This window comes from Jaculus jaculus, chromosome 13, assembly GCF_020740685.1.
Source record: "Jaculus jaculus isolate mJacJac1 chromosome 13, mJacJac1.mat.Y.cur, whole genome shotgun sequence".
Taxonomy (NCBI): domain Eukaryota; kingdom Metazoa; phylum Chordata; class Mammalia; order Rodentia; family Dipodidae; genus Jaculus; species Jaculus jaculus.
This window is the reverse complement of record NC_059114.1, coordinates 5,610,959-5,673,146: the sequence shown is the minus strand read 5'-3', so window position 1 is coordinate 5,673,146 and position 62,188 is coordinate 5,610,959. Positions and strand designations below refer to the sequence as shown.

The following is a 62,188-nucleotide window of genomic DNA, read 5'->3' as shown; positions in this document are numbered from 1 at the left end:
TTTTAAAAAATGAGGGCTGGAGAGATGGTTTAGTGGTTAAACGCTTGCCTGTGAAGCCTAAGGACCATGGTTCGAGGCTTGATTCCCCAGGACCCAAGTTAGCCAGATGCACAAGGGGGCGCACATGTCTGGAGTTTGTTTGCAGTGGCTGGAGGCCCTGGCATGCCCATTCTCTCTATTTCTGTCTATCTGCCTCTTTCTCTGTCGCTGTCAAATAAATAAATAAAATTTTTTTAAAAAGGAAAAAAAAGTAAAGCAGAAAGTTTCCAAACTAGGAGGAGCCCCAGGCAGGTACCACGCTGGGTGTGTTGGACCAGAGGGTCTTCTGCCCTTAGCATGGAAATTAGGCACCAAGTCAGGGTGAATAAATAAACAACCTAAATTATTTATTTATTTAAATGTTTTCATTTATTTGCAAGCAGAAAGAGAGGGAGGGAGGAAAGGAAAGAGAGAGAGAGAACATGCAAGAACTTTTTGCCACTGCAAATGAAACCTGAACAACCCAAGCCCCTTTGTGTCTGGCTTTATGTGGGTTTTGGAGAATCGAGCGCAGGCTTTGTAAGCAAGCACCTCTTACCATTGAGCAGTCTCCCGGGCCCCGAGAACAGTCACGTTGCAAAGCCTCTGCTGAATCATGTGAACGGCACGTGGGACAGGGCACTTCAGCATGTGACCGGTCCATGGTTCACTCGTGTCAACTTGGGGTTTGGTCTAACGGAGGCACGGTGAAGTGGTCGACGTCTGCCTGGCATGGTACCAGGCGGGTGGTCCCTGGCAGCTTGAGAAGCAGGTGCAGCAGGCGTTTTACAGAGAAGGAAAAGGCGCCAGGGCTTCAAGTCCCCACCAGTCCTGGGAAGACTTGGCCTTAAACGGGTACCGGAGGCAGCGCGTCACCAGTGGCACTGCCAGCCCAAGCAGGCAACAGGTGCCGGCAGCGGCAGTCCCCTGGGCTGGTAAGGCCCTCCGCAGTGACTTTGGCATAAGTGAATGCACTGCTTTAAGGAAACAACAACAGGGGGGAAAAAAAGCTGTTCATAACAAAAAGTTCCTTTGGGACCATTCAGTCTCAGCTCTCAGAACATTAGGAGTGACTCAAATGTCCCCTGAGAAAAAACTCTCCCAAGATGACTTCATTTCAAGTTGCCATGGCTCCAGATTTCCCCATTTCCACTCAGAGAGAGAGAGAGAGAGAGAGAGAGAGTGTGTGTGTTTACAGATCTACATTGGAATTTATTTATTTGTTTGGTTTTTCAAGGTAGGGTCTCACTCTAGTCCAGGCTGACCTGGAATTCACTATGTAGTCTCAGGGTGGCCTCCAACTCACAGAGATCCTCCTACCTCTGGAGTACTAGGATTAAAGGCATGCACCACCATGCCTGGCTTATACATTTGAATTTAAAATGTAACTATTTCTCTATTGGCGCATGTGTGTCAGGGCCTCTTGCTGCTGTAAACAAACACCAGATCCTTATGCCACTTCGGGGGAAAAAATTATTTATTTGAGAGAAAGAGAGGGAGAGAGAAAGAAGCAGATATATAGAGAGAATGGGTGCACCAGGGCCTCTAGCCGCTGCAAACCAGTTCCAGACACATGCACTAACTTGGGCATCTGGCTCCACGTGGGCACTGGGGAATCAAACCTGGGTCCTTTGGCTTTTCAGGCAAGCTCCTTAACCGCCAAGCCATCTCTGCAGCCCTTGTGCCTTTTTTGCATCTGGCTCACATGGGCGGCCTGGGAATGCAGGGCTGAACAATTATGAAGTGACCACAGAGAGAAGTGTTAACACCAAGGCAACCAGGCAAGTGTTGCAAGTGTTTCCGGTGCCAGATTATAGACTCTTCTTGTCTCTAAACTGTGAGCACGTGTGACTCTCAAGAATTAAAAATATAGGGCTGGAGAGATGGCTTAGCGATTAAGCGCTTGCCTGTGAAGCCTAAGGACCCTGGTTCAAGGCTCGGTTCCCCAGGTCCCACGTTAGCCAGATGCACAAGGGGGCGCACGCGTCTGGAGTTCGTTTGCAGAGGCTGGAAGCCCTGGCACGCCCATTCTCTCTCTCTCCCTCTATCTGTCTTTCTCTTTGTGTCTGTCGCTCTCAAACAAATAAAAAATTTTAAAAAAAAAGAATTAAAAATATAGCTGGGCGTGGTGGCGCACACCTTTAATCCCAGCACTCAGGTGGCAGAAGTAGGAGTCTTGCCGTGAGTTCGAGACCACCCTGAGACTACAGAGTGAATTCCAGGTCAGCCTGAGCTAGAGTGACACCCTACCTCAAAAAACAAAAACCAACAACAAAAAAAATTAAAAATATAGCAATCAACATGAAGAAAAGAAACATTGTGCCAGGAATTTATACAACAGAGGACTCAATTTGGGGCAAGAAGCCTCTCCAGGTAGCTCTCTGCTGAGATCAGCAGGTGAAGCAGGGATATAGGAGAGTTTGAGATCAGTAGGAGGTAAGTAACAAAAGCCAAGTTATGGGGGGGGGGAATGAAGCTCAGTGAAAGAGGGCCTGCTCACCTTGCACAAGACCCTGGATTTGATTCCCCAGCACTGGAAAAAAAAAAAAAATGGCTGGGTGGGGCTGGAGAGATGGTTCAGTGGTTAAAGACACTTCTTTGCCAATCCTGATGGCCTGGGCTTGATTCCCACATAAAGCCAGATGTACAAAGTGGCACATGCATCTGGAGTTTGTTTATAGTGGCTGGAGGCCCTGGTGTGCCCATTCTCTCCTCCGCCCCCCACTTGTAAGTGGATAAATAAAATATTTTTAAAAAATAAAAAATACCCAATATGGGCTGGAGAGATGGCTTAGCAGTTAAGGCACATGCCTACGAAGCCTAAGGACCCAGGTTTGATTCTCCAGGTCCCACATAAGCCAAATGTACAAGGTGGCGCATGTGTTTGGAGTTTGTTTGCAGTGGCTGGAGGCCCTGGCATCCCCATTCTTACTCTCTTTCTATCTCTCTCTCTCTCTCCCTCTCTCTGTCTCAAATAAATAAAATGTTTAAAAAATTGAAAAGAAAATACCCAAGGTGGGAGGATTACTGTGAGTTCTAGGCCAGTCTGAGACTGCACAGTGAATTCCAGCTCTAAAAAAAAAAAAAAAAAATTTTGCCCCTGGAGTTTGACTCCAGCTCTGGGCATGCCAGGAGGTATTTGTTCCCTGATCAATGGTCACTATGGTGGAAATAATCCTCTAGCAGTTATTAATAAACCACAAATGGATAAACATTTGTAACTTCAGGCTAACCACCCGTAGCTTCACAAAGCCTAGGGTCACAGTTCGTGGCCCTGGGCCAGGAAGGACTTACCATCTAAGGGCAAGTGGATTATGAAATACCAAGAACATATAAAAATAAATTACCTGACAAGCCGTTACCTAATAATAATATTTCTCTCCTACTTTTGAAGCACTTTCTTAGAGACATTTCTTTCAAAAATCACAGCCCTGTCAGCCCAAGCCCCCTGACTCCGCCCCCTGTCAGGAGCTCCGGGTGCAGGTGACAGCTCTGCAAGCAGCTAAGACGGGGTACATAGCTGCGGTGCCCACACCTTGCCACCCCTCCCTCTGGCTGCCTGGCAGTCTTCCGCCCCGTGTGGAAGGGCTTCTCGTGGGAAGCTCAGCTCCGGGGAAGGGCCGTCCTTAGTGGACACCCTCACACAGCCTCCCGGGCGTTGTCACCTGGGCAGGTGTGAGGAGAAAGGTTGTGCCTGTTGGTTTCCCAAGGCTTGTGGTCCTGGGAGCCAGGCTGTCCTTTAGGAATGCCCCACTGAGAGGGAGTCAGGTGGCTTTGTTAGGCCGTTAAAGCGACTGGGCCCTTGAAAGTAAAAAGGCAGAAAGGTCTGCACTTGCTAGCCATCAAAGAATGATCTGACTTTTTTTAAAATTAATGGGTAGATTCTTTTTTTGTAAGTAGATTTGATTTATTTATTTTAGAGAAGGGATAGAAAGAGAGAGAGAGAATGGGTGATGGGTGCGCCAGGGCCTCCAGCCACTGCAAACGAACTCCAAATGCATGCGCCCCCTTGTGCATCTGGTTCATGTGGGTCTTGGAGAATCGAACCAGGGATCCTTTGGCTTTGCAGGCAAACGCCTTAACCGCTAAGCCATCACTCCAGCCCTGATCTGACTTCTTATCTCTTGCCTAGTTCTCTAGACCTATTTTTCCATACCTGAGCCCCTCCCTGGGCGGAGGCTCTTTTTCTAGCACCCTGACATTTTGGTGGGTCAAGCTTAGATCCCAGAACTTGGCGTCATGGCTGGCCGCTTCCTAAGCCAGCCTTAGCCCTGACCAGTCAATGGTCTCTCTGGCTCACCTGAGCCAGAAGGTAACCGCCCCCCCAACCCTCACTATAAGGTTATAAATACGACTTACCAGGGAAGGATAAGCACTCTCTCTCTGAGCAACCTGAGCACTCATGAACCTCCAGTTCCGGTGAGCTTCTCGGCTCACCCTGGCTGGACCAAGCCAAGGGGAGATGCCCGAGCCCCTACTTCCCACGTGGGCTCTGTACCCCTCCTGCTCCCCCCATGCCTGGAGATCTTTGTACTTTCTTCTCTGTTCTCTATGGTTTTTCCAGACCCACCACATGGGTTCTCCAGCCACATGGGTGTATTCATTTTCCTTCCCTGGGTTGGGCTGTCTACTCTCGTAAGTAAATAGTAATTTAATAATTATCCTCCTCAGTCTTATTTCATTCAATTCTTTTGTTTGTTTGTTTGTTTTGTTCTTTTGAGGTAGGGCCTCACTCTAGCCCCGGCTGACCTGGGACTCACTATGTAGTCTCAAGGTGGCCTCGAACTCGGTGATCCTCCTACCTCTGCCTCCCGAGTGCTGGGATTAAAGACATGCACCACCACGCCCAGCTTTTATTCAATTCTTTGATTAAAAATAGACATGAACCTAGGGTTTGGGGTTCAAGGACTTTCCCACTGAACCCCTAGCACCCCATTTCACCGTGTCTCAGTCTAAAAGAAGATGTTAGGTACAGTTAGACGGGCTTCCTGTTGAATGTCTCTCTCTCTCTACGTGAACCCCGTAGCTGTCCCCCTGTCTCTTCACCACCATTACTCCATAGTCGCCCCTTCTTCCCTTGCCCTTCCTCTGTGTCCAAAGTCGCGCCCGCCTCTGCCTGCCGTAAGGCTTGCGCACTTGCTCAAGCCCTGCTCCCCGAAGTCACTCCTTCTCCTAGGCCTGAGGGGAGGCAGGCCACGCTGCTCCGTCTTCCAGGCAGGGCAGCTAATTTTGGGGGTGTGCTGTGTGATACTGTCCCCCGAGAACCACAATTGCCATCTTCTCCTTATTTATTTATTTATTTGCAAGCAGAGAGAGACAGAGAGAGAGAGAGAGTGGGTGCTGACTTGGAACTCACTCTTCAGCCCCAAGTTGGCCTTGAACTCCGGGGAGTCCTCCTACCTTAGCCTCTCTTGAGCGCTGGGATTAAAGGCATTGTGCCCTCATGCCCAGCTACACACATTCTCTTAATACAAAAACGACTAAGCTGCTCAATTCATGATAGCCAAAAACTGGAATCAACCCAGGTGCCCATCAGGATAACCAAGATGTGATATATCTGCACGATGGAATTCTACTCCGCAGTAAGAAAAAAATGATACATTGAAATTTGTAGAAACATGGTCGAACTTGGAACAGATCATTCTAAGTGAACTCACACAATCACAGAAGGACAATTGTCACATGATCTCACTCATCTGCAGTTCCTAACCTGGATCAGCCCAAATTGCTGACATACCTGGACAGCATCTCAAGGCTTGGACAATGGGGGGGGGTAGGGCTTGGGGGAAAGGAAAGGGTGGTGTGGGGGGGGCACAAAATCTGAACCCAAATTGATCTAGTACCATAGAATCCTATATCTTGGAAATCAGACTAAAAGGTAGAACCCTCAAACGGACCTTAGAGGGAGCATCTGAATCGAAGGGCCCTGGAGAGAATGAGAGGAAACCTAACCTCAAATTTCTCTTGTTTCTCTTTCTTCTCTGGCTTTTTCTTTTTCTCTTTGCCCTTGGTGCTGGCCTGTAATTCCCTGTACCAGGATGTGGTCTACATCCACAATGAGCTGTTGATCAGAGAGACCTACTAGATCTCCCAAAACAAACAAGATAGACTTCTGTCAGAGCACTTGACTACCCACCAGAGGTTAATGGTAAGACCCTACTGCTGAAGACACCAAATGCTGTCAGCACGGACCATGCAGAGACCTGATTGGAATCTGGAGGAGAGCCAGTCCTCAGATAGTTAGTCCATCCAGTGCTGAAGGCACTACATGAGCTACCGGGGGAAACTGGCCCACATCTGTCCAAGCAACTCAAAGTCTAAGCGACTCAGAAGCAAATAACCTGATGTGATGCTCACACAAGTGCAATAGTGGCACACAGCCATGGTGGGTAGCCAACTGCTCTTGGATTGGCTAACAAGTCTGCTCAGTGGAAAGGAAACCATATCTGGAACTGGAAAAGAAGTCAGAACCATATCCAGATAACAATTCTGCTTTCCATTGTCAAGCTCCCACTAACCTTAGAATATAAGAAGGTCTATACCCTTTTAATTCTCTCTAAATTAATAATGGTTATCCTACTTAACTGGCACTGACTTCACTCTCTGTTGGAGGCTGTGCTTCTCGTTTTCAGCTGGGAACTGGACCTGGGAGATAAACGACCCAGCGCACTCCACCCCGGCCCCAGCTGAAACCACAGAGGAACTGGGGAAATGAGCAAGAATGCTGCTCTCTCAGCTAAGCTGATGTCAGCACAAGGGTGATGGAGAAAGACACTGAGGACATCAACACCTACCAAACCAGACATCTAGATGCTCCTAAGTGCCCATCACTGAAGTAGACTTGAAATGCTCCCAGCACGGCTCAGGGAATTTTGTGGAAGAGGGGGCAGAAAGATTGTTAGAGCCACAAGTTGGGACATTTTGCACAGAGACATTGCTTCTCCCCATAACTGACTGCTGCCCCCACAATGCATGACCCGCAATCCCCATGGGGTTGACCTGCATCCCCAGTCCATCCCCAGTGAGGAAGGCCTCTTCAGAAAAGAGGCAGGGAGGAGGGAAAGGATGGTACCAACATGTGATGTTTACATACAAAATATGTCCGGCACTTGGAAGGCAGAGGTGGGAGGATTGCCAGGAGGCCACCCTGAGATTACATAGTGAATTGCAGGTCAGCCTGGGCTAGAGTGAGACCCTACCTCGAAAAAACAGAAAAAAAACAACAACTATTTGATAACTGATGGCTAACTCCACAATGCATGACCCACATTCCCCAACGAAGAGGGCCCCTGTGGAGGGGGAGGACAGGGAGGAGGGTAACGATGCTACCAACATGACTGTATACACACTGTGTACATAACTAATAATAATAATATTAATTAATTAATTAAAAAAACTATTCGAGGGCTGGAGATGGCTCAGCAGTTAAGGTGCTTGCTGGCAAAGGCTAAGGACCTGGGTTCAATCCCCCAGGACCCACGGAAAGCCAGGTGCACAAGGTGGCACATGCATCTGGAGTTCATTTGCAGTGGCCGGAGGCCCTGGTGTGCCCATTCTTTCTATCTGGTGCTCTCTCTTTCTCTCTGTCTTTCTCAAATAAATAAATAAAATATTTCTTAAAATACTGAAATAGAATAAATATTTGCATGGCAGCTAGGGTGGCCTCCTAGCTACCCAATGATGCAGACAGACTGGATGGAGGGAGGACCGTGCCAGGCATGACGGGACCTGGAGAAGGGGCTAAGTGAAAGATGTTTCATGAACAGGAATGACAGTATTAGATTTCACTTAAGAACAAAGAAAAGGTCTTCAGTTTTCCAAGACGAGGAACTCAAAGAAGGGTATCGTCATAGGAAGATAAAGTCATCTAATGCACAGCGGGTTCAAGGTGAGCTGCTCTCTCTGTTCCAGAAGAATAGAATAGACCATGACATGGAAAGTTCAGAAGTGAGGCTTTTCAATTGTCAGCCACGAGGGTTGAGTTGTATATAAAGAAAGAACTTGAAAATACTTTAATTACACCCTGTACAAATTGGATGATCTCTATGTATTTTCCGCAGTTTTATTTTCTCGTCACTCTCTGCTACTCTCTCTTATGAATTCTGACCTGAGATGATTATAAAGTAACAAGGTGAAGTTCAGGCATGCAACAGTTCATCATCTTTTTGCAAGTCATTCCCCAAATGCTTCTCGGCTATTCTGAAATTTCCCTGGAGTTGCTTTTAGACTTGACCTGCAGTCAAACAAGAAATCTGATCACAGTTGCTCTTTGATTTATAACAGGGTTACATGAGGATAAACTTGCTGCAAACTGAAAAGACCTTTAAGTCATTTTGCTAAAACATCGTAGCTTAACAACACAGTAATACTTCAGTTACACTTTATTTGAAAATATCTCCAACCTGGATACCCATTAACCTAACTCTGTTAACTTTTGTTTTTAAAACCACAAATGCTTAAAAAAGTGAGTGTGTGCACACCATATATGTGTGTGTGTGTGTGTGTGTGTGTACATATATATACATATAATTTTTTAATTGTAATTTTTTGTTTATTTTAATTTTAATTATTTGAGAGTGATGGACAGAGAGAGAAAGAGGCAGATAGAGAGAGAATGGGCGCGCCAGGGCCTCCAGCCACTGCAAACAAACACATACGCCCCCTTGTGCATCTGGCTAACGTGGGTCCTGGGGAGTGGAGCCTCGAACCCGGGTCCTTAGGCTTCACAGACAAGCGCTTAACCACTAAGCCATCTCTCCAACCCTAATTGTATTTTTTTTTATTAAAAACTTCCACGATTATAAAAAATACCTCATGGTAATACCCTCCCTCCCTCCACTTTCCCCTTTGAAACTCCATTCTCTATCATATATACAATTTTTTTTTTTCGAGGTAGGGTCTCACTCTAGCTCAGGTTGACCCGGAATTCACTATGTAGTATCAGGGTGGCCTTGAACTCACGGTGATCCTCCTTCCTACACAGTTTTGTACGGGTACTGAGGGGCATCAAGTGCCTTTGTCTACTGAGCCATCTCTCCGGCCCCTCTCTGATTTTTGTTGTTGTTGTTATTGTTGTTGTTTTGAGATAGGATCTCAGTAGTCACAGACTGGCCTTGAACTCCCACTCCTCCCTAGTGCTGGGATTAAAGGCGTGTGTCACCACACCCAGATGTTTTTTTTTTTCTTTTAATATAGGCACACTTAGAGCTATAAACTTTTCGTGTGGGTTTTAGTACATTATGTTTTCATTATCATTCAAATCTAGGCATTTTCTGTTGTTGATTTTTTGCTTTTTTAGGGGCGCTCTCACTCTACCCCACTCACTACGTAGTCTCAGGCTGGCCTTGAACTCACAGCGATGCGATCCTTCTACCTCTGCCTTCTGAGTGCTGGGATTAAAGGCATGTGCCACCATGCCTGATCAATTCTAGAAATTTTAAAATTAAATATTTTTTAAAAATTTATGTATTTATTTGAGGATGACAGACAGAGAAAGAGGCAGATAGAGAAGAGAATGGGCACACCAGGACCTCCAGCCACTGCAAAAGAACTTCAGAAGCATGCTCCCCTTTGTGCATCTGGCTTACATGGGTACTGGGGAATCCAGCCTCGAGGTCCAGTCTTTTTTTTTTTTTTCTTTTTGGTTTTTCAAGGTAGGGTCTCACTCTAGCCCAGGAATTCACTATGGAGTCTCAGGGTGGCCTCGAACTCACAGCGATCCTCCTACCTCTGCCTCCCCAGAGCTGGAATTAAAGGCGTGCGCCACCACGCCCGGCTCAGCCTTTTTTTTGAGAGACAATGAACGAGTCAAGGCCTTTCAGACCCTGTGAAGGAACTCCAGATGCCTGCGCCTCCTTGTGCACCTGTGTGACATTGCACGCTTGCATCACTTTCCCACCTGGCTATGTGGGACCTGGAGATTTGAACAAGCAATCTTGGGCTTTGCAGGCCAGTGCCTTCACTAACCTCTAACTCATCTCTCCAACCCCAATTCTAGGAATTAAAAAAAAAATTTTCGGCAGAGCCGAGAATGGGAGCCGAGCGCAGCGTCTGAACCGTACACCGATCTCCTCTCCGCGCTCTCTCTCCACCTCGCTCTCGCCGCCTGCCCACCTTCCTTCCCGCCTGCCCGCGGCCGCCCAGAACGCCTTCCACCATGGCCACCTCAGCAAGTTCCAACTTGAACAAAGGCATCAAGCAGATGTACATGGCCCTGCCTCAAGGCGAGAAAGTCCAAGCCATGTATGTCTGGATCGATGGTACCGGAGAAGGGCTGCGCTGCAAGACCCGCACCCTGGACTGTGAGCCCAAGTGTGTAGAAGAGTTGCCGGAATGGAATTTTGATGGCTCTAGCACTTTCCAGTCTGAAGGCTCCAACAGTGACATGTACCTCCTCCCAGTTGCCATGTTCCGTGACCCTTTCCGCAAGGATCCCAACAAGCTGGTGTTCTGTGAAGTTTTCAAGTATAATCGGAAGCCTGCCGAAACCAATTTAAGGCACACCTGTAAGCGGATCATGGACATGGTCAGCAACCAGCACCCCTGGTTTGGAATGGAGCAGGAATACACTCTCATGGGGACGGATGGGCACCCCTTTGGTTGGCCTTCCAATGGCTTCCCTGGGCCCCAAGGCCCGTATTACTGTGGTGTGGGAGCTGACAAAGCCTATGGCAGAGACATCGTGGAGGCTCACTACCGGGCCTGCTTATATGCTGGAGTCAAGATCACGGGAACAAATGCCGAGGTCATGCCTGCCCAGTGGGAATTCCAAATTGGACCCTGTGAAGGAATCCGCATGGGAGATCACCTGTGGGTGGCCCGCTTTATCTTACATCGTGTATGTGAAGACTTTGGCGTGATAGCAACCTTTGACCCTAAGCCCATTCCTGGGAACTGGAACGGCGCAGGCTGCCATACCAACTTCAGCACGAAGGCCATGCGGGAGGAGAATGGCCTGAAGTACATTGAGGAGGCCATTGAGAAACTCAGCAAGCGGCACCAGTACCACATCCGTGCCTACGATCCCAAGGGAGGCCTGGACAATGCCCGGCGCCTGACTGGCTTCCACGAGACCTCCAACATCAACGACTTTTCCGCCGGTGTTGCCAACCGCAGTGCCAGCATCCGCATTCCCCGGTCTGTTGGCCAGGAGAAGAGGGGTTATTTCGAAGACCGGCGCCCTTCTGCCAACTGCGACCCCTTTGCAGTGACAGAGGCCATCATCCGTACGTGTCTTCTCAACGAGACTGGCGACGAGCCCTTCCAGTACAAAAACTAAGGGGACGATGCTTCCAGCGACTGAGCCCTTCCCAGCTCTTCATCCCACTGCAACTCTCCCTCTCCCTGGTGTCTTAATTATCCTCATTACTCAAAAGTGGGATTTCAAGGTCTTTTTATTCCTCATGCCCAGTGAACCTTGCTTTTCCTTGGTCAGGATAGAGGGGTCAAGTTCTTAATCTCCATGTACCCGGCCCCCATTTTCTTCCTTTCTAATGTGTGGGTGGGCGCAGGGAAAGGTGGTGACTGCTTCTCTCTGGAGGTGTCCTTGTTTGGTAGATGTCACCTCTGCACAAAGCAGCGTGTGAAGGAGGGGAGAACTTCCTCTAAAGGACAGCTGGAAGGGCAGGCTGACTACTTATGATGGCATGTCTCCTTCAATTCTTAAGATTAAACCAACTCTCACTAGTGGAGGTTAGGAGAAGAGCAAGAACTGGGGGTTAGTTTACCTCTTGTGTTTCTCTTGCTTGGAGCCACCCACACCCTTCACAAACAGCAGCTCAGCAACAACAGATGCCTGTCCTACCTTAAGAGAAGAAAAGTTCTTTACTGCTTGGTCCTCCATTTATAACACAAAGCAAAAGTAGTATTTTTATATTTAAATGTAAAAACAAAAAAATTATATAAGGGTTGTGGATATGTGTGTTTTTCTAAAGAAAACAAACATCCTGGTCACTGGGTGCCAAATGTGAGGTAAATTATTTGGTTCAAGGGTCCCCTTTGTAAGTAAAGGAAGTAGCAGTGGGGAACATAGTACTAGAAAAATTGGTTATTTGGGACTGTTCCTCATTTTACCAGGATTTCCCTGCCCATTTTTTGCAGGCGATAGGTACACATTACTTGCAGTCTCTGAGCCCCGTGTCTAACTCTAGAAGACACACACGCACTTGTCCACACGTGGGTTTAGAAGTATGAGTTGGCTGGTCAACTTTGTTACTGACAAGGGGGTGTTGGGGTTATTTTTTGGTGGGATTTTAGCATGTCACTAAAGCAGGCCTTTTGATATATTAAATTTTTTAAAGCAAAACAAGTTTTAGATTTTAATCAGATTTGTAGGGTTTCTAAGTCTAGTTTTACAGAATTGCCTGTTTGCTTCAACTGTCTTTCCATTTGCTTCTTGGTGGAGCTGGGGACAGACCTGGAGTTAAAACACTTGTAATTTTGTATCCTAGTGTCTTGTTCTCCCAGCAAAATGTTCTTGTTTGTTAAAATTCCTAGGGAGTAGTCTTTCCTATCATAATAAACACGCGCCGCCCTGTCCTCTGTGTCCTTTGCTGTTCTCTGTGGCTTGTGTGCTGTGGGTTTTCTCTTCCCGAGATGACTTCTAATTGCCATGTGCAGTATGTTCAGAGTTAGATAACTCGTCATTGTAAACAAACTGGAACTGCCCAGAGCAGGGCTTATAAATCACCCTAACATTTAAAAAAAAAAAAAAAAAAAAAAAAAAAAATTTTCGAGGTCGGGTCTCACACTAGCCCAGGCTGACCTGGAATTCACTATGTAGTCTCAGGGTGGCCTTGAACTCATGGTGATCCTGCTACCTCTTCCTCCCCAGTGCTGAGATTAAAGGTGTGTGCCTCCACACCTGGCTAAAATTTCCTTCTTGATTTCTTCAATGACACATTCAGCATTCAATAGTGTGTTTTGGTAGTTTTTCTTGATGTTGATTTTTAGTTTTATTCCATTGTGTTCAGATGGAATTTTAGAAGCTGGAACCAACACATGCTGTAGCCATATAACATACGTTGTTAATAATAATTTTGTTGTTGTTGTTATTTTGTTGTTTTTCAAGGTAGGGTCTCACTCTGGCCCAGGCTGACCTGGAATTCACTATGTAGTCTCAGGGTGGCCTCGAACCTATGGTGATGCTCCTACCTCTGCATCCCGAGTGCTAGGATTAAAGGCGTGCGCCACCACACCCAGCAATAATAATTTTTTTAAGTTATTTCTATCTTTTTACACTTGTTGACACTTGCTGTGTGTTCTCATGTATGATCTATTTTAGAGAAAGCTCTGTGGACTGCCAAGAAGAAAGTGTATTCTGTAGCGTTTGGATAGAATGCCCTGTAAATGTCCGTTAGAACCATTTGATCTATGTTGTCATTTAACTGACAAGCTGTGGGTACTCAGCGACAGTGTGCTCAGTTATCAGCTCTGGGTACTTAGTCTGCATAGTTAGTATGATCTGAGTACTTAGTGTGCATGCTTATTATGCTCTGAGTACTTTTTGTAGTTCTACTTCTTTATTGTGTGTTTTTATAAGACTTAACACCTGATTATCCTCTAGTCTTGTTACTAGTATAAATTATATAAGCCAGGTGTGGTGGCGCACACCTTTAGTCCCAGCACTCGGGAGGCAGAGGTAGGAGGATCGCTGGGAGTTCGAGGCCACCCTGAGACTACATAGTGAATTCCAGGTCAGCCTGGGCTAGAGTGAGACCCTACCTCAAAACAAACAAACAAATAAAATAAATAAATAAATAATATAAATTACTTTTTAGTTTTGCTGTGGTTGATTTTAACCGTTTCATTACTTCTTTGCATGTTTTTGTGGGTGTGGCTGCACCAGCACCTCTTACCACTGGAAACAGACACCAGACATGTGCACCCCTTTTCATGTCCAGCTTATGTGGCGCAAATATCCCAGGCTGGCAGACTTTGTAAGCAGGCCCCTTCAACTACTGAGCTAGCTCTCCAGCCCCCATTTGGGATTTCTTTTTGGGTGGGGGGGTTTCCAAGGTAGGGTCTCGCTCCAGCCCAGGCTGACCGGGAATTCACTATGTAGTCTCAGACTGCCCTCAAACTCATGGTGATCCTCCTACCTCTGCCTCCCGAGTGCTTCCCATTTGGAATTTAAAAATATATTTATGTATTATTAATTTGTAAACACGGAGAGAAAGACAGAAAGAGAGAGTGGGTGCACCATGGCCTCTTGCCACTGCAAATGAACTTCAGATGCATGTGCCAGTTTGTGCCTCTGGCTTTCTGTAGGTACTGGGGAATCAAACCCAGACCATGAGGCATTGCAAGCAAGTACCTTAATCACTGAGCCATCTCTCCAGCCCGAATTTTGTGTTGGTGGTGGTGTTTTCTAGGTAGGGTCTCACTTTAGCCCAGGATGACCTAGAACTCACTCTGTAGTCACAGGCTAGCCTTGAACTCACGTTGATCCTCCAACCTCTGCCTCCTGAGTACTGGGATTAAAAGCGTGCACTACCATGCCTGGTTCCAGCTGGGATTTAAAATTTTCTTCTTATTATTATTTTAATTTTATTTATTTATTTGAGAGAGTGAGAGAATGGGTGCACCAGGGCCTCCAGCCACTGGAAACAGCTTATGTGGTTCTCGGGGAATCAAACTGAGCTCCTTTGGTTTTGCAGGCAAAAGCCTTAACCGCTAAGCCATCCCTCCAGCCATTATTATTATTATTATTAGAGAGGAGAATGAGAGAGCAAGAGAAAGAATGAGAATTGGCGCTCCAGAGCCACCAGCCACTGCAATCAAACTCTAGACATGTGTGCCGTCTTGTGCACATTATGACCTTGCACTCATGCCTCCTTGGGCATGTGGCTTGCATGGGATCTGAAGAGTTGAACATGGGTCTTTAGGCTTTGTAGGCAAGTGCCTTGACTGCTAAGCCATCTCTTCAGCCTGGGATTTTTTTTTTTTTTTCGAGGTAGGGTATCGCTCTAGCCCAGGCTGACCTGGAATTCACTGTGTAGTCTCAGGGTGGCCTCGAACTCATGGCAATCCTCCTACTTCTGTCTCCCAAGTGTTGGGATTAAAGGCGTGTGCCACCACGCCTGGCTTTGGATTTTTTTTAAAAATTGATCATATTATAGTCAACATACTTGATGAAGTCTTATTAGTACAAAAATACTTCGGAGAATATTTTTCTGCCCAAGAGTGGATTCACCCTGTATCTTTTCTTTTTAATGTCTTAGTGCGCTCTTGGCTCCTTTAGTGCTATATTGAATAGTATAGACTTAGTCTTATCAAATGTCTATTGACTATGTTTGATATGGATTGTTTTTGTGGGGGGTGGGTTTGAGGCAGGATCTCTCTTGAGCCCAGGCTAACTTGGAATTTGCTATGTAGTCCTAGGCTGGCCTTGAACTCACAGAGATCCTCCTACCTCTCTGCCTTCAGAGGGCTGGTATTAAAGGTATGCACCACCACAACCAGCGGAGAGAGAGAATGAGTGTACCAGGGCCTCTAGCTGCTGCAAAACGAACTCCAGAGGCATGTGCCACTTAGTGTATGTGGCTTCATGTGGGCACTAGGGAGTTGAAGCTGGGCCCATCAGGCTTTGCAAGCAAGTACCTTTAACTGCTGAACCATTTCCCAAGGCCCAAATGCATTTATTTTTATTTTTACATTTTGGCCCATATCTGTAATTCCAACATTTGGGGAGTCTGAGGTAGAGTATTACAAGTTTGAGGCCAACCTGGGCAAGACCCTGTCTCAAAAAAAAAAAATCAATATCTACATCTATTGAGGTACTCCTGTAGTGTTAATTTATTAATATGGATGGTACTTATTACCCATTCAGTCATTATCATTTCATTCCAGAGATAAATCTTTTTTATTTATTTATTTATGTGAGAGTGACAGAGAGAGAAAGAGGCAGAGAGAAAAAGAGAGAGAAAGAGAGAGAGAGAGAGAGAGAGAGAGAATGGGCACACCAGGCTTCCAGCCACTGCAAACGAACTCCAGACGCGTGAGCCCCCTTGAGCATCTGGCTAACGTGGGGCCTGGGGAATCAAGCCTCGAACCGGGGTCCTTAGGCTTCACAGGCAAGCGCTTAACCTCCAAGCCATCTCTCCAGCCCAAGAGATAAATCTTTTTTAATATATATTTTAAAAATTTTTATTTGAGAGTGACAGATAGAGAAGGAGAGAGAATAGGCATGCCAGGGCCTTTAGCCAGTGCAAACAAACTCCAGATGCATGCACCGCCTTGTGCATCTGGCTTACGTGGGTCCTGGGGAATCAAGCTTCAAATTGGAGTCCTTAGGCTTCACAGGCAAGCACTTAACTGCTAAGCCATTTTTTCCAGACCTTTTAAAATATTTTATTTATTTATTTGAGAGACAGAGAGAATGAGCATGTCAGGGCTTCTAGCCACTGCAAATGAACTCCAGACGTACATGCCACCTTGTGCGGCTTATGTGGGTACTGGGGAATTGAATCTGGGTCCTTTGGCTTTGCCAGCAAGTGCCTTAACTGCTGAGCCATCTCTCTCCAGCCCCAGAGATAAATCTTAATGGTTTATCTTATGGTTTATGTTGTTTCTTCTGCACTGCTATAAGTGGCTTATTTACAGTATTTTATATTTATATTCATGGATAAAACTGGCTTCTACTTTCCTTCCTCCTTTCCTTATAGTATGAAAAGATGCAAAGGTAAGAATTGTTTTATATTATTATTTATTTATTTGCAAGGAGAGAGGGAAAGAATGGGCATGTCAGGGCAAGTTGTCACTGCAAATTCCAGATGCATGAACCACTTTGTAAATCTGGCTTTATGTGGGTGCTGGGTACTTGAACACAAGCCACCAGGCTTTGCAACTGATGATCCATTGCTTCAGCCCCAAAGGTAAGATTTGTTTTTTTCTGGTTTTTCAAGGTAGGGTCTCAATCTAGCCCAGGCTGGCCTGGAATTCACTATGGAGTCTCAGGGTGGCCTCGAACTCACAGCAATCCTCCTACCTTTACCTCCCAACTGCTGGGATTAAAGGTGTGTGCCACCATGCCTGGTCCTAAGGTAAGATTTTTATAGGAATTGGAATCATTAGAAGAGTATTTAAAAATCATCTAGTCTGATATTATCTTATAATGGTAGAAATTATAACTCACAAAACTTGCTTTCATAAAAATTTCACAAAATTCGATCCAAAGCTAAGACTAAGGTACTTCACAGAGCACTTATAAATTTCTCATAACTGACCCAATCATGATCTCATTTTATCTTCACAACAGCTCTGCATTAAGCAAGCTGATTATTGCCTCTATTTTATGGATAAACTAACTGAGGTCCAAGGAGATTGTCTCATGAATTATGTGAGTGGAGTCAAGGTTCTGCCTCCCAGATGAGACACCTGTCCAAAAAATATATATATATTTTTTTAATTTTTTATTTATTTATTTGAGAGCAACAGACACAGAGAGAAAGACAGATAGAGGGAGAGAGAGAGAATGGGTGCGCCAGGGCTTCCAGCCTCTGCAAACGAACTCCAGACGCGTGCGCCCCCTTGTGCATCTGGCTAACGTGGGTCCTGGGGAACCGAGCCTCGAACCGGGGTCCTTAGGCTTCACAGGCAAGCGCTTAACCGCTAAGCCATCTCTCCAGCCCCAAAATATATATTTTTAATATTTTATTTATTTATGAGTGAGAGAGAGATTATGAGCATGCCAGGGCCTCTAGCCACTGCAAATGAACTCCAGATGCATGTGCCACCTTGTGCATCTGGCTTTATGTGAGTACTGGGGAATCAAACCTGGGTCCTTAGGCTTTGCAGGCAAGCTCTTTAACCACTAAGCAACCTCTCCTGCCCCCAAATATATTTTGTTCTCTGCCCAACACCACTGATGGATTCAGAAATAGAGGGATCCCCTGAGCCACGGAGCCAGAATGATTTTTAGAAGGGTCCAGCCATATTGTCAGGGGTGGTAACCTCCAATGGGGAGGCATGAGAGCTTTGTGGTACCTACGCATCCTTGGTAGCCAGGGCACCCCAATGCCAGGAGAAGTCCATGGTCTCTGAGGGTGTTCCTTGGTGCCGAAGAAGAGTCAGGGTCCCCGACTAATCTCAGCTAACAGGATCAGAGTCCAAGTTCCCCCAGGGCCCGCCCTCCACAGCCCCACAGCAGGGGATCCCTGCCCTCCGCCCTCAGTCTCCCGCGCCCCTCCCCCGCTCTCTCAGCAAGCTGCTTCCTGCACCCACTTGGCTTGGCCAGTGCTATTTGTGTCTGCCGCTCACAGCTGGCCCCAGCCTGGCAGCCCCGAGCTCCAGGATTATCCAATTATCCCATTAGCCTGGCGTGCCCTTCCTTCCTACAGCTTCCTTCTCCCTGCCCCTTTCTCTTCCAGGGCCTGTTCGTGGCCTGCCTGGCTCATTCCCTAGCCAGTCTTAAAGCTGGGTCAGTTCCCAGTTACTGGCTCAGAAGTTACCAAAACTGGAAGTCACACACACACACACACCCATCCATCCGCTTCCTCACTGTGCAGGAAAGGAAGATTTCTCTCAGAATACCAAGTCACATGACCAGTGAATGATAGCAGAGAAATAAAACCTAGGTCTCCTGACATCCTGTCTCTTTCTTTTTTTTTTCTTTTTCTTTTTCTTTATTTATTTGACAAAGAAAGGGAGAAAGAGAGAGAGAGAGAATAGGTGCGCCACAGCCTCCAGCCGCTGCAAACAAACTCCAGATGTGTGCGCCCCTTGTGGATCAGGCTAATGTGGGTCCTGGGGAATCGAACCTGGGTCCTTTGGCTTAACCGCTAACCCATCCCTCCAGCCCTCCTCTGCTCTTTCTTTTCCCACATGGTCAGCATCCTTGTCAAGATGTTAACGCAGCCTCCAGAACTGCCTGCCCTCATGTTGCCACATTAGATCAAATAAAGAAAGCTTTCCGTAAGGTGCAGGGAGGGCTAATCAAAATCTAAGAGGATATAAATAAGTCAGCTGGGCGTTGTGGCGCACGCCATTAATCCCAGCACTCGGGAGGCAGAGGTAGGAGGATCGCCGTGAGTTCGAGGCCACCCTGAGAGACTCCATAGTGAATTCCAGGTCAGCCTGGGCTAGAGTGAGACCCTACCTCGAAAAACCAAAAAAAAAAAAAAAAAAAAAAGCCAGGCAGGGTGATATGTGCCTATGCTCCCAGTGCTGGGGACAGAGAGGGGGGAATTCCTGGGCTTTCTGGGTACCTAGTTGTCATTAGTCAGGGTTCTCCAGAGGAACAGAATGGTTAAAATGAATTGTATTAAAAAAGGGAGTTTGGGGCTGGAGAGATGGCTTAGCGGTTAAGCGCTTGCCTGTGAAGCCTAAGGACCCTGGTTCGAGGCTCGACTCCCCAGGACCCACGTTAGCCAGATGCACAAGGGGGCGCACGCGTCTGGAATTCGTTTGCAGTGGCTGGAAGCCCTGGTGCGCTCATTCTCTCTCTCTCTATCTGCCTCTTTCTCTCTCTCTGTCTGTCACTCTCAAATAAATAAATAAAAATAACAATTTTTTAAAAAAGGGGGAATTTATTAGGCCTTTAATCCCAGCACTTGGGAGGCAGAGGTAGGAGGACCGCCATGAGGTGGAGGCCACCCTGAGACTGCATAGTGAGTTCTAGGTCAGTCTGGGCTAGAGTGAAGCCCTACCTTGAAAAACCAAACAAGGAAATTTATTGGATTAGCTTAAGGCTGTCCAATAATAGCAGTCTGCAGTCTCGGGAGTCAGGAAACCTGGCAGCTGGAGGCCTCGGCAGTCCCAGTCCGGCACTGAAGGCCTGGAGGCCTCCTGGGGCTGAGGAAACTTGGGTCTGATCAGGAAGGACAGCGAACAGCAGAGGTGCTCGGCGGGTGGAGGCGCTCACCAGCCAGCGCGCAGGTCACCAGGTGGGAGGAGGGGGCCACGTCAAGCCAGGAGGGCCACCACTCTGGAGGTGGGCTCACTCCAGAGGAAGGACCTCCCTCCTTCAGTCAGTCCTTCCTGGAAGCAACCTCAGAGACCCAACAAAGAGGAATGTCTGTGGATTCCTAATGGGACCAGTGGACAACAGAACTTAACCATTATACTAGTCTAACGCAATGGGTGAGCTGAAGGTTAAGTGAAAGATGCTGTCTTCAAAAATTAAGGTAGAAGCCGGGCATGGCGGCACACGCCTTTAATCCTAGCGCTGGGGAGGCAGAGGCAGGACAACCGCCGTGAGTTCAAGGCCACCTTGAGACTACATAGTGAATTCCAGGTCAGCCTGGGCTAGAGTGAGATTCTACCTCGAAACAAACAAACAAACAAACACCCTAAAAATAAATAAATCAAAGTGGCCCATTTCTCAGTATCTTTGCTCATTTACCAAATAAATAAATAAATAAATAAATAAATAAATAAATAAATAAATAAACAAACATCAGAAGGAAGGCCTACAGTCAGGATATCTCATTAAGTAATTTTCACAGTGCTTAATAGTGCTTTCCAATGCTTTACCAAAATAAAAGACCCAGACCCCAGGGAAAAGTGAGTCACCATAATGTGCCTCATATTCATTGACTTTATTGTTTTTATGGTTTCTATTTATTTATCTCTGCTCTAACCATCTCCACATGCTATTGCTGGATTTCACTTGTTCTTTTTATGGTTCCTTAATAAAATTTGGTTGTTGTTTAAGATGAGTGTAAAATTATTTCTTATATTTTTTATTGACAACTTCCATAATCGTAAACAATATCCCAGGGTAATGCCCTCCCTCCCCCCACTTTCCCCTTTGAAACTCCACTCTCCATCATATCCCCTCCCCCTCTCAATCAGTCTCTCTTTTATGTTGATGTCATGATCTTTTCCTCCTATTATGCTGGTCTTGTGTAGGTAGTGTCAGGCACTGTGAGGTCATGGATATCCAGGCCATGAGTATAAAATATTTTTAATACTTTATCATATTTATTAGAAAGAGAGGGAGAGAGAAAGAAGCAGATGTGCACCAGGGACTCTAGCCCTGTAAACAAACTCCAGACGCATGTGCCACCTTGTGAATCTGGCTAACGTGAGTCCTGGGGAGTTGAACCTGGGTCCTTAGACTTTGCGGACAAGCGCCTTAGCCACTAAGCCATCTCTCCAGGCCAAAAATCTGAAGCATTTTGAAGTGTGCAATTCAGTTATCTTTGATCATTTTGCAATGTTGAAACATTACCCGAATCCCCAAACGTTTGTCACACCCAGAAGAAAACCCTGTATTCATTTTCAGCAGTCCCCCACCACTACCCCACCCTCCCCACGGGCGGGCATTTAAAAACCCACCCGTGCATTTTAAAACTCCTCCACGGGGCCTAGGGACGGTGTTCCCCGCCTAACCCGCTTGGACAGGCAGGCTTCGAGGTCAGGTCCTCCCTCACGACGGTGGGGGTGTAGTTGGGTCTAACAGCTTCGGCAAGCTCCTGGGCATACATCTCGTATCTGCCTGTCATCTGCAAACAAAATAAACGTAACCTGGGGGTTCCAGTTTGAAAACCACCTACACCTTACTTGCCACCACCACTTGCCACTAGGAGGCAGTCACGAGACAGGAATGTCTCCACCATGGCGGCCCACAGGATAAGTTCAGACTGTAATGGAGAAACCAACAAGCCCCGCGTGGCCTGAGCCCTGAGTCCAGTGAAGTTCATGGGTAACAGGGTGGTTCACACAGCCGGCCCAGCCTGTGTACTATGACCTCCCCTCTGGGGGGCGAGGTCTGTTCCCAGGCAGGATGGAGGAGCCACCAGCTGTGCTGTGGTTCTAAAGAAGGCCAGAAGAGCAGTCTTCGACCCAGAGAGGAGAGGGGCGCTTGGGGTCACCAGCCAGGAGCAGGGAAGACTGAGAACTCAAACTCAGGTCTCTTGACGAAGCTTGAGGTCTGTCTGCTCCATGAAGCCCCTCACTATGGAAGCAAATGGAGATTAGGACTGGAGGGTGGTAAAGACCACCCAAGTTGCTCACAGCCAGGCACGCCTTTCCTCTGTCCTTCCTATCCTCCTGTCTTTCTTACTCTCACGTGCCAACTCCTTTAACTGCCTGGCACTGAACTCACACCCATCAAAGTTAGCAAGCCTGGGCTGGAGAGATGGTTCAGCAGTTAAGTCATTTGCCTGCAAAGCCTAAGAACCCAGGTTCAATTACCCAGAACCCACAACCCACATAAGCCAAATGCACAAGGTGTCACGTGCATAGAGTTCATTTGCAGTCACTAGAGGCCCTGGCATGCCCATTCTCCCTCCCTCCCTCTCTCTCCCTCCCTCTCTCTCTCTCTCTCTCTCTCTCTTTCTCTCTCTCTCTCTTTCACACACACACACACACACACACACACACACACACGCTCTCATAAATAAATAATTTTTAAAAAGAGAGCTGGCCAGTATTCTTGGCTCCAATTTCTGACTTGTAGAATCCTCCATTAATGTGAATGGCCCACAGTCAGTGGTCAGAAGACCCTCTCATGGGCGGTGTCCTGTTTGTTTGAGATGCTGAGCCTGGGGGATATGATGGGGGGGCCCTCGCTCAGGCAAATAGGGGAGAAAGAAGTAGAGCTCATGGCTACCATTCAGGCATACAGTAGGCATTCCTTTTCTGTATGATTTTTCCTATAATCAGGGGCTGTAATAGGGGAAACATTGCTAAATGTAAGTGCAACCTGACAGCCATGAACCTTCCCAAGGGTTCCACACCCAGACTGGTGTTTAGTCTCAAAGACAAAACCTTCAGCCAGGCGTGGTGGTGCCGCACGCCTTTAATCCCAGCACTCGGGAGGCAGAGGTAGGAGGATCGCTGTGGGTTAGGGGCCACCCTGAGACTACATAATGAATTCCAAGTCAGCCTGAGCTAGAGTGAGCCCCTACTTCGAAAAACAAAAACAAAAACAAAAGACAAGACTTTCACCACGGGGACTGCGAAGGCCTGGGAGCAGAAGGCGCTTGCTCAGGGGAACTGAGCAGAGTGGAGGGAGAGGCGGGCCCCGGTCCAATCCCTCCACGTGACCTGTTTCCCACTATTGTCAAGGCCTGGGCTGTGCGGTCTGGTCACAGGCAGAACGAGACACACACACATTTATCATGTGACAAGTGCAAATGTCCAGAAAGGAAAAAAGGATTATAGAAACCATTCGGCTGCGTTCTCTGGACAAACGGAATTGTGATGAATTTGTGTGAAGGCGCCTGGAATGAAAGTCTGACGTGAGAAGTTAGGGTGGCCTGCAGCCAGGACAGGGCCTGACCCAAGGCGCCCCGCCCCCGGCCTGCAGGGAGGCAGAGCCCAAGGCCTGGGCTCAGCAGGGAGCGGCAGGGTGGGAGTGGGTGCCTCCTGCCAGCTGGCTCTAGGTGTAAGCCCACCACTCTAGTTTCTGCCCCTGCCAGCTGGGGGGCCCGGGGGCTAAGCAGAGAACCCACCTTGAAGCTCCAGATGTCACTCATCTGCTGGCAGAGGTTGAGGTCGAGCTCGGCGACCAGCAGCCCGTCCTGGTTCCGCGAGAGCCCAGGCGTCCGGCTGCCGTCGGGGGCTGCCACATAGCTTGAGCCGTAAAAGTAGCCAAAGTCACGGTGAGCTTTAGGGAGCAAAGCAGGGCCACTGAGAGCCTGCACTCTGCTGTGTGGGCTCTGCGGGGGATGGGGAGCAGGCACGTGGACGGACAGTTGGACAGGACGTCCACACCAGCCTCTCCAAAGTGCCCAGCTCCCTCTCCAGGCCTGAAAGTCCAGCAGGGGCATGGCAGAAGTCATCCTTGCTACATCACTCTGCTCTGCCCCGACGGGTGTTGGTCCTTGATTCTCAACATCATCCCCCCCCCCCGAAAGCCAGGGACATCACCGGATTCTAGAGGCTTCCTGCACGACCCGCTTCCTGTGGCGGCCTGTGGTGGTTTGATTCAGGTGTCCCCCATAAACTTAGGTGTTCTGAATGCTAGGTTCCCAGCTGATGGATATTTGGGAATTAATGCCTCCTGGAGGGAGTGTATTGTTGGGGGCGAGCTTATGGGCTTTATAGCCAGTTTCCCCATGCCAGTGTTTGGCACACCCTCCTGTTGCTGTGGTCATGTGGTTATGTTGGCCAGGTGGTGATGTCCACCCTCTGCTCATGCCATCGTTTTCCCCTGCCATCATGGAGCTTCCCCTCGAGCCTGTAAGCCAAAATAAATCTCTTTTCCCCAGAAGCTGCTCTTGGTTGGGTGATTTCTACCAGCAATGCGAACCGGACCGCAACACGGCCCCACTTGGCAAGCCAGGTGATCCTCCCTGCTTCTCTTGCCAGCTGGGAGACCGGACCCCTCTGTCCACTCTCTGTCCCTTCTCTGGTCACAGAGAAGTAAGAGCCACCACAGGTGAGTGAGGAGTGGACGGGGTGCATGGCTGGCCCCTCTAACACAGGCTCAGACCCTCATTTCCCTGTCTTCTGTCTGTCCAATTGTCAGGGATTGGAACCTCTGCTAATCTGGGGTGATATTTTAGGGCCTCAAGTGGGGATTGCTGGGATCCTCCCAGGAGGTGTTTCTTGGGAAACTTCCGTCCAGCCCATTATCACTTCCTAGTGGTGATCCATCAACCCAGGTAAGCCACCTCCTTGGTGAGGGCAGGCGCCCTTCCTTACAGCATCCTTGCTCAGAGAGGTGGACCTGGGATGGAGGATTCCTAGCTGATGTGGGTTGGTGTCCGCCCCCCCCCCAAATCAACACAAGCTGTGCTCTCCAGAACCTGTGATAATCTGTGCGGACTCACGGGGCACTGAGACAGCTCCGTGGGGGCCGGGGTGGTGGGGTGATAGTGGCAGTGGAAAGGAGACAGAAGGAAAGTCCTCTGGCTAAATAAGAGGGCCCCTTCTAGGTAGCTCACGAAAGCCTCCTCCACGTCCTTATGGTCCATTTCCACACCAGTGCTGGAGAGGCACAGAGACCATTTGGGGAGCAGTGTCGTCACCAGTGACTGGTCCACACCCCAGCCACAGCCAGACTCCCACAGCACAGTCAACAGAGCAGAGGAGAGTCGCCACTTGCAGGGAAGTTCAGGGCGCATACCTTTCTTTCCATCGCCAGAGGTGAACTCATTGGGGAAGAGCTCCTGTGAATTAGAGAAAGGTAAGAGGCACCGCTAGGGGGCAGCACGACGCCGTCCATTCCAGAGCCCTGAGCCACTGACCAAGGGGGAAGGGGCTGTCCTCACTGGACAGGGGACAATTGTCTCAATGCCCTGTGGCCCAGCGCTCTGCCTCGGGGAGCCGGAAGGATGTGACATGCAAGGTGGAAACTTGGACTTTTGAGTTTATAACCCTGGAGGGACACAGGGTACCCACAGTTCTCGTGGGGGAGGAGATGTGAAAACATCTGTCTGGCACAGAGGTAGACCCCGCTTCGGGTAATTACTAATGCATGTGAGATTATACTGCCACAGAGGTGGACCCGACTGTGAATAATTAAACTTCTTGGTGTCTTTCTGTTGCCAGAACTCAGTGAGATTCAGTGGGGAAACTTGAGGTGCCTCAGAGATCAGATGCTCTGATTAGACTAGCTCACAGCTCATCAATGAAAATGAGGGAGGCAGAGGTATGAGGACTGCTGTGAGCTCAAGGTCACTCTGGAACTAGAGAGTGAGTTCAGGTCTGCAGCCTGGGTTAGAGTGAGAGCTTACCTTGAACCCCACCCCCCCCAAAAAAAAGAAGGAAAAAGAAAAAAAAAGGGGGACCCTCTGGGAGGATCATGAGTTCAGCCTGGATATGTGGTGAGCACTGGAGCAACATAAGCTAAGCCACGAAACCCTATCAGAAGAAAAGACAAAGCAAAGTGAGTGTGGAAGAAAGTTACATAATAACGGCATTGTACTTAGTAGTTAAAAGTGTTCTGTTCATGGGCCCATTGATGAGGAGAAGGGCAAGAAACCAGACACTGGAAAATGAGAAAGTAAGAAATGCCAGATCGAGGACCTATCTCAAGGGTTTAAGCTAAAAGAAATCAGCTAAGAGAAAAAAAAATCAAATCCATCAGGGGTGGCCGCGGACACCTGTAATCCTGTGACCTGGGAGGTGAACGCGGGAGGGTCAGGAGTGCAAGGCTACCCGCGGACACATAGCATGCTCGAAGCTAAGTTGGCATACATGAGGCCTTGTCTCAAACAAGCAAGAACAAGCAGAAGAAAGCTGTCAGACGCCGGGCGTGGTGGCACACGCCTTTAATCCCAGCACTCGGGAGGCAGAGGTAGGAGGATCACTGTAAGTTCAAGGCCACCCTGAGAGTACATAGTGAATTCCAGGTCAACCTGGGCTAGAGTGAGACCCTACCTCGAAAAACCCCCCAAAAAAAAAAAGAAAGCTGTCAGCACAAGTTTCCCCTTTCCTGAGACCCATGGGAGAAGGCACGTATGTGGCATTCCTGCCAAGGCCAGCGGTCAGTGGCTCCAGACCTCAGCGACATACCTGACCCACGCGGTTAATGGCGCACGTGAAGCAATGATTGGCGATAGCTGCATTCCTGGCCTCAATGGGCCACAGGGACTCGCTGGAAGAGAGATGGAGGGAGAACACAGCTTTCCAACCGGACTCTGGATGCCCTCAGCCCAGAGCTGCAGCCGGCCTGCAGTGGGCTTATGATCTAACCCTGAAACCAGCAGCTCCGGACATGCTGGCCTCTACCTGGAATCCTAGCACCTGGGCAGAGGCTGATGCAAGACCACTGACAAACCAGGCCGCGTCACAAGCACCAGGCCAGCAAGAGCTACACCGGGAGGCTCCGGCTCAGATTTTAGAAGGCAGCAAACAAAAACTTGTAAGCTGACTAGCTCTGTCCTCCAGGCCTGGCTTGGGCACCAGCGATCTTCTAGGGAGGGCCAGCACATGCAAGAATGCACATGGGGGCTGGAGAGATGGCTTAGTGGTTAAGACATTTGCCTGCAAAGTCAAAGGACCCCGGTTCAATTCCCCAGGACCCATCTAAGCCAGATGCACAAGGGGCGCACATGTCTGGAGTTCGTTTGCACTGGCTGGAGGCCCTGGCGCACCCATTCTCTCTCTCTCCCTCTGCCTCTTTCTCTCTCATAAATAAATAAATAAATATATAAATATTAAAAAAAGATTGCACACGGTGTAGTTTATGGAGGGGTGTCAGACGGGCCTGAGTCAAACTCTTATCCTAAGCCTCGGTCTCTTATCCTGTGCTTTCTCCAAAGGAGAAGGTAAAGACAGAATGAGGGTGTAAGCATATGTTTCTCATGGCGGGAGCTTTGTAACTGCCACAGCCTCACAGTGCTGCTCCAGGGAAGCCACCTTGCAGGCTGGCCTAGAGGTTGGTTCTCATCAGATGGACGCTGGGGCTTTTGGGAGCCTGTGCCTGGACTGTGAGGGTTGAGCATGGCCCTGCTCCGCCTGTCCCCAAGGGCGGTGACCTCAGACCATAAGCCAGAAGAAATGTGCAGTGATGTTGGGGGCTCACATTCCACAGCAGAGTCACCACCCCTGAGCCGTCCCCACTTTCCCGGGACCTTCCAGTTTTCCTCCTCTGGATCCCGCGTCTCTAAGCGGGGGAGTCTGTGGTTCCCTCAATGCCACCCCACAGGCACAGCTGAGCAGTGGGCCTGAAAAACAAGTGTGGTGGGAGACCTCACACCTCACCCCAACCAGACAGACTGCCCCTCAGCCCACCCACGCAGCTGTACCGTGGAATTCAGTGGACATGGTGGTCATCGATGAGCTTCAGTCAGAGGAACAATAGGACTAAGATTCTAGATGGGGGCCGGAGAGATGGCTCAGTGGCTACAGGCGCTCGCTTGCAAAGCCTGATGGCCCAGGCTCAGTTCCCCCGTATACATGCAATGCCAGATACACAAAGTGGCGCATGTGCCTGCAGTTCATTTGCAGTGACAGAAGGCCCTGGGGTAGCCGTTCTCATTCTCTGTGTCTGTCTCTTTCTCTCTGTCTTGCTCTCATATAAATAAAAATATATATTTTAAAAATTATTTATTTATTTGAGAGCAACAGACACAGAGAGAAAGACAGATAGAGGGAGAGAGAGAGAATGGGTGCACCAGGGCTTCCAGCCTCTGCAAACAAACTCCAGATGTGTGTGCCCCCTTGTGCATCTGGCTAACATGGGACCTGGGGAACCGAGCCTCGAAACGGGGTCCTTAGGCTTCACAGGCGAGCGCTTAACCGCTAAGCCATCTCTCCAGCTCAATAAAAATATTTTTTATAAAAAGATTCTTTTTATTTTATTTATTTGAAAAAGAAAGAGAAGAAGATAGAGAATGGGCGCGCCAGAGCCTCTAGTCACTGCAAATGAACTCCAGATGTATGTGCCACATTGTACATCTGGTTTAGATGGACACTGAGGAATCAAACCTGTGTCGTTTGGTTTTGCCGGCAACCACCTTAACCACTAAGCCTTCTCAGCAGCCCTGAAAAAGATTCTAGCTGGGGAGAAGCAGTGTCCACCTAGAAACACTGTATTACTGGGATCAACATGCCCTGGCATCTCCCTTCCCTCAGCATGCACCTGGTTTCAGTCAGGGTGTAGGTGGTGGGTGCTTGTCAGAAAGCCAATTCTCAGGAGGATTCACAAGTCTAAGAACAGGAAAATCACAGGCTTGATTGAGAGAACTCATTTTGCTGTTTTTTCCCCTCTGAATTGCTAAACGAAGCTGACATAACTTTTTTTTTTTTTAAAGGAGTTTTACAGAAACACATTGGTAGATGACATTTTCAGGAACTCAGTAGACACTTGTAAAGCAATTACCATCAACCATCTTTCCTGTAATTCTCCAGAGAGATGTCCTGCACAGGACACAAATCAGTAGTGGACAATGAGATATGTGTTCTCAAAACCACCAAGGGAAAGGAAGCCAGGGCTTTGTGAGTCTCAGCACGTGCTCGAGTCATCAAGCGGGTTGACAAGAGGACCCTTTCCGTAGCGTCATTGTGGTACACACACGCCTAAACATAACCGGCAATGAGTGGATGAAGCAGTGGCTTTCGGACAAGTGGACGTAAAGGCTGAAGTCAGCTGCATGGGGGGCAAGGGGCTTATCCCAGAGCAGTCAGGAGAACGTCAGTCTGTGTTGACGCGACATGGAGCAAGGACACCTTGCTGTCCTACGATGTAGGCCCACATGTGTCGGCCTCGGGTAGGGGGTGGGGAGAATGAGAAGTGGGTGGATGGGTCTAGAATCTGGGATTCAAGGTATGAGGCTGTACTTTAACAAATACTGTGCTTTGGGCTGGAGAGATGGCTTAGTGGTTAAGGTCCATGCCTGCAAAGCCTAAGGACCCAGGTTCAATTCTCCAGGTCCCACATAAACCAGATGAACATGGTGCATGCATCTGGAATTCGTTTACAGTGGCTAGAGGCCCTGACGTGCCCATTCTCACTCTCTCTCTCTCTCTCCCTCTGTCTCTAATAAATCAATAAAATACACCTTTAAAAAATATTGTACTTTTGCCGGGTGTGGTGGCGCACGCCTTTAATCCCAGCCCTCAGGAGGCAGAGGTAGGAGGATCGCTGTGAGTTCAAGGCCACCCTGAGACTCCATAGTGAATTCCAGGTCAGCCTGGACTAGAGTGAGACCCTACCTTGAAAAACCAAAAAAAAAAAAAAAAAAAAAAACAAAAAACAAAAAACAGAAAACAGAAAAAGGAGAGCGTCAGACCTCAAGGTCATCTAGCAGACCTCTTTTCATAATTCTTGTGTTATGGGGCAGGAGCTGGGCAGATGCGGGTGTTTGTTCACTGGGGTTCAGGCTTCTGTGGGTATCATCTGGCCTTGCTATGCCCTCCTTCCTCCCTTTTGGGGGAGAACATTTGCTCTGTGCCATTGTATGTTGAAGTCTGACTTGTTTTCTGATTTTTACAGGGGCTCGGAGTTAAGAGTTTGCCGGGAAGAGACTTTAGACCTAGGAACAATGCCGGAACCATTCGGACCATTATGAGACAGACGTGAGAGTTTGGGGAGCAGGGGTGGAATATTGTGAACGGAAAGTGATATGTTTGGTGACAAGGGGGGTGGACTTGTGATGGTTAATGTTCACTGTCAACTTGACTGGATTTAAATATTTATTTGAGAGAGAGTGAGAGAGAGGGAGAATGGAAGCAGGCATGGTGGCACACACCTTGAATCCCAGCACTTCGGAGCAGAAGTAGGATGATTGCCATGAGTTCAAGGCCAGCCTGAGACTATACAATGAATTACAGGTCAGCCTGGGCTAAAGTGAGACCTTTAAAAACAGAGAGAGAGAGAGAGAGAGAGAGAGGAGATAATGGGCACACCAGGGTCTCTTGCCACTGCCAACAAGCTTCAGATGCATGTGCCACTATGTGCATCTGGCTTTATGTGGGTACTAGGGAACTGAACTCAGGCTGTCAGGCTTTAACCACTGAGCCCTCTCTCCAGAGACATGTCTCTGGGTGTGCCTATCGGGGTCTTCTCCAGAGAAGCTTAACTGAGGGGGAAAAAAAACGCAATAAATTCCATACCTGGGCAGCACCATGGTATGCCCCAGCTTCCTGAGTAACAGGAGGGCTAGAAACAAGGCCCGAGTGCCAGCCTTCCTCTGACTGCTGGCTGACGGCAGGCGCCGCCCCGTGTGATCACTGCTTCACGCTCCTGCCACCCTACCCCCCCCACCAGTTTGTTCCCTCAGATAGTGAGCCCAGATAAACTCTTCCTCCCATAAACAGCATCTTGTCAGACATTTGCTCACAGTTCTGCGAGTAACTAACACGCCTGGAGACCTTCCAAGCGCTCAGCCACAGCGGAAGAGAGAGCTGCCACCTGCCGTGCCATGAGGGGCTGCCTCAGCTCACTTGCTGCCCTGGGGTCATCCACCCTGGCCCCCAGCACTGCCTTAGCCAGAGCACTTTCATCTGTTTCAGAGGTGAGGCCGACACCCAAATGCTTGCTACACATTATTCAAAGACAGCTTGGACTGGAGAGATGGCTTGCCTGCGAAGCCAAAGGACCCAGGTACGATTCCCCAGGACCCATGTAAAGCCAGATGCACAAGGGGGCGCATATGTCTGGAGTTCATTTTGCAGTGGCTAGAGGCCCTGGTGTACTCATTCTATCTGCCTCTTTATCTATTTCTCAAATAAATATAAAAAGTGTGTAAAAAAAAAAAAAGAAAGCTCTTCGTTGGTTAAAGCAAGTTTTAGGCATGTTCCTCTGGGATCAAGCTACTTCCCATGGTGTCTTCTCTCCTCTGGATCACTGCTCTCCCTGCTGGGCATGGAAAATTTGAGGCTCAGGTACCCAAAGCTCTCTATCCAGGAGCCCGGGCTGCCCAGGAAGCTACTGGGCAACAGGACTTAGAAGCAGAGAGTTGTGAATCTTGACCTTGAGGAAGAGTGGAGGTTTTTTTTTCTCTCTGTCCCAGTTGTTCAGGATTCTAGCCAATTTTGGAGGGCATGGCTCTTTGGATAGGTTGGGTTATATAGTGGTCATCCTGGAATTATTTATTTACTAGAGAGAGAAAGAGACAGAGAGAGGGGAAAGGGAATTGGTGTGCCAGGCCTCAGCCACTGAAATTGAACTCCAGATGCTTGAGCCACCTAGTGGGCATGCATGACTTTGATGCCTCACTTGTGCATCCGACTAACCTGGGATCTGGAGAGTCAAACTTAGGTCTTTAGGCTTTGCAGGCAAGCGCCTTAACCTCTAAGCCTGCACTCCAGCCCTTTTTTTTTTTTTTAAATTTTATGAAGCAGGGTCTTGCTTTAGCCCAGGCTGACCTGGAATTCAGTATGTAGTCTCAGGGTAGCGTTGAACTCATGGTGATCTTACTACCTCTGCCTCCAGAGTGCTGGGATTAAAGGTGTGAGCCACCACATCCAGCCTGGGAATTCTTCTCACTGAAAAGCTGGTTATAGGTGTGACCTCTGGGCTGGGGAAATGGCTTAATGGTTAAGGTGCTTGCCAGCAAAGCCAAAGGACCTAGGTTCGATTCCCCAGAACCCACATAAGTCAGATGCACAAGATGGTACATGTGTCTGGAGTTTGTTTGCAGCAGCTGGAGGCCCTGGCACACCCATACTCTCTCGCTCTCTCTATCCTTTCTCAAAAAAATTAAAAAATAAAAATATTTTCAATAAAAAAGGTGTGACCTGTAATCACAGGGCTGGGATCATGCCTGCTTGCCAGTTTAATACCAAACCCAAGACTGATTCCCAAATCCTAGCCCCAAGATTTTGTTGGGTGACTAGACCTTCAGGAAGTCCCCCAGATATTGCCCAGAAAGTGACCTGAGTTCTCCAATGGTGGCCGAGGGGTTGAAGATGATCTCAGCTCCATTGACGCTGTACATGAGCCAGTTGAGGGGATGGTGCCGCCCGTAGCAAATGTTCACCGCGATCCTGCCAAACTGGGTCTGGAACACAGGGTGACCCAGGTTTCCTTCCATGTAGTAAGTAGACTGCAAAGCAAAAGCAGACCAAGGGCTGGAGAGATGGCTTAGCGGTTAAGCACTTGCCTGTAAAGCCTAAGGACCCCGGTTCGAGGCTTGATTCCCCAGGACCCACGTAAGCCAGATGCACAAGAGGGGCATACATCTGGAGTTTGTTTGGCTGGGGGCCCTGGCGCACCCATTCTTTCTCTCTCTTTCTCTCTGCCTCTTTCTCTCTCTGTCCATCACTCTCAAATAAACAAATAAAAATAAACAAAAAAAAATTTTTAAAAAGCAGATTGATGTCTCCAAGCCAAAGCAATTTCCCTTTCCTTAGACACAGCATAGGAGATACCGCCAATAGCAGCAAATGGATGCTGGGCACGACTCGATTTTAAGTTCCAGAATTTCAATACTAAAACATACACACAGCTGGGGGTGGTGGCTCATGTCTTTTTTTTTTTTCCAAGTTTATATTTATTTATTTATTAGAGACAGAGAGAAGGGTAGGGAAGAGAGAGAGAGAGGAGAGAGAAAGAGAGAGAATGGGCATGCCAGAGCCTCCAGCCACTGCAAACGAACTCCAGATGCATGTGCCACCTTGTGCATCTGGCTTACATGGGACCTGAAGTATCGAACCTAGGTCCTTAGGCTTCGCAGGCATGTGCCTTAACCTCTAAGCCATTTCTCCAGCCCATCATGTCTTTTATTATTTATTTATTTATTTATTTGCAATCAGAGAGAGATCTAGAGAAGATAGAGAGAAAGGGTGCATCTGGGGCTCCAGCCACTGCTAATGAATTCCAGATGCGTGTTCCACTTTGCGCATGTGGCTTTATGTAGGGAATCGAACCCAGATAGTTAGGCTTTGCAGGCAAGCAATTCAGCCACTGAGCCATTTCTCTAGCCCAGTGGCTTACATTTTTTTAATCCAAGAACCTGGGAGGTTGAGATTGGAGGACTGTAACGAGTTTGAGGTCAGCCTGGGCTGTAGAGTGAATTCTAGATCAGCCTCAGCTAGAATGAGACCCTACCTCAAAACCGACCGATCAACTAACCAACCGACCAGTAGACAAAAACAAAAAACAAAACAAAACAAAAAACATGCAAACCTAGACACAAAGACAAAGCAATCCAAAGGGGGCAATGGCTTACACATTTAACCTACAGTCTGCTTTGTGATGTGTCTAAAATCCCCGAGGTGACTTTTCATGCTATTTCCATGATAAACTATGGCAAGGTTTCACTCAGGTTACAAGTACAGGCTGAGGTTTGGTCAGTCTCAACAGGAGCCCACTGACAACCTCATCAACCACATGAGGCACAATGTTAGAGCTGAAGGGACCCAGACTCCTCCGGAGTGACCCTGTCTCCTTTTGGACAAACTGTCGCCTGAATGGGCATGGGACTTGCTCAGCTAAGGCTGAACCTGAGAATGGAACTGAAACCTTCCACCAAGCACCTCGAGCATCCTGCCTTGGGGTGAAGGACTCTGGCAAGGCAGGAAGTTAGGAAGCCCATCCTCCCATCTCTGCCCCTCTGCCTGTCCCTGCAGGGTGACTGCTCTGGGACATCAGGGACAGCCCTGAGAGAGGCCAGAGGACGACACGGGTCACAAACAGATCTGTTCCTGACACTCTGTGCTTCTTCCCATTTGTTTCCAAGTGGACCAGACTCAGGCAGTGGTCAGTGTGTGTCCACATGGTGGACACTGAGCAGATCTGTGTCCAGAACAGTCCAGTGCTATCTACAGAGAGCTAAAGATTAACCCCAGGGTAAACAGGTGAGAAACACGTCTGGTTTACCCCACCTCCAGCTGTCACTTAGAAACGACGCCTGTTCTTTCTCTCAGGGAACTTCATGTAGCCCGGTAGTTTCTCAACTTTGCTGACTAGCTTAAGAGTGGCCCAAAGCTCCCCAAAAGGAGAGAGGGCTAAGGACTGGGACATCACATTCTGAAAACACTGGAAGATAAAGCTCCGGCTTAGCAGCGGTGGCAGTGTGTCGATTTCATTTCCCTCCTTCAAATGTCCACCCTTCCATGTCACCTCCTATGAATTGGCATTAAGCATGCATCAATACAAGCCCCTCCCCCTACCGCTTGGGGAGCCACATGCGCACACACATTTTCAAATACTCAGCACATGGACACAAGCCAACTCAGATACCACGTGGGTCACAAAGAGCAGCACCCACCCACACTAGGACTGGACCATGGTTGACTCACACAGCCTGTTTTTCTTTTCTTTTCTTTCTTTTTCTTTTTTTTGGTTTTCTGAGGTAGGGTCTCACTCCAGCCCAGGCTGACCTGGAATTCACTATGTAGTCTCAGGGTGGCCTCAAACTCACGGCCATCCTCCTGCCTCTGCCTCCCGAGTGCTGGGGTTAAAGGCGTGCGCCACCATACCCGACCTCACACAGCCCTTTTTTTTTTTAAGTTTTTATTTATTTATTTATTTATTTGAGAGCGACAGACACAGAGAGAAAGACAGATAGAGGGAGAGAGAGAGAATGGGCGCGCCAGGGTTCCAGCCTCTGCAAACGAACTCCAGACGCGTGCGCCACCTGGGGAACCGAGCCTCGAACCGGGGTCCTTAGGCTTCACAGGCAAGCGCTTAACCGCTAAGCCATCACTCCAGCCCTACACAGCCCTTCTTTAAAGGGCTCATTGGAATCATTTCATATTTGGGGGGTTTAGTTTATATACCAAGTTGTTTCAAAGGGGAATTGCAAAAGCTAAATCAGATTATTTATACACACAGTGCACAAAATATAAATATATACATATATATATATATGGAGAGACAGAGAGAGAGATGGCTTGGTTGTTAAGGTGCTTGCCTGCGAAGCCTAAGGACCTAGGTTCCAGACCCAGGTTCCATACCCTAGTACCCACGTAAGGCATGAGCATGGAGTTCCTTTGTAGCGGCTGGAGGCCATGGCTCACCCCTTCTCTATCTGCCTCTTCTTCTTTCTCTTTCCGTTCCTCTTGCTCTCAAACAAATGAGTAAAATATTTTTAAAACTTAATTTTTTTTTCTGATTTATTTATTAATTAGAGGCAGAGAGAGGGACAGAGAGAGAGAGTGAGAATGGGCACGCCAGGGCCTTCAGCCACTGCAAATGAAATCCAGATGCATGCGCCACCTTGTGCATCTGGCTTACGTGGGACTTGGAGAATCGAACCTGGGTCCTTAGGCTTTGCAGGCAAGCACCGTAACTGCTAAGCCTTCTCTCTAGCCCTCAAACATTTTTTTTTTAGAAAAGTAAAATAATCTTTGTTTTATTATATACAGATTATGTTCAAATAAAACACCTACTCTACGGAACATCAAGTCCCAGCTTTTCCATGAACCCACAAGCGAATCTAAATCGTAGCCTCAGAGACTTCCTTCTCTAGAGGGCGTTCGATTCGAGACACACACACACGTGCACATACGTGCATGAACCTGACTCCACGGGCTGTTGCCGTCATGCACGTTTTAAGCTCTGGAGAGGAGTGAGCCACCAAAGGAACCATCACTGATTTAGTGAGCCACGTGCAGTTTCGCTGTGCCAGCCATGAGCACTTAGACACGCATGGCTTAATCGTTGAGACAAGCATATGCCACCAGCAGGATCAACCAGGTAACTTTTTTAAAAATTATTTTTTATTATTTATCCGGGTGAGCCAGGGCCTCCAGCACCTGCAAATGAACTCCTGACCCATGCACCACCTTGTGCACCTGGCTAACGTGTGACCTAGAGAATCGAACCTGGGTCCTTAGACTTCATAGGCAAGTGCCTTAACCGCTGAGCCATCTCTCCAGCCCTAAAATATTTTTTTAAAATATGTGTGACTCACTCGAGGGTCTTACGTGAAAGCCATCTATCTGCCCATGTGATACAGGGTCATGTCCACAGATTCTAGGTGCCAGAGCAGCAACAAAGTCTCCCATAAACTCATCTATTTTGGGTGCTTGGACCCCGTCTGGTGGCAATCTGAGAGATGGAGCCTTGCTGGAGGAGGTGTGCTGTTGGGGGTGGGCTTTGGGTTGCTATAGCAACTCCCCCTGTCCAGAGCTCGGCTCACCCTCCTGCTGCTGTTTTCCACCTGCTGTGGCAGAGGTGATGCCCAGCCTCTGCTCATGCCATGCTGTCCCCTGCCATCGTGGAGCGTCCCCTCAAGACTGTGAGCCAGAGTAAAACCTTCCTCCCATCAGCTGCTTTTGGCGGGGTGTTCTGTCCCAGCGATGCCAAGGTGCCCACGACACAGCGTGACATCATGTGACACTGAAGCACAGTCTTTCCCGGAACTGCCCCCTAGAGAGCCCACGGAGACCTGCTGGACAGCTTACCTCGTTGAAGTCACCCACTCTGGGGATGTGGTTCTTCCTGGACTTTCCCAAGACTGCCCCCGAGTTGGAGATCACCACAGCTGTGTTCCACAGGACGCCCCCGTGCTCTCTGTCCCGTTCCAGGATTGGGGACACCACCACCATGTTGTGCTTCTTTGCCAGCTGGAAGATCCAAAACCACGAAGTTTCTCTTGCAAGAAACATTGTAACATTTTTCTTCCTTCCTCTCTCTCTTTCTCTCTCTCTGTCTCTTTCTTTCCTTTTGAGGCAAGCGCAACAGATTGACCTTTTTTTTTTTTTTAATGTGTGTGTGAGAGAGAGAGACAGAGAATTGACACGCCAGGGCCTCCAGCCACTGTAATTGAACTCCAGACGCGTGTGTCACCTAGTGCACATGTGTGACCTTGCACACTTGCGTCACCTTTTGTCTGGCTTTCGTGGGACCTAGAGAGTTGAACATGAGTCTTTAGACTTCTCAGGCAAGTACCTTAACTGCTAAGCCATCTCTCTAACCTGCTCTTCATTTTTGTGCCCTCCTTCCCTTGACAACTACCATTCTATGTTCTGTCTAAGAATTTGATCACCCTAAGTATCTTATGTAAGTCTAATCATTTGGTTTTTTTTTTTTTTTTTTTTGGTTTCTCGAGGTAGGGTCTCACTCTAGCTCAGGCTGACGTGGAATTCACTCTGTAGTCTTAGGGTGGCCTCAAACTCGTGGTGATCCTCCTAGCTCTGCCTCCCAAGTGCTGGGATTAAAGGCATGCACCACCGCGCCCAGGCTTTTTTTCTTTTTAAACTTTATTTATGGCTGGTCAAATGGCTTAGTAGTTAAGGCATTTGCCTGTGAAGCCTAAGGACCCCAGTTCGATTTCCCAGGACCCACGTAAGCCAGATGTACAAGGGGGCGCATGCGTCTGAGTTCATTTGCAGTGGCTAAAGTCCCTGGCACACCCATTCTCTCTTTCTCTCTATCTGCCTCTCTCTCTCTCTTTCTCTCAAATAAATGAATAAACAAATAAAAAATTTTAGAATTTCAAAGGGGAAAGTGTCAGGGGGGAGGGAGGGAATTACCATGGGATATTTTTTTTTATAATCATGGAAAATGTTAATAAAAATTTAAAAATTAAACAAAAAAAAAAGAAGAGTGAGAGGGGACAGGATATGATGGAGAGTGGCGTTGTGAAGGAGAAAGTGAATGGGAGGGGATTATCATAGTTTATTGTCTATAATTATGGAAGTTGTCAATAATAAAAAAATTAAAAAGAAAAAATAAATAAATAATTTTAAAAAACTTTATTTATGTTTTTATGAGAGGAGAGGAGGAGGAGAGAGAATGGGCACGCCAGGGCCTCTGACTGCTGCAACTGAACTCCAGATGCATGTGCCACCTTGTGCATCTGGCTTTATGTGGGGGCTGGGGAATTGAACCTGGGTCCTTGGGCTTTGCAGGCAAGCGCCTTAACCACTGAACCATCTATCCAGCTCAAGAAGTGTTTTTTGTTTTTGTTTTTTTTCTTCAAGGTAGAGTCTCTCTCTAGCCCAGGCTGACCTGAAATTCACTCTGTAGTCTCAGGCTTGCCTCTAACTCCCAGCGATCCTCTTACCTCTGCTTCCCGAGTGCTGGGATTAAAGGTGTGTGCCACCATGCCCGGCCCAAGAATATATATATATAAAACGCCTCAGATTTGCAAAATGCAAAAGTTCTGAGGGTCTGCTGTACAACAATGTGCATGTGACAATATGTAAGACGGGCAACCTGCAGGCTGGGGAGATGGCTCGTTGCTTAAAGGCTCTTGCTGACAAAGGCTGCGGGCCAGGATTCAATTCCCCAGCCACCCACACAAAGCCAAACAGGCAAGAGAGCCTGGCATGTCCCTATGCACACACACACGTGCAAATAAATAAAGAAGAATGTTAATGGTAAATTTTCTTTTCTTTTCTTTCTTTATTTTGAGAGAGAATGGGTGCACTGGGCCCTCTTGCCACTGTAAACAAACTCCAGATGCATACAGTGCATTATGCATCCGGCTTTATGGGGGTCCTAAACCTGAGCTACTAGGCTTTTCAAGCAAGCATCTCCCTAGCTTGTTTTATGTTCTTTCTTTCTTTCAAGCAGAGAGAGAGAGAATGAATGAGTGTGCCAGGACCTCTTGCCACCACAAACACACTCTAGATGCACGTGCCACTTTGTGCATCTGGCTTTTTGTGGGTACTGGGGATTTGAACCCTAGCTGTCAGGCTTTGCCAGCAAGCACTTTTAACCACCGAACCATCTCTCCAGCTCCTGCTTTATGTTATTTATACAACAAGAAGATCAAAGCCAGAATGGTACCCATACCCGTAATCTCAGCACTGGAGAAACTGAGGCAGGAGGATTGTCATGATTTTGAGGTCAGACTGAACTACATTGTAGGTTCTAGACCACCCTGGGCTAGTGAGACTTGGTCTCAAACCAAAACTCCCAGATAAAAAATTTTATGGGCCAGTCGGGCGTGGTGGCGCACGCCTTTAATCCCAGCACTCGGGAGGCAGAGGTAGGAGGATGGCTGTGAGTTCGAGGCCAGTCTGGGACTACAGAGTGAATAATTCCAGGTCAGCCTGGGCTAGAGTGAGACCCTACGACAACAAAACAACAAAAAAAATTTTTTACAAGAGGCCTTCTGCACATTTCAATAAAAGCACAGCTCTCACTACAGTGATGGCTCTCCAGCTCTGGAGTACCCTCCTCCATGAGGAATTCTCTGTTCCTTTTACTTTTAAATAAACTCTGCTCTTTTAAACTTAAAAAAAAAAAAGATTCACGAATAATCATTATACTTCCCATCAGTACAAAAAAATCCCACTTCTTTCAAACTTAGTTTACTTTGTACTCTTATAATAGAATGCCAGAGATCAAGTGTGATGGTTAATCTCTGGTTGTCAGTTTGATAAGATTTAGAATCACCATAGAAACGAACCTCTGGGAGGACTGGAGAGATGGCTCAGCGGTTAAAGGCATTTTCTTGCAACACCTAAAACAGCCTGGGTTTGGTTCGCTAGTATCCATGTAAAGCCAGATTGCCCAAAGTGGCGCGTGTATCTCGAGTTCATTTGCCTTGGCAAAGAGCCCTGGCGAGTCCATTCTCATGCTCTCTCTCTTTGAAACATAAATAAAAATTATTTTTTAAAAATCCCCGAAAATGGGGCTGGAGAGATGGCTTAGCTGTTAAGGCGCTTGCCTACAAAGCCTAAAGACCCAGGTTTGATTCCCCAGGACCACATAAACCAGATGCACAATGGCTGGCCAAAGTGACAGCCGACATCTCTTACCTTCTGACAGAACCTGGTGGTGAGCCCATCCTCTGCTGACTCAGCAAACTCTGTCCACGGCAGCTTCTCTCTCGTACAAAAAGCAAAGGGCATGGCTGTAACAAAGACAAGTGTCAGGAACGTGCCACACACAGCCCCTGGCACACCCATGTAAAGCCAGGCACATAAAGTGGTACATTCTGGAGTTTGTTTGCAGTGGCAGGAGGCCCTGGCACACCAATACTTTCTGTCTTTCTCCCCCTCCCCCCCCCTTTTTTCTCTCTCAAATAAATAAATTAAAAAAAAAACCAGACCACAAAGCCAGGTGTGGTGGCACACGCCTTTAATCCCAGCACTTGAGAGGCAGAGGTAGGAGGATCACCATGAGTTCAAGACTACATAGTGAATCTCAGGTCAGTCTGGACTAGAGCGAGCCTCTACCTCGAAAAACCAATAAATAAATAAATACATAAATAAATGCCACAGAAGTCACTGGTTTTGGTTTGCTTTCTTTCAAACAGAGGGCACACGGGCTCACACACACACACACACACACACACACACACATAACAGTTAGAGATGTTTGTCATGCCCACACATAGTGGGTTTATAACAGTAGCCTTAAATTTTTAAAAAATTTATTTATTGATGTGTATGTGAGAGAGAAAGAGGCGAGGCAGAGGGAGAGAGAGAAAGGGAGGGATGGAAAGAGTGGCCTGCCAGGGCCTGTAGCCATTGCAAACAAACTCCAGATGCATATGTACGTCTGACTTGACCTGGGTACTGAGGAAATCAAACAACCGAGGTTACCAAGCAAGCACCATCACTGCCGAGCCATCTCCCCAGCCCAAGCACCGCACGCTTTGCCTGGACCAACTCTTATTTTGTAGCTCTGCATCTTCACATGAGCCCAGTCCCAACTCTCATTCTCTCCCTCTCCATCTTCACGCAAGCCCAGTCCCTTTGTTTGAAAGTCACTAGCCAAGTGAGTATTTCCAGAGGCCTGCTATTGTTCTGGTTCTGTCCTGACCAATATTTTAAAAAGGATTTATTTATTTATGTTGGTTTCTCAAGGTAGGGTCTTGCTCTGTCCAGGCTGACCTGGAATGCACTCTGTAGTCTCAGGGTGGCCTCGAACTCACGGCGATCCTGCTACCTCTGCCTCCCAAGTGCTGGGATTAAAGGTGTGCATCACCATGCCTGGTTTAACTTTTATATGTATATTTTTAAGGAATATTTTAATTATTTGAGAGAGAGAGAGAGAAAAACAGAAAGAGGCAGATAGAGAAAGTAGGCGTGCTAGAGCCTCTAAGTAATACAAATGAACTCCAGACACATGTGCCATCTTTTGCACGTGGCTTACGTGGGCACTGGGGAATCGAACCAGGAGCCTCAGACTTTGCAAGCAAGCACCTTAAGTGCTAAACCCTCTCTCCATCCTGCCCCGACCGACTTCTATGGAGCATTTGCAGGACACCTCACGATGTGATCAGATGGTACGTAACTACTGTTGACACGGGGCTTGGGGTCTATTTCGGGGTCGTGACCATAAGCCAACATTTGCCACACATGCTACTTACTAGGTAAGGGAAAGGGCAGCTCCTCCCCAGAGCCTTGTGAGAATAGGTGTGGCCCCGGTCGTTTCACGAGGAGAATCCACAACTCCCAGTACCTCCCAGTCCCGGGAAGCCTGGATCCGTGACCATGCCAGAGTGAGCGTGCCGCCAACGGCACTGTTAGCTGCCAGCCACAGTCCCTGGGGCCTTGGTACCAGGCTAAGCCCTCCCTCCCCCCCAGGCCCCCTCAGGAAGGACGGAAGAACCACTTTTAAGTAAGACTACGACAACAACAATGAAAAAGCCATTGATGACAAAAAAAAAAAATGTTCCTTGACGACCACTAATCCTGAGCTTCCAGAGCTCTCTAGAGGTGACTCAATTGTCTCCCGAGAGTAAACCCTCCCCTGTCGATTTCATTTCAAGTTACTCAGGGTTCCAAATGTCTCTATTTCCTCTTGACTGGCTTCTTTTCCTGGTTACGTAAATACTCCAATACAAGTAAACTTTCCAAAGGAAGGTGTGGGCTGGAGGGCTGGAGGGCTGGGCCACACCAGGGGCTACAAAATTCAAGTCTTTTTTTTTTTTTTTCATTTGTTTCGAGGTAGGGTCTCGCTCTAGGTTCACCTGGAACTCACACTGCAGCCCCAAGCTGACCTTGAACTCACACTGTGCTGGGATTTAGAGGCCTGTGCCACCATGCCCAGACAGGTACAGTTTTCCATCGAGAGAGGAAGAGATTCCACGTTCTTGTTTTTAATTTTCAATCTTTTAAATTTTGTGTATTTATATGAGAGAGGCAGAGAGAAAGAGGCAGATAGTTAGAGAGAGAATGGGCACACTGGGGCCCCCAGGCACTGCAAACGAACTCCAGATGCACGCGCCACCTTGTGCATCTGGCTTACACGGGTCCTGGGGAATCGCACCTGGCTTCGATTTAGGCTTTGCAGGCAAACGCCTTAACTGCTGAGCCATCTCTCCAGCCCAAGATTTCACGTTCATGAACCTCACATGGAGTCAGCTTCTTGCCTAAGACCTCGCCCTGCGCCCTGGAACCACAGCCTAGAGAAAAATACATGGATTCTGTGAGACCAGATGCTAATCATGGGACTGAGTAAGATGAGGCGCCACCATTGTGAGTTTGAGGCCCGGCTGGCTACAAAGTGAGATGGGGCATGGAGGGAGAGAGAAACAAGAAGAGAGGAGGGAGAGGCAGGCAGGAGGGAGGGAGGGGAGGTTGAGATTATGATGGTCATGTCACCTAGCAGGACCTCAGGGCCTCACAAAGGCCTGGTTAGGCCTGGATGGACGAGTGACAGGCAGCTCCAAATCCAACAAAGCAAAGAGCTTGGTTAAGTCATCCGATTGGTGTTGGAATGCCCGTCACGGCCCCAGCCACAACAGATAAAATGGGGGCCGGAGGATAGGGATCGAAAACCCAAGAAACAGAAGCACATTTCGGTCTCATGGAATTTAAAGTCTAATGTAGGCTGTAGACGAATCAAGAATCACTCAAGGGGGCTGGAGAGATGGCTTAGCGGTTAAGCGTTTGCCTGTCAAGCCTAGGGACCCCGGTTCAAGGCTCTGTTCCCCAGGACCCACGTTAGCCAGATGCACCAGGGGGCACACGTGTCTGGAGTTTGTTTGCTATGGCTGGAGGCTCTGGGGCGCCCGTTCTCTCTTTCTCTCTGCCTCTTTCTCTCTGTCACTCTCAAATAAATAAATAAAAATGAACAACAACAACAAAAAAGTTTAAAAAAGAATCACTCAAGGCCGGGCGTGGTGGCGCACGCCTTTCATCCCAGCACTCGGGAGGCAGAGGTAGGAGGATCGCTGTGAGTTCAAGGCCACGCTGAGACTACAGAGTGAGTTCCAGGTCAGCCTGGGCTAGAGTGAAGCCCTAACTCAAAAAACAAAATATTAAAAAAAAAAAAAAAAAAGAAAAGTTTGGCATGTGCTTTTTGGTATACTATGGTTTCTCGAGGGCCAGTGTTAAAACTGCTTCCATGTCTAAGCAAAGACAACTGCCTATGCATCGTTGTGCCCCGGTGGGAAATCAAATGATAACCAGTTGTCCATACGTTTATAGTCGGGAGCCCTTACGCAGCACAGTGTCTCATGGGTGCTGAGCGTTGGAATCGAAGTGTTTCATTGGACCAGTCAACCTTCCGTGTCCACACCTTTGACTACAGCTGTCGAAGACTTCTTTTAGAAAAGGCTGAGGCCCAAGTTAATCCAGATAAGAGCAGAAGCTGTTCACACGGTTATTTGTAAGGTTACCTGCTATCCTGCAGTTTTCTTTCATTAGTTTTGCTATTCATTTTATTTGTATTTCAATATTTTCTTGTTGTCGCTGTTTTGTTTTCTGAGGTATATATGTATGTTTTGGTTTTTCAAGGTAGGATCTCTCTTTAGCCCAGGCTGACCTGAAATTCACTATGGAGTCTCAGGGTGGCCTTGAACTCACGGTGATCCACCTCTGCCTCCCAAGTGCTGGGATTAAAGGCGTGCGCCACCACGCCCGGCTTGTATTTCAACATGTTTAAGCAGTCTAAGAACATATGTCAAAGTAAAGGTGCAGTAACAGTGAACTGGCTGCTGCTCACAATTCATATGTAAGCACAGCAGTAGCAAAGAAAAAATACCGAGTATTTAACTTTCTTACGTTTTCTTTTTCTTTTTGCTTTTTTTCTTTCAAATAGAGAAGGAATTAACACATCAGGGCCTCTAGCCACTGCAATTGAACTCCAGATGCATATGCTACCTTGTGCACACGTGTGACTTTGTGTACACGCGTCACTTTGTGAGTCTGGCTTACATGGGTTCTGGGGAGTAGAACCTGGGTCCTTAGGCTTCACAGGCAAGTGCCTTAACTGCTAAGCCATCTGTCCAGCCCCTCTTTTTGCTTTTTAAAAGAATGTTTTATTTATTTATTTCCAAGGAGAGAAAGAATTGATGTACTAAGGCTTCTAGCTGCTGCAAACAAACTCCAGATGCATGCACCACTTTGGGCACCTGGCTGTGTGTGAGAGTTGGGGAATTACCTGGGTCGTTAGGCTTTGCAGGCAAGTGCCTTAACTGCTGAGCCATCTCTCTGGCTTTGTTTTTGATTTTCATTTATGTATTTTTAAATTTTTTTATTTGTAAGCAGACACAGAGAGAGAGAGAGACAGAAAGAAGACAGATAAAGAGAAAGAGGCAGAGAGAGAGAGAGAGCACGCCAGGGCCTCCAGCCGCTGCAAATGAACTCCAGATGCTAGGCACAAGCCCCATCTTGTGCATCTGGCTTAGCATGGGGACTGGGGAATTGAATTCTGGTTGTTAGGCTCTATAGGCAAGCACCTTAACTAGCCCTTTTTTTGGCTTTTAAAAAATTATTTTTTAATATATTATTTTTATTTATTTGAGAGAAAAAGAGGTAGAGAGAGAGAATGGGCATGCCAGGGCCTCTAGCCACTGCAAACAAACTCCAGACACATGTGCCATCTTGTGCATCTGGCTTACATGGGTCCTGGGGAATCAAACTTTGATCCCTTGGCTTTATAGGTAAGCACCTTATGGGCTAAGCCATCTCTCCAGACTGGCTTTTTTTTTTTTTTTTAAGTATTTTTATTTATTAGAGAGAGAGGGGTGGGGGGGAGAGAATGGGTACACCAGAGCCTCTTACCACTGCTGATAAACTCCAGATACACGTACTGCTTAATACCTCTGGCTTTATGTGGATACTGAGGAAACTGAGCCCCGGCAGGTGGTTTTACAAGCAAGTGACTTTAACCTACCTCTAAGCCATCTCCCCAATTCTTATTATCATTCTTTTTGGTCTGTTTTTTTTTTTTTTTTTTCTTTTTTCTGAGTTAGGGTCTCCCTCTAGCCCAGGCTGACCTGGAACTTACTCTGTAGTCCCAGTCTGGCCTCAAACTCACAGTGATCCTCCTACCTCTACCTCTGAAGTGAGGGGATTACAGGCGTGTGCCACCATGCCCAGCATGATTGTTTTTGATAATTACCTAACATGCATATGTTATAAAAACAGTTAACAGGGAAATAACAAGATAATGGCTAGCTTTGTTTACTGTGTTATGAAATTTTCATGAACAATCCAAGCATAATTGTTAAGAACATGTGTATTAAGTTCATGTAAAGTGGAATAAAAATTTAATGAATGGGCTTTTTTCAACCACTTTCTCTAGATCTTTTCACATAAATTGGTCATTAGGTTTTGAGACTTCGCTAATGGAAATTGTACGTTCTTGAAAATTGATTCCTTATTCCCTCTTGGCAGTAAATGGCTTTTCGCCCAGCTTAAATGCAGAGTTTATCATAACAACAACAAAAAATACTATTGCCGGGCTGTGGTGATGCAGGCTGAGGTAGGTGGATGGCTGTGAGTTCGAGGCCAGCATGAGACAACATAGTGAATTCCACTATGTTCCAGGTCAGCCTGGCTTATAGCGAGACCCTACCTCAAAAAAACAATTTTTAAAAAATCGCCAAAATACTACTATAATTACCATTCTCAACCATGTCACACTTCCTCCTTTTTTGTTCCCCCTCCCAAAAAAATGAAATGAACTTTTCTTTGGGAGGGGTGATGGGCAAAAGGTAACATGTTACACTTAAAAAGTTGTCACTTGCCATTTTCTAAGGAAAATGGAAGTCACAGTTTTCTTGGCCCATCATGACACAGGGTAGCATTAACGTTAAGATCTGTGTTTCCAAATCATGTTTGGCTTTTAAGAATATCTTGATTCTAGGACTGGAGAGATGGTTTAGCAGTTAAGGCACTTGCCTTCAGAGCCAAAGGACCTTGGTTCGGTTTCCCAGTACCCACATAAGCCAGAAACACAAGGTGGCACATGCATCTGGAGTTCACTTGTAATGGCTGGAAGCCCTGGCATGCCCATTCTCTCTCAAATAAATAAATAAATAAATAAATAATTTTTAAAATATATTGATTTTAATATAGCCTGACATTAATTTTGATTCTTTTTTTTTTTTTTTTGAAGTAGGGTCTCCCTCTAGCCCAGGCTCATCTGGAATTTACTATGTAGTCTCAGGGTGGCCTTGAACTCAGGGCGATCCTCCTACCTCTGCCTCCTGAGTGTAAGGATTAAAGGCATGCGCCACCACACCGGATTTTTGTTTTGTTTTGTTTTTTAGAGTTGGGGTCTCACTCTAGCACAGGCTGACTGGAATTCACTATGTAGTCTCAGGGTGACCTTGAACTTACTGTGATCCTTTTACCTCTGACTCCCTAGTGCTGGGTTCTGTATTTTTTATAAAAATGATTTTATTCAATTACTTGCAAGCAGAGAGATAAATAGAGAGGGAGAGAGAATGAGAGTTTGGGCACACCAGGGCTAGAGGCAAATGAATTACAGATGCATATGCCACCTTGTGCACCTGGCTTTATGTGGGTACTGGGGAATCGAACTCTGATACTTGGGCTTTGCAGGTAAGCACCTTAACCACTGAGCCATCTTTCCAGCCCTGTTTTTTTTTTCTTTTTAGCTTTTTGAGCTAGGGTCTTACTCTAACCCAGGATAGCCTGGTATTCACTCTGTTGTCCCAGGTTGGTCCTGAACTCACAGTGATCCTCTGCCTCCAAGTACTGGGATTAAAAGCATGAACCATCACACCTGGCTTTGTATGATTTTTTTAAAATATACCTTTATTGGGCTGGGGAGATGGCTCAACAGTCAAAGGTTCTTGCAAGCAAAGTTTGCTAGCTAGGGTTTAATTTCCCAGTACCCACACAAATTCAGATACACAAAGTGACACATGTAACTAGAGTTTATTTGCAGTGAGTGGCAAAAGATGCTGGTGTGCCCATCTTCTTTCTCTCCAAATAAAGAAATAAAAATAGGGGGATGGAGAAATGGCTTAGCAGTTAAGGCATTTGCTGCAAAGCCAAAGGACCCAGGTTCAATTCCCCATGACCCACGTAAGCCAGATGCACAAGGGACACACGCGTCTGCAGTTTGTTTGCAGTAGCTAGAGGCCCTGGCATGCCCATTCTCTCTCTCTCTCTCTCTCCCCCTCTGCTTGCAAATTAATTAATTAATTAATTAAAAAAAGAAATAAAAATAAGATGAAGAAAAGGCATCAAGACTTTATACAACAGAGGATTCGATTTTGGGTACGGAGCCAGCCAGGTGGCTCCGCGGTGAGATGGGTGAAGCAGGGTTAGGACGATATAAGGAGATTAGCTAGCTGGAGGTTATTACCAAAGCCAAGAAGCAGGGTGGGGGTGAAACTCAGGGACAGAGGGCGTGCTCACCACACACCAGGACTTGGATTTAACACCTCCCCTAAGGGTTGGCCAGCTGAGGGCACACCACCGGTGACTTGCATCAGGGCAGTGGTAGAGGAGAGGAGAAGTGAATGACCAGCAGGCAGGGGAGCCTAGGTTTCTAGTGCACCTAAGAAATAGTTTTTCAAGCCAGACGTGGTGGTGCACGCCTTTAATTCCAGCTCTTGGAAGGCAGAAGTAGGTGGATCACCATGAGTTCCAGGCCACCCTGAGACTACATAGTGAATTTCAGGTCAGCCTGAGCTAGAATGAAACCCTACCTCGAAAAACAAACAAACAAGCAAACAAAAGAGATTTTCAGGCTGGATAGATGGCTCAGTGGTCAAGGTGCTTGCCTACAAAGCCAAAGGACCCAGGTTTGATTTCCTCAAGACCCATGTAAACCAGATACACAAGGTGGCGCATGCATCCGGAGTTCCTTTGCAGTGGCTAGAGGCCCTGGCACATCCATTGTCTATCCACCTCTTTCTCTTTCTATCTCTTTCAAATAAATTAATAATTTTTTTTTAAAAAAAGAAGAAATTGATTTCTAGGCTGGGCATGGCAGTACACACTGTAATCCCAGTGCTCCCAGGCAGGAGGACTGTTTGAAGTTTGAGGCTCCACAGCAAGTGCCAGGGAAGCTAAAGCTACATAGTGAGACCCTGTCTTTAATAAATAAATAAATAAAAACCCAAAAGTTCCAGGCTGGAGAGATGGCTCAGCGGTTAAGGCATTTGCCGGCAAGGCCAAAGGACCCAGGTTCGATTCCCCAGTACCCAGGTAAGCCAGATGTACAAGGTGACACATGTGTCTGGAGTTCATTTGCAGTGGCTGGAGGCCCTGGCGTGCCCGTTCTCTATCTCTACCGCCCCCCCCCACGCCCCCTTAAGGAAGTAAATAATTTTTTAAAAATTCTACAGAAGGAAAAAGAAAGGAGATTTTCTTAAAACCAGACAGTAGACACTGTCAGCAACAGGGTGAGACACAGCTGATCCACGGTGGCAGAGAGCGCGCCCCGCTGGAGACTTACTCCACGCTTCCTGGAAACAGATGATGTTGACCCCGCACGTTGCAGCGACCTCGGCCATGGCCTCGATGCGTCTGTGGAGGGCAGAGACCTGGCGATTTCAAAAGCTCTGATTACAATGCATTCGGTCCTCTCGCTGGCACGGGGCGTAAGGACGGCTCCAGTGCGGGCACGACAAACTCCCACCCAGCCAGGCACAGGCCGATAAGAAGGATGGGGAGGTGTGGTATTCGGTTTTCTCATCAGACTAGATCCTCCGAGACACGTAGGGGTACAGCAGCCCTGGACGCCCGCAGACGCTGACTCGGTTTTTCCACGTGGACGTGGGGAAACCCTCATCCTGGACGGCGGGGATGCACGTGGGTGTGCTCTGGCACGTCGGGCGGGCACGTGGCCACGCGCGCGTACGCACACGCACACCCGGGGCCCGCGGCCGCCTCCGCCAGGGACAGTCCACTCTGCGCCGCTTTGCAGCCAAGGCTCTCGGCTCGGCTCGCCTTGCCACTGCCGCTTTCTCGCCTAGACCTTGTCTGCCAATGGTCCACTTTTGCTCAGTCTTTCTAAATCACCCGTGAGGATATGCCCCCGGCCAGGAATGTGCTTTCTTACCCTCCCCGATCTTCCAGAAACTGTCATCCCGGCTCCATGCCACCCCTCTGCAAGCCCTCTGCAAACTCTCTCAGCAGCACGGCTCCTGCTGTGATGCCACACTGCCTGTTGTTTATTCTGAGCACCCAACAGACTCCTTAGGGGCTGGAAGAAAGCAGCCTTATTATCTATATTCTCAGCAAAATGTCTGGTTTCCAAGAGACATGCAGAATTCTTTTTTTTTTTTTTTAAGAGAGAGAGAGCATTGGTGCGCCAGGGCCTCAGCCACTACAATGTAACTCCAGCCGCTTGCGCCACCTAGTGGGCACGCGTGACCTTGCACTTGCCTCACCGTGGCGCATCTGGCTAATGTCAGATCTGGAGAGTTGAACATGGGTCCTTAGGCTTCACAGGCAAGTGCCTTAAGTGCTGAGCCATCCCTCCAGCCCCAGAACTCTTTATTTTTTAAAGAGTGGGCAGACAAGTTGAGACATTATGCACAGAGACATTGCCTCTTCCCCATAACTGATGGCTATCCCCACAATGCATGACCCACAATCCCCAACGAGGAGGGTCCCTCCGGAGGAAGGAGGAGACTAATGATGGCACCAACATGGTTGTTTACACACTGAGTATGTACATAACTAATAAATAATAATAATAAAGAGTGGGCTGGAGAGATGGCTCAGTGGTTAAAGGTGATTGCTAATAAAGACTGACGACCCGGGTTCAGTTCCCCAGTGCACACGTAAAGCCTGATACAGGAAGCAACACAAGTATGTAGAGTTTGCTTGCAGTGGCAGGAAGCCCTGGAGCACTCATTCTCTCTTTCCTTCTCTCCCTCTCATAAATAAATAAGGAATTGGTCCAATGGTAGCCTGTCAGTTATAGGGGAAACAAATTGCTCTCTAGCTGAAGTTGAGGCTTGTGCACAGTGAGGCCCTGGTCTTAGGATTAAGGCAGAGGAGTGCAGGGTGGCTGTGATCAGTGTATGTTAGCAGCTGGTCTGGTAGGCAGCTGAGAGATAGCATCCCATGGAGGGAGCTTGACCTGCCAGAGGGCCCCTTCCCAGTTGAAAAATGAAGCTTCAGCCGGGCGTGGTGGCGCATGCCTTTAATCCCAGCACTCAGGAGGCAGAGGTAGGAGGATCGCCGTGAGTTCAAGGCCACCCTGAGACTACCTAGTGAATCCCGGGTCAGCCTGAACTAGAATGAAACCTTACCTCAATAAATAAATAAATACGTAAATAAATAAAATAAAGAAAGAAAAGAACAGAAAAAAACTTCAGATCAGGAAGTGGAAGGAAGGTGGAAAGGCTAGTAAGAAGGAAGAAAAAGAATCGCTGGAGACAAGACAGGGAGAAGATGAGGGGGAGAGACGGGAAGCGGCTCAGCTGCACTTCGAGGTGCCTGGGCCTGTGGACCCCAAGTGAGTAAGCCAGCCAGTGGCCGCACATGTTCACGAGACAGCACAGCCCAGAGCCCCGTCCATGCATGTATGGTTAAAATGGAGACCGCACCTGTTCTGCCACAGGGGCGGATGTGGGCAGGAGGATTTTGTTCTGAATGAGCCCCACGCGCACGATCCTGGGGCGTCTCTGCTGCTCCTTGGCTGCCTCGAAGGCGTACCCCTGAAGTTCGAAGTCTCCTTCTAAGGCGGCTTCTAACGCTCTTCTGGGCAGATCGAGCTTCCTGAACGGGTGGGGAAAGAAGAGGAAAAGGAGTTTGAAGAGACCTGCTACATTTCAAATCGCCTTCCAAGGGTCAGGGATATACACTCAGAGGTAGTGTGGACCGAGAAGGGCTCTGACTCAAGATTGCAGCCCCAGCACTGAAATAAAACAGGCAAAATACCCGGGACGGAGCTATAGCCCAGCTGGCCAAGTGCTGGGCCGGCACGCGCGAAGCCAGGGGCGCAGTCCCCAGCCCCGCGTGAGGACCAGGCATGGCACCCATGCCTGCGACCTCGGCCCTCAGGAGATGAAGGCCAGAGGATGAGGAGTCGGGTTCATCCTTGGCTACACAGCAAGCAGCAGGCCAACCCGGGCCATGTGAGACCTTGTCAAGGGAGTTGGGTGGGGAGGGGGAGAGAAAAGAAGGAAACAAAGAAAGAGTGAGAGAGAGAGAAGGAAAGAGAGAAAAGAAACGAAAATCCTCTCCACCTCCACCAGACAGAGGCAAGCTAGGGGCGTTCCTGCAGGAAAGCATGTGGTGCAAGGCCCAGGGCCCCCGGCAGCGTGAGCCCCGAGCCCCGATGTTAAACTGCTCGTCAGCGGGGAGAAGTAGGACCAGTCAACAAATTGGTGTTTGGAGCTGCTGAGATCAAGGTAGAGATTAAAGTCCCCACAACCTGCACAGAGGAGAGGAGATTGGTTCACCCTCCCTGACTGTACCCCGCCCCCCTGCCAAGGTTTCTGAACCATGGGCTGGACAGATGGCTTAGCGGTTAAGGCACTTGCTTGCAAAGCTAAAGGACCTTGGTTCGATTCCCCAGGACCCACGGAAGCCAGTTTGTACAGGGTGGCACAAGTGTCTGGAGTTTGTTTGCAGTGGCTGGAGACCCTGGCACGCCCATTCTCTTTCTCTCTCTCTCTCTCTGCCTCTGGACCAGAATCAGAGGGCTATGTGGACCCTAGGGACTGGGCTGATCATGTCGCCAGTGAGGGGCAGGGAGATGAGGCTCAGGAGACACTGGAGTCCAAGAACAGACACAGAGGAAGCTTCTGCACCCATCTGCCTCTCGGTGTGCTGAGTCTTGGGTGGTAATCTCATGACTTTGTCTTCTAGTACTGGGTGGGTTTGATAGGGTTTGGGTGGTTAGCCTGAAGTTACAAATGTTTATCTATTTGTAGTTTATTAATAACTGCTAGAGGCTGGGCATGGTGACACGCACCTTCAATCTTAGCACTCAGGAGGCAGAGGTAGGAGGATCACTGTGAGTTAGAGGCCAGCCTGAGACTACATAGTGAATTCCAGGTCAACCTAGCCTAGAGCAAGACCCTACTTGGAAAAACCGAAAAAACAAATAAACAAACAAACAAACAAAAACTGCTAGAGGATTATTTCCACCATAGTGACCGCTGATTAGGGAGCAAATGCCTCCTGATTCCTGTTGCGTGCCCAGAGCTGGAGTCAAACTCCAGGATCACAGTTCATGGCCCAGGGCCAGGAAGGACTTACCATCTAAGGGCAAATGGATTATGAAATACTGAGAACACATCAAAAAATAACCTGACAGCTATTATCTAATAATAATATTTCTCTCCTACTTTTGAAGCACTTTCTTAGAGACATTTCTTTCCAAAATCACAGCCCTGTCAGCCCAAGCCCCCTGACTCCGCCCCCTGTCAGGAGCTCTGGGTGACAGCTGGGATCCGCCCTGACAATCAGCCTGCTTCTCAAGCAGCCGAGGCTCCCTTCCCCCTGGCAGGTTAGAAATAGCTGCAGTGCCCACACCTTGCCTACACTCGCTGTGAACGCCTCAGCGAGTCCTCCTACCCTTGCATGGAAGGGACCTCTTGTGGGGCTCAGCCCGGGTAGTTCATCAGCCTCCGCAGACAGTTACACGGCTTTCTAAGAGCTTTAAGCTAGGGACGCATGGGCCGTCGCAGGGAGAAGGTAGGGAAGGGCTCCCTGTGTGCTGGTTTGCCGAAGGCTGTACGGGCTCAGGGGTCAGGAGCCCTTATGCGTGTCCTGTGGCCTCAGGACAGGAGACTCAGATGGAGTCTAATAATATTAATAATATTATCTATTATTATTAGATAATAGTCTGGCTTTGCTGATGCATTTTACTATGGACCCACAGCCCATGGTCCTTAGGCTTCGCAGGCAAATGCTTAACCGTCCTTTTTAAAAAATTTTTTAAAAAATATTTTATTTAGGGCTGGGGAAATGGCTTAGCGGTCAAGGCGTTTGCCTGTGGAGCCTAAGGACCCTGGTTCGATTCCCCAGAACCTATGTGAGCCAGATGCACAAGGGGCACATGCATCTGGAGTTTGTTTGCAATGGCTAGTGGCCCTGGCACACCCATTCTCTCTCTCTAGCTCTCCCTGTGTCTTTCTCTCTCTCTCTCTCAAATAAATAAATAAAAATAATTTAAAGATTTTTAAAAAGTATTCCAAGTCTACACTCAAGGCAAATTATATGCAAACAGAATAATAAGCCTGTGCTATGTCCACTAAAAGTTTGGTTTAGGGGCTGCCATGGGGCAACGCGACGGATGGAATATGTTGTTATCAAATTATATACGGAGCCAGGCGTGGTGGCGCACGCCTTTAATCCCAGCACTCCGGAGGCAAAGGTAGGAGGATCCCTGTGAGCTCGAGGCCTCTCTGAGACTCCATAGTGAATTCCAGGTCAGCTTGGGGTAGAGTGAAACCCTACCTCAAAACAAAAACTATATATAAAAATTCTAAGCCTGGAGAGATCCTTGGATATTGTATTCATCACTTCTCTCACTGTTGTGACTGTTAGGTCAGCACAAAATGCACCCAGGACAGCAGGATGGCTGCAGAAGAGTCATGCACATTCCTCAAGAAATCATCCAGCCATTGTCCCTCCCCTGCCTAACAAGACTCCAAGACTAGATTTTCTGCCCCCCTCTCTCTCACTGGGTCACGTCTGGTCTCACCCTAAGGCTAATGTAAAGAACAGAGCTTTACTGCCCCAACAAAGAAATTCCTTCCCTTCCTCGCCTTCCCCCAGCTGAAGAGCCTATAAAGCCCACTCACTCTCTGTGACCCCAAGATGACTGCTCCGCTCTTGAGGGTCAGTCCTGGCAGCTCGTGTTCACACACACCCCCGCCCCACACCCCCGCCCAGTAAAAACTTCCATCTTGGCCTCAGAGTGGTCTCCGCGGTCCTCGGTCACTCCTGAGCCTAACAGCGGCCAAACACGGGACAAGAAGCAACGTAAGGGCGGGAGGGCTTCTTTCAGCTCACAGTTGAGGGATGCAGCTCATGGGGGGGGGGGGGGCAGAGCGGCAGAAACATGAAGCAGCCGGGAGCATTCAGTCCCCAGGCAGAAAACAGAGGGATGGGTGCTAAGACTCACCCCGTTTTCTCCTTTTAATTCAGTCTGGGGTCCCAGCCCACAACGAGGGTGAGTCTCCCCTGCTCAAGTAACTCCCTCCCAGAGCTTTGCCTCCTAGGTGATTCTAGATCCAATCAAGTCATTATCTAGAGAGATTAACTATCATAGATGTGATGTGGCGGTGAGAATGGAGCTCTGACAAATGGCATTCAGTACCCTTATCAAAGGAGCTGCTGGGGCTGGAGAGATGGCTGAGTGGCTAAAACACTTGCCTGTGAAGCCTAAGGACCCAGGCTTGATTTCCCAGTAGCCACGTAAGGCACATGTACAGGGTGGTGCATGTGTCTGGAGTTCCTTTGCAATGGCTAGAAGTCCTGGCACACACCTATTCTCTTTCTCTCTATCTTCCTCTCTCTTTCTTTCTCTCTCTCCCTTTCTCTCTCTCTCTCTCTCTCTCTCTCTCTCTCTCTCTCTCTCTCTCTAATATTTAGGGGCTGGAGAGATGGCTTAGTGGTTAAGGTGTTCTTCTGCAAAGCCAAAGGACCCCAGTTTGATTCCCCAGGACTCACGTAAGCCAGATACACAAGGGGTGCATGCACCTGAAGTTCACTTGCAGTGGCTGGAGGCCCTGGTGTACCCATTGCCTCTCTCTCTCTGCCTCTCTCTCTCAAGTAGATAAATAAATAAATTTTTTATAAAAGAGCTGCAGGCTGGGGAGATTGCTCAGCGGTTAAGGTGCTTGCCTGCCAAGCCTAACAACCTAAGTTCGATTCCTCAGTAAAGCCAGATGCACAAGGTGGCACATGCATCTAAAAGTTTGTTTGCAGTGGCCAGAGGCTCTGGCAGTCACAGCACTCTGTTTCTCTCTCTGCTTGCAAATAAATAAAAATTATCTAAAAATAAAAATAAAAAGAGGGAGCTAGGCATGGTGGCACATGCCTTTTTAATTCCAGCACTCGAGAGGCAGGGGTAGGTGGATCACCATAAGTTCAAGCCACCCTGAGACTACATAGGGAAACCCAGCTCAGCCTGGGCTAGAGTGAGGCCCTACCTCAAAAAAAAAAAACAAAAATAAAATAAAACAAAATAAAAAGAGTTGCAGGCTGGGCTATCTGCTCAGCAGTTAAAGGGGCTTGCTTTCAAAATCTGATGGCCCAGGGTTCAGTTGCCCAGTGCCCACATAAAACCAGATGCACAACAGGGCACATGTGTCTGGAGTTCATTTGCGATGGCAAGAGGCCTTAGAGCATTCATTCTCTGTAATTCTGGCAAATAAATAGATTTAAAAAAAAAAAAGGGCTAGAGAGGTGGCTTAGCGGTTAAGGTGCTTGCCTGAAAAGCCAAAGTACCTCAGTTTGATTCCCCAGGACCCACGTGAGCCAGATGCACAAGGTGGCGCACGCATCTAGAGTTCATTTGCAGTGGCTGGAGGCCCTGGGGCTCCCATTCTCTCTCTCTCTCTCTCTGTGTCTCTTTCCGCCACTCAAATAAATAAATAAGAAATAAAATAAATAAGGAGTTGCAAAGGACGTTGCTTGCCCTGTGACCAACCGCAGACACAGGACGCAGCCATGCACAAACCCGGAAACGGGCCTCACCAGACCCTGAATTCACCAGTGCTTTGATCTTGGTCTTCTTTGTCTCCAGGAGTACTTTGGGGGGGTTGAGAAGCCACCACTCCATCTATTGTATTTTGATGCAGCTACGCAAAAGGCCTTGATCAGCCACCGTCCAGGAAGCAGAAAAACGCCGCATGAGCCACACGTTTCCTCAGCCATCCCGCGCTCCCTTGCAGGCCTGCCTCTGCCTCCGTAGCCGGTTGTCAGTCCCTTCACCCCTCACCCTCACCCCCAAGACCCTCACGGCCTCAGCCCAGGAGGAAGAGCCGCTCCCTTCTGCCCTGGCTCCAAGGCACCCTCGAGAGCCCCCCTATGACCCCCCTCCCCCAGTGTCAAGGAGGCCCTGGACGGAGGGCAGGGGTTTCTGCTTCCTCAGCAATCCCTCGCTTTGGGAACTGATTCTCTCCTTCTCTTGTGGCTCCTTACCACCAGTGTTTTAAATGATTAGACTCCACCTTTGATGCAAAGGAAACTTGTTCATGGGAGTGGGGCGGATTCAGGTAGAAAGGGAATAACACGAAAACCTATTCTTTAGCCCCAAACTTCACAGATGACTCTGTCTCTCTCTCTCTCTCTCTGTTCCGTGCAACCTCCGAAAGTTTATTTTTACATACAGGTAGGATAAATAGAATGTCACTGTACATGTTTGGCTCCTCATCCTGCCTTCGTTGCTTGGCAACACACCCTCATGTGCTTTTCTACCGGCGAGGGAGCACGTGTGTCAGTCGTCCTGTAAGACTGGAATGGGCCTGAAAAGTTCCTGCCGCACTGTGACATCACAGCTGTCACAGCTGTCATGACGTCAGAGTACAATACATGATGTGTGTGTTTGTGGTTATCCTGATGTGCAAAAAAAAAAACCTACTCTGCTGCCAACCGTAGAAACGTCTCACCCAGGGGCTGGGGAGATGGCTCAGCACTTAAAGGTACTTGCTTGCAAAGTCTGCTGGCCTGAGCTCCATTCATCAGCCATCCATGTAAAGCCAGATGGGTGTTCGTTTGCAACAGCAAGAGAACCCCCGGGTGTGTGCGCATGCATGCACGTGCGTGTGTACACACACACACACACACACACACACACAAACCAACAAAACTTTTTTTTTTTTTTTTTTTTGGTTTTTCGAGGTAGGGTCTTATGGTAGTCTAGGCTGACCTGGAATTCACTGTGTAGTCTCAGGGTGGCCTCGAACTCACAGCGATCCTCCTGCCTCTGCCTCCCGAGTGCTGGGAGCTTTAGATTCTTTTTAAATATTTTGTTTCGTTTTATTTATTTATTTGAGAAAGAAAGAGGCAGAAAGAGAGAGGGACAGAATGAGAACTGACCTGCCTTTGCATCCCCTAAGCCAGAACTATCTCCATCTAACAGACATCTCTGTACCATCTGAGTCTTCCCACGGGCACACCAGCTTCTCCTGAGCCCTTTAATAGCCAGGTTTCTAGCATTCCCCGTGGCCCACCCCATTCTGTTCTCACTTCTCCTCAATCTGGAAAGACCGTGTCTAGTGTAGCTCCCCCAAATCGAGGAGCTCTCCTCCAGGCCCACTTCCATACAGCAAAAATAACCACTTGGCGTTCCTTCCTGAGACCCCTTGTAGAGGGTAGAATTGTGTGTCCATGTCTTAATGCTCAGAACCTAAAAGCGACCTTATGTCAAGAAAGGCCCTTCACAGATGTAATTTTTTTTAATTATTATATTGATTGAAGGAAGCACAAATGTAATTAAGATAAGGATCTCAAGCTAGGTCATCCTGGATTAGCCAGATAAGCCTTAAATCCAATGACAAGCAATTACCAATGACAAGAAACACCCACAGGAAGACACAGAGACGAACGGCAGACAACCGTGTGAAGAAGAAAGCCCAAACTGGCTGCCACAGCCAGGGAAGGCCAGAAGCCTTCAGAGGCTAGAAAAAGGCCGGGGAGGGGGCTGAAGAGATAGCTGGGTGGTTAAGGTGCTTGCCTGCAAAGCTTAAGGACCTGGGTTCGGTTCCCCGGTACCCACATAAAGCCAGATGCAAAGTGGCGCATGAATCTGCAGTTTGTTTGCAATGGCTGGAGCCCTGGGTGTGCCTATTCTCTTTCCCTCTCCCACCCTGCCCCTCTCCTTGGAAATAAATGAATACATAAAAGAAAAGAAAAAGTAAGAAGGATTTCCCTCTGAAGCTTTGAAAAGTGCCCCAAGGGCCCTACAGTTTCCCTAAACTGCCACCAATTGAGGATTAGGCAGGCATTCCAAACACAGGGGGCTATGGGGGGCTGTCCTTCAAACCCCAGCAGTATTCCTAAGCGAAAACAGGTTTGTTGAGTGAATGAGTGCTGCCTGGTTCTATTCTCGGGGATTTCTGTGCCCAACACAGGCAAAGGTCCTTTGGCCCATTCACTTAGCAACAACTTTTTTTGTTGTTGCTTTTGGTTTTTCGAGGTAGGGTCTTGCTCTAGCCCCAGGCTGACCTGGAATTCACTATGTAGTCTCAGGGTGGCCTCGAACTCATGGCGATGACTACTCCTTAGAAGAGCCCGGGACGCGCTCTGGCGTTAGGAGGGCCCGCCCGGCCCCTCTCGCGTTATGAAAGGCTTTTGTTTTTGGAGGGGGGCGGTTGAGGGGGAACAAAATGTCAAAGCAGTTACCCTTCCACTCTCGAGCTGAGGCAGAGCTAGTGGACCTGGGCTCCCCGCAGGAAGTGTGCGGTGACTGGGTGCTCACTCGATCGATCCACCCCCCCAGGTCCAGGGAAGCTGATCGAGTTCCTGAAGCAAGGTCACTGGCCCAAGGTCATGGAGCGAACAGTCTAACTGTGCTGACAGACAAGGTGGAAGCCACTTGGGGTTATAGATGGTTTTCTTTCTTTTTTCTTTTTCTTTTTTTTTTTTAATATTTATTTATTTATTTATTTATTTATTTATTTGAGAGTGACAGACACAGAGAGAAAGACAGATAGAGGGAGAGAGAGAGAATGGGCGCGCCAGGGCTTCCAGCCTCTGCAAACGAACTCCAGACGCGTGCGCCCCCTTGTGCATGTGGCTAACGTGGGACCTGGGGAACTGAGCCTCGAACCGGGGTCCTTAGGCTTCACATGCAAGCGCTTAACCACTAAGCCATCTCTCCAGCCCTCTTTCTTTTTTCTTTTAAGTATTTTGTATTTATTTGAAGGAGACAGGGGGGACAGATACACACATACTAGAAAGAAAGAAAGAGAGAAACAGAGAGAGAATGGGGGCACTCCAGGGCCTCCAGCCAATGCAAATGAACTCCAGATGCAGTACCACTTTGTGAATGTGGCTATACGTGGGTATTAGACTTTGTAGGCTAGCACCTTAACTGCTAAGCCATCTCTCCAGCCTGACAGATTGGATTTCTGAGAGAGAAGGGAATCCCTTGGAGTTCTAAGGCAAAGAACAAAGATACCCGTTACATTTTAAAGAGACCGTTCTGGGCTGGGCGTGGGACGCAGAGGTAGGAGGATCGCCATGACTTCAAGGCCACCGTGAGACTACAGAGTGAATTCCAGGTCAGCCTGGGCTAGAGTGAGACCCTACCTCAAAAAAAAAAAAAAAATTAAATTAAAAAAAAAAAAAGAGGCCATTCTGGTTGCAGGAGAAAAGCAGACTGAAAAGATGTGGGAGAGGAGGCGTCTTTTCCAGCTTTGTTGAGTCAGTCCACTGCCCTCAGAAAGACCTGGGCTTGCTGGGGAAGGGAAAACATTTGCACTAAGTGCAGTAACTAATTCTCTTGGCCAAGTTTCCTTTGCCAATTAGATTTAGCTGGTATCCACCTCCAAGCTGCCGGGTCTTGGGCGGGGGGTGGGGGGAGGGAGCGGGGTGGGGGGGCAGGCAATCAGCACACTGGCTAGGGTCCTCTGGTTGGAGGCACTGGCCAGACCCCCTCAAGGAAGGTCTAGAACTGGGACCAAGCTGGTCACTCAAAAGAGGCCAAGAGGAGCCGAGGAAGATGGCTCAGCCTTTAAAGACACTTGCTCGCAAAGCCTGTCGGCCTGGGTTCAATTCTCCAGTACCCATGTAATGCACAAAGTGGCCCATGAGTCCAGAGCGAGTGCAGAGACGCATTCTCCTCCGTTCGCAGCTGCATGAGGCCTTGCAAATGTGCCCATGCGCTCTCTGCTCACAAACAATAAATAAATAAACGTGAAGGGAGGAGAGTGTTGGGGTGGCCACACAACTGGCTTAGACAGAAAAGCCTTCTATCCTCTCTTGTTCAAAGCCAGGTGAGGAGACCACACTCAGTCAAGGTCAAACACTGTCCCGTCTTGACCTATGGTCTCTGCCAGCCACCACAGGACGTCATCAGCCCGTCCAAGCCTTTTCCATACCCGAGGCCATCCTGCCCTGCAGTCTGCCACCCCCCCCCCCGCCACCTCTGGGTGTCCGACCTAGTCTCCTTGCCGTAAAGAACGCGCTTGACCTCCTGCAAATCTCCAAGCGGCAGGTGTTTCTCCAAGCACTGCTCCAGAGACGCCCACTCGGGGCCCGCCATGGCTGGAGCCTGCAGAGCCGGTGTCCGGGGTGTCCGACAAGAGCTGACTGTCCTTTGCCCCCAGGAAGGGGAGGAGGAGGAGGAGGCAGAGGGCACACAGCACGCAGCCGGCCCTCCCTCCATCTGGGCGCCCAGGCTCCTGGACCACTCCGCCTCCCGCCTCTGCTGAAGGGGCCCTGGGAGCGGGGGGATGTTGGGAGGGGCTCAGGTAGATGGACAGTGACCTCCGTCATCTGAGCCTAAGTGGGCAGCAAGCATAGAGGTGCTGAGGAGGGTATGGGATGAGTGCCATTATGCCACGGAGAGGAAGCAGCCCCTTGAAGTCTGAGGGCCCAGGCCAGAAGGCATGGCTTGGTGGGACCAGTACCCAGACTGCCGCTTCTTTTGAGCCACAGGTCGGGTGGTCTGGCAAGACAGCTTGCCATCCCAAGCACTTTTCCTGGAGATACTGTGCTGCTGAATGTGGGCTCTCCAGCTAGGGGAAATACTCTGTGAAGCCTGGGGACCCCTCCCCTTCAAGACCAGCTACCCCCCCCCCAGCCCCCGGCAGGCGGGAAGATGAGGAAAACAGGCTATTCAAACCCTGGTCTCACCATTTGCAAACCCTGTGACCTCAGGAGAGTTATCCACTCACGTGGGCATCTGTTGCTTTATCTATAAAATTGGAATGCAGGGGCTACCTTGTAGTCTTGCCGAAGAGTCCAGTAAGGGCCGGAAGACTAGCTTAGTGGCAGGGTTCCTGTATACCATGCTGGGGACCGTGCAGTATTGAATGGGCTTAAGACTTGTTTTAGCGGGGCGTGGTGGCGCACGCCTTTAATCCCAGCACTTGGGAGGCAGAGGAAGGAGGATTGTTGTTGAGTTCGAGGCCACCCTGAGACGACATAGTGAATTCCAGGCCAGCCTGGGCTAGGACTAAAACTCTCCCTTGAGAAAAAAATAAAGAGAGAGAGGGAGGAAGAAAGAAAGGGCTAGAGACATGACTTAACAGTTAAGGCACTTGCCTGTGAAACCTAAGCACCTGGGTTCAATTCCCCAGTACCCACATAAGCCAGATGTACAAGGTGACACATGCATCTGGAGTTGGTTTGCAGTGGCAAAGGCCCTGGCATGCCCATTGTGCCCGCCCTCTGCCTTTCTCTCTCTCTCTTTCAAATAAATAATTATTTATTTATTTTCCTTTTATTTATTTATTTATTTATTTTCCCAATTTTTATTAACATTTTCCATAATTATAAAAATATCCCATGGTAATACCTCCCCCTCCACCACACTTTCCCCTTTAAAATTCCATTCTCCATCATATTACCTCCCCATCTCAATCATTGTACTTACATATATACAATACCAACCTATTAAGTACCCTCCTCCCTTCCTTTCTCTTCCCTTTATGTCTCCTTTTTAACTTACTGGCCTCTGCTACTAACTGTTTTCCTTCCCACGCAGAAGCCCAATCATCTGTAGCTAGGATCCACATATGAGAGAGAACATGTGGTGCTTGGCTTTCTGGGCCTGGGTTACTTCACTTAGTATAATCCTTTCCAGATCCATCCTCAAATAAATAATTTTTTAAAAAGTGTT

The 62,188-nt window shown here is 48.3% G+C and overlaps 2 protein-coding genes across 4 annotated transcripts; one reads left to right on the top strand and one right to left on the bottom strand.

Annotated features, from left to right (window-relative positions):
- The first annotated feature begins 10,042 nt into the window (after positions 1–10,042).
- Positions 10,043–11,481, top strand: LOC123454243 (glutamine synthetase). Its single transcript, XM_045133083.1, has one exon. The coding sequence runs from the start codon at positions 10,175–10,177 to the stop codon at positions 11,294–11,296; it is 1,122 nt and encodes a 373-aa protein (XP_044989018.1). The 5' UTR covers positions 10,043–10,174; the 3' UTR covers positions 11,297–11,481.
- A 9,654-nt stretch (positions 11,482–21,135) lies between these two features.
- Positions 21,136–60,674, bottom strand: Upb1 (beta-ureidopropionase 1). Of its 3 annotated transcripts, none has more exons than XM_045132921.1 (10): positions 60,504–60,674; positions 50,985–51,156; positions 48,881–48,968; positions 40,021–40,115; positions 36,712–36,873; positions 32,236–32,360; positions 26,428–26,509; positions 25,037–25,079; positions 23,418–23,572; positions 21,136–21,464 (listed from the first exon to the last, which is right to left on the bottom strand). In XM_045132921.1, exons 1-10 carry the CDS (start codon positions 60,605–60,607, stop codon positions 21,327–21,329), a joined length of 1,164 nt encoding a protein of 387 aa, XP_044988856.1. In that variant the 5' UTR covers positions 60,608–60,674; the 3' UTR covers positions 21,136–21,326. The 3 variants fall into 3 exon arrangements, with proteins under 3 accessions (XP_044988856.1, XP_012807750.2, XP_044988857.1); XM_012952296.2 differs by having other exon boundaries at positions 32,236–32,405; positions 60,504–60,670; XM_045132922.1 differs by lacking the exon at positions 21,136–21,464 and adding an exon at positions 21,505–21,916 and having other exon boundaries at positions 32,236–32,405; positions 60,504–60,672.
- Between the last annotated feature and the right edge of the window lie 1,514 nt (positions 60,675–62,188).

Coding starts and splice junctions, on each gene's coding strand:
- Upb1 (XM_012952296.2), bottom strand. CDS start 60,607: ATGGCGGGCCCCGAGTGGGCGTCTCTGGAGCAGTGCTTGGAGAAACAC. Junction 40,116..48,880: donor CTGTTTCCAGGAAGCGTGGA/GTAAGTCTCCAG, acceptor TCTTTGTTACAG/CCATGCCCTTTGCTTTTTGT. Junction 25,080..26,427: donor CCATTAACCGCGTGGGTCAG/GTATGTCGCTGA, acceptor TCTAATTCACAG/GAGCTCTTCCCCAATGAGTT.
- LOC123454243 (XM_045133083.1), top strand. CDS start 10,175: ATGGCCACCTCAGCAAGTTCCAACTTGAACAAAGGCATCAAGCAGATG.